The sequence below is a fragment of the Rhincodon typus genome, chromosome 34 (assembly GCF_021869965.1).
Source record: "Rhincodon typus isolate 14 chromosome 34, sRhiTyp1.1, whole genome shotgun sequence".
Classification (NCBI taxonomy): Eukaryota; Metazoa; Chordata; class Chondrichthyes; order Orectolobiformes; family Rhincodontidae; genus Rhincodon; species Rhincodon typus.
This window is the reverse complement of record NC_063365.1, coordinates 5,588,137-5,652,890: the sequence shown is the minus strand read 5'-3', so window position 1 is coordinate 5,652,890 and position 64,754 is coordinate 5,588,137. Positions and strand designations below refer to the sequence as shown.

Genomic DNA, 64,754 nt, shown 5'->3' with positions numbered 1-64,754 from the left:
TGTGGGGGTATATTGGTGGGGAGGGTGTGGGGGTGTACTGGAGGGGAAGTTGTGGGGGTATATTGGAGGGGAGGGTGTGGAGGTTTATTAGAGGGGAGGGTGTGGGGGTATATTGGAGGGGTGGCTGTGGGGGTATATTGGAGGGGAGGCTGTGGGGGTATACTGGAGGGGAGGCTGTGGGGGTTTATTGGAGGGGAGGCTGTGGGGGTATATTGGTGGGGAGGGTGTGGGGGTGTACTGGAGGGGAGGGTGTGGGGGTATATTGGAGGGGAGGCTGTGGGGGTATTTTGGAGGGGTGGTTGTGGGGGTATATTGGAGGGGTAAACTGCTCCCTTTCCCTGCTGTTGATGAATATCACCTTCTTCTCTGCAGGGACAGCTGCAAAAGATGCAACTCAGAAAAGCGGAGGGCATGTGCAGCAGATTGTCGAGAAAGGTACAGAATATCCAATCCAATTTCGTCACTCTGGTACTTGGTTTGTTGAAAATGAAGGAATACATCCATCATCAGTCCTGACCACTACTTACATGGCATAGGGCCACAGAGAACAAGAAAACATACAATGCAGAGGGTGACATTCACCAAAGATCATTCGACAGTACCTTCCAAGACCACGACTATTTCCATCTGGAAGAACAAGTGCAGCAGGCACAGGGAAACAAGTTCCCTCCAAGCCACTCACCATCCTGGCTTGGAAATTTATCTCCATTCTTTCAGCATCACAGGGTCGAAATCCTGGAATTCCTTCCCTCAGGGCATTGTGGGTGTAGACACATCAATAGAAGGCAGCTCACCATCAACTTCTCAAGTGCAATTGGGGATGGGTGGTCAATACTGATCCAGCCAGTGAAACCCTCATACCCTGAATGAAGAAAATAAAGTTGGTGTCCACCCAGCCTGATCCCATTCCCCATCTCTTGATCTGCAGGGTTCTCTTCAATCAACCTGTTCAGAGATGTTATTACACACCTCTAGAACAGGTGGGATTTGAACCCAGGCTTTTCGCAACTGTGCCACAAGATCAGTAACTATGTTGATTTAACACAAATCCAAAAACTTTTCAAATTCAGTGAGGATTTTTGCCTTACCTACCCTCTCAGTCTCCTCTCACCCTCTGGGTGAAAAGTTTTCTGTCCAACTCCCCTCTGTTCCATCTGCCAATTAGAATTGACATTCTGTTTATTAATCTCCGGAAGAAAATAGATCCTTCATATCCATTCCATTCAGGCCCCATATAAATTTATGCCTTTAATTAAATATTCCCTCAGTCTTAATAAAAACCAAAAGTACTGTGGATGCTGTAAATCAGGAACAAAAACTTGGTTCTGAGGATGGGTCACCGGACCCGAAACGTTAACCCTGATTCTCTCTTCACAGATGCTGCCAGACCTGCTGAGCTTTTCCAGCAACTTCTGTTTTTATTCTCTCAGTCTTCTCTGTTCCAAAAAAAAACACCAATTCTTGGAAAATGATTTGTAAATTTGGTCTATACCATCTCAAATGCAATCACAGCTTTCCAATAAAACAATGACCAGGTGGTCTAACTTGTTTTTTTTTCATAGTCCTAGCATAATTTCCCTGCTCTTACATTCTAAGTCTCAGGTAGCAAAGGAAAGTATCCCCAAAGTGAACTTGCCATAGCTGTGAAGGAAGTGACCGATACACCCAAATCAATGAAAAAAATATATTAATTCAGTTAAAGGAATTACTGGGAATAAAATGCACTGTATGCAACACCTGAGTTGGTGCCAAGAAGCTTAAAGACACCACTATGCAGAAAAATGTAGTCGTTTTCAGGATTGTGTGGGCGTCACTGTCGTAAAATAGCCAAGCGCCTGCAAGATAAATCCAGATAAATGAATTGAACTCAAAGAATCAATAAGACAGACATAATAAGCTAAGTGATGATGAAGCAATTAAACAACTGCAGTGATAGGCTACAAGACTTAGGGGACACTGTAGGGCTCAAAAAAAGTTGGGTTCTCAAAAATACTTGAAAGAAATTGGGAAAGGATTGGGAATGTATATTTTCCTTAAACTTAAACATTTAGTATAAATTTAAAACAGAATAGTCCTATTGTAACTATCTTTGATTGACTATCTAGCAACCACTCAGTATTAAGGAATATAGCATTGAATATTTGCTTTTCTTAGAGTATTCACTAACCATATATGTGAAGTGACTACCTTTGATCATTATTTATTTTATGGTAGCATTCATTCATACAATGTAATTTAGAATTATTATTACAATAAATAGTCTCTGTATAAAACTGTTGTAGCCTCACAATGAGGTTCTCACCAGCGCCATCTAGATAACAATGTCTAGAATTCTTAAGCTAGGATTCCAGGTGCTAAAAAAAATTGTTTTTTTTCTCTTTATTCATTCACGGGATGAGAGCGTTGCTGGCTAGACAGCATTTATTGCCCATCCCTAATTGCCCAGAGGGCAGTTAAGAGTCAACCACATTGCTGTAGGTCTGGAGTCACATGTAGGCCAGACCAGGTAAGGATGGCAGTTTCCTTCCCTAAAGGACATTAGTGAACCAGGTGAGTTTTTCCAACAATCAACAATAGATTCACGGTCATCATTGGACTCTTAATTTAGATATTTATTAAATTCAAATTCCAACATCTGCTGTGGTAGCATTCAAACCTAGGTCCCCAGAATGTTATCTGGGTCTCTAATTAACAGTCCAGCGAAAATACCACTGGGCCATTGCCTCCCCATCTATTATAACATATCTGTCTTAGTTGCCTGGGATATATTTCATCTAAGCTGGGCAATTTATAGCCTTTCAAAGATGTTAAACCCATATATTTCCTCTCATACTTCTGTCTTTCCTCGACAATATTACGGCTTTCCCATTTAATTTTTCACCCTCCTCCACCTAAACTAGTTTGCACCATCCAACTCTGTGTCATTAAATGCCAGGGGGAGAATGTTTAGCTCCCAAAAAGGGATGGGCATGAAATTCTGTGCCCCATCAGCGTGCCAGTTCCCTGGCTTCTTACCACCCCTGAGTTAATTTCCTTGCGGCGGGGGTGGGAACAGCAGTGTTACCCCTGCAATCGCTCAAAACCTTGACAAAGAGCAGGTAACTGATTCAACAAATGCAATGTCAACTCATGCCTGTTGTTGGAAGCCGACTGGAATTTTCTGGTGATTGAAAGAGGTGTCTGGTCATCAAAGCAGGCTTAGAGATCCTCTCCTCCCCATTGGGCTCCTGCAGACCAGCACATTCTGTCTCTCACCTCCTCCAAAACCCAACCTGGTCGACTGGTGGCTTGGTGCCTCTCTATTTTAAGTTTCAGTTGGAGAGAGGATGCCTCCATCTTACCTTTGCTCTGTCCCAATCATGTGACCTGCAATGATGCCCCCATTTGGCCAACTGATGGAAAATCCCAAGGGAGTGACTTGTCTCCTTAGTGCGAGCTTCTGAAGCCCATTTGAGCCTGACAACAGAGGTCCTGAATCCCCTGGGGACAATCGCATGGGTTGCAGGATGGCACAGTGGTTAGCACTGCTGCTTCACAGTGCCAGGTACCTGGGTTTGATTCCACCCTTGGGTGACTGTCTGTGTGGAGTTTCCACATTCTCCCGTGTCTATGTGGGTTTCCTCCAGGTGCTCTGGTCTCCTCCCATAGTCGAAAGATGTGTAGGGTAGGTGGATTACCCAGGCTAACTTGCCCATAGTGTCCAGGGATGTGCAGGTTAGGTGGGTTAATCATGGTTAAAACCCCATGTGGGATTACTGGGTTTGGGGGTTGGTGGGTGGGGGTACTGAGTCTGGGTGGGATCTACTTTGGAGGATTGGTACATACTCAATAGGCTGAGTGGCCTCTTTCTGCACTGTAGGGACTCTATAAAAAGCTGTTTGGTGTTTACCTGGAAAAAGTGGTCAGGTATGAGATTAATTGAAGAGTTTAAAGATCCCGAGCGAAGCAAGCTTCCCTTTTTCAAGATCTGCCAGCAGAATCACCATGGCCTAATTACTGTCAGCGAGCAGAAAATACTAAAACATTTCTCGAACAGCTTCTCCCAGCTCCTGAGGACTGCCGTCCGCCCACGAACGCCTAGCTACTGTCGTTTCCCATTTTTCAATATCCCCAAGGCCGCACTGCAATGGGCAAGAAGCATTTGGAGGTGAAAAAAATCCCAAATAGTTGCACCGAGGCCTGGAAGTAAACTGAACCCAGTTCCTGAATCAGAAGGTCTTGCTGATGCCTATCCTGCTTCCTATTATGTCAATGAAAGTTGAGCTTGCAGGGGTAATAGAGCTGTACAGCGTTGTGCCATGGACAACATTCTGTCTGTGTCAGACTGGTTTACTTTACTTTTGGTCTGCTTTTGTTCTTTCAGCTATCGATCAGGGTGCAGAAGCTTTGAAGAAAAAAGGGGTTGAGTTGATTAATTCCAACGCTGGTAACTTACCAAGTTTCTCAAAATGATCAGCAACATGAAGCAAGTGTAAATTGTCACTGTTAAACTACATCTCACGTATTTGTAAAAGAAAATTAGTCCATTTAACTGAATAAAACATATTGATAAAATCATTCCACTCTTCTCAGCTTCAAATAATGTTTACATTGAGCTCTGCTAAAATAATTTATCTTAATTTTTATTTGGCTAGTTTATTTTGTCATTTTGATGATCCCTTTTAACTATTCCACCAATGTGGAAGTAAGTGAAGATATATATACTTGTGTGTATGTGTTTGCACAAGTGTGTCAGTATTTATAGAGCCTGTGTGTGTGTGTGTGTGTGAGAGAGAGAGGGAGAGAGAGAGAGTATAGGCCCACACACATGCGTATGCTTGTACGTGTGTGTGTGTGAGAGAGAGAGGGAGAGAGAGAGAGTATAGGCCCACACACATGCGTATGCTTGTATGTGTGTGTGTGTGTGTGTGTCAGCGAAATAGCTTCCTCAGTCTCCCACACTTTGATCTCAGATTCCAGTTGACTGACAGCGGTTGGCAAGCAGGCTCTGATTTAATAGCAAAGGGCATGCGAGGGGAGAGGAGGATGGGAAAAGGTATTAGAACAGTCTTGCTGGCAAGGTGCTACTAACCCTAGTTTAAGTCTGCTGTGGCGAGAAAGGCATTAACTTTATTTCAGGAACATCTTACAATGGCTTCATCTTGCCACAACTCTGCATTACAGGCAACAAGATCATGTGACATTGCATCATTTCCTGCGATGATGTATACTGTGTCACTTTAGCATATTGTACATTCTGACTCAATCCTTTATGCTACAGTTAAGACAAGGGATGAAGTTTGGGGGAATCTCTGTTGATAAAGGGGAGGACATGTTCCTCTTATTGCTTCAGAGACTAGAATACAGGAAAGAGGAATCGGATCTCAATATTGGGTCTTTATGCTCTCTATCCAAGGGTTTCTGTGATCCAGACACAATGGGTTCTCCACAGTATCGTAAGATTGTAAATAGAGAGGCATGGGACATTTCAAGCCTCCCTGCTCCCAGAACACATTCCCTGCCCCAACTCTGTTTTTTTGGCTTTATGTGACTAATCAAGAGATATCAAGGAAACTTGGCCATGTGCCTTTTGCTGGAATCTCCCTCCATCATGACGAATGTACCAGAGTGAAGACAGAGATTGTCATGAGATGATTTTAATTTTCTACTTTCCTTGAGGCCCTTTGTTGGACTTTAAAAAATCCAACTGCCAATTCTCCATTTCCCATGCACTTCAATCCCAAAGAAAGCCCCTTATTAGCTCCCTTATCTCTTTGCTACTTACTTCAATCCCAATGTAAGTGGATTTGATAGACTCCCAGCCTTGAGGAAGCCCAGAGTGGACTTCCTGTAATGCTGAACTTTTCCCTTTATTTATTTCTCTAATTTATACCTAAGGTTTTGTACCTAGGTATCTTTATACTGAGCTTTAGAAGAACCATAATGCTGATCTTATAACTTTATTTCTTCATTTTTCTAATTTATACCTAGGATTTTATACCTAGGTATCGTTGTACCTAAGATGGTGCTGGAAATGGCAACTTCATATGCTTTTTGTAGTACTTATGTAGCCCTCTACCTGAGTACATGACAATAAACCAAATATGTGATGGACCTCAGCTAGGTGCTTATCCAGACCATATGATTAGCTCAGACCAGGAGAATTATGGGCATTAACATTCATCATCCTCATCCCAGGAGCTACTATTGACCAGAACAGGACTGGACCAGCCATATGAATACCGTATCTACAAGATCAAGTCGAGGCTAGGAATTCCTCAGCAAGTAACTCACCCTCCTATCTCCCAAAATTCTGTCCACCATCTACAAGGCATTAGTCAGGAGCGTGATGGAATACTCGCCATTTGCCCAGATGAGTGCAGCTCCGATACTCAAGAAACTTAAAAGCATTTAAGCCAAAGCAGCCCACTTGGTTGGAATCAGCTTCAACATTCACTCCCTTCACCACCAATGCAGTAAGACTGCAGTGGGTACCATCTACAAGATGCACTGCAGCAACTCAGTGAGACTCATTAACAGCAGCCCAACCCCTGTGAACCTGGCCGTCACGAAGGACATGGGTAGCAGGAAGGTACGAAGGCTATTCCCTTGGAGGCAGATGCCTTGGGATTTCAGCCTGGTCCCACCATATAACTCCTGTCTATGCTGTTGCAATGATGATCTTCCCATCAGAAGAGCTAACATCCCAGACATTATCATCACCATTTGCAGATACATCCAGTCCCAGCAGCGGGATAGATGCAACCGAGATAACGGCGTAATGTTATAGAGTGGGAGGGAGTTACATTGACTCGACATTGACTCTGGATCTTATGAAGTCTCATGACATAAGGTCAAACATGGGCAAGGAATCCTCCTTCTAATTATCATGTATTGCTCCCCCTCTCGGTTGAGGAATCAGTGCTACTCCTTATTGATCACCATGTGGAGAGAACACAGAAGGTGACACAGAGTGTACTTTGAGCAGAGGACTTCAATGTCCATTACCAAGAATGGCTCAGTAACACCATTACTGACCGAGCTGGCAGAGTCCCCAAGGACATAGCAATCAGACTAAGCCTGCAGTAGGTGGTGAGGGAACCATCAATCCATCCATTTCAAATCATTCATCCACAATGGTATCAGTAAGAATAACCACTGCACAGTCCAAATGAGAAGGAGATTGAACTTCAAGTATGTTCAGAGTAACGGTGGAGCCTGGCTATCCCTACCATTATCATCAAGCCAAAAGATCAACCCTGGTTTCATTAGGGGTGGAGGCAGGCATGCCAGGAGCAAGACTAGGCATATCCAAAAATGAGGCTTCGCAGTGGGGTTCTCAATCACTGAGATAATAAGAACTGCCAATGCTGGAGTCAGAGATAACACAGTGTGGAGCTGGAGGAACACAGCAGGCCAGGCAGCATCAGAGGAGCAGGAAAGCTGACATTTCAGGTCAGGACCCTTCTTCAGAAATGGGGTGGGGGAAGGGAGCTCAGAAATAAAAAGAGAGGGGGAGGGGTGAGGCTGGGGAAGGTGGGTGGGATGCTGATAGGTGAGTGCAGGAAGTGGTGGGGATTGGTCAGTGGGATGGAAGGGACAGATAGGTGGGAGAGAAGATGGACAGGTTGTGTCAGGTCAAGGAGGTGGGGATGAGAGGGAGGGTTGGTCATGGGTTGAGGCCGGGGTTGGATAGATGTTAAAACTGGTGAATTCCATGTTTAGGCCATTGGGCTGTAGGCTCCCAAGGTGGAATATGAGGTGCTGCTCCTCCAGTTTGAGGGTGGCGTCATTGTGACACTGGAGGCGGCCCAGGATGGACATGTCACCCATGGAGTGGGAGGAGGATTTAAAATGGTTGGTGACCAGAAGGTGTTGTCATTTGTCGCATACAGCTATTCCCAAAAATGAGCTGCCAACCTGGTGAAGCTACAAAAGAGGACTACTTGTATACCAAACAGCATAAGCAGCAAGTGATAGACAGAGCTAAGTGATTCCAAAACCAACGGATCAGATCTAAGCTGTGCAGTCCTGCAGCATCCAGTCATGAATGGCGGTGGACAATTAAACAGCTCACTAGAGGAGGAGGCTCCACACATCCTCATGATGGAATATCCCAACACATCAGTGCAAAAGATAAGACTGAAGCAGTCGCAGCAATCTTCAGCCAGAAGTAGGTAGATCACCATCACCTTCTCCAGAGCAACTAGGAATGGGCAATAAATACCGGCCCAGCCAATAACATCGCATTCACTGAACACCACTACATGCAATTTCCCGCCTAAGCCACTCACCATCCTGAGTTGGGAATATAATACTCTTCCTTCACTGTCACTGGGTCAAAATCCTGGAACTCCCTCCCTAACGGTGCTGTGGGTCTACCTACACCACATGGACTGCAGCAGTTTAAGACAGCAGCTCACCACTAACTTCTCGATGGCATCTGGGAACAGGCAATAAATGCTGGTCGAGCCCACATTCCATAAATGACTTAAAACTCACTGTTGCTAGAGCAAGTAGTGCCAGTCAATTTACAATCTGACCATGGAAACACTCAACAATGATAAATGGGCTTCAAGATTTTACAATGTTGTTCTATCCACAGCAAGGCTCAAAGGTCATAACAGTCATAGAGTCTCTCAGCATGGAAACAGACCCTTCGGTCCAACTCATCTATGCCTGCCAGACATCCCAATCTGTCCTAGTTTCCTTGGCCAGCATTTGGCCCATATCCCTCTAAACCCTTTGGCCACTTCCTCTGGAAGGTTGTTCCATACATGCACCAACCTCTGCTTGAAAAAGTCACCCCTCAGATTCTTCTTAAATCTTTCCCTTCTCACCTTAAACCCTCTAGTTTTGAACTCCCCAACCCTGGGAAAAAGACCTTGGCTATTCACTCTATCCATGCCCCTCATGATTTTATAAACCTCTATGAGGTCACTCCTTAGCTTCTGATGCTCCAAGGAAAAAAGCCCCAGCCTATCCAGCCTCTCCCTATAGCTCAAAACCCCCAGTCCCGGCAAATTCCTCGTAAATCTTTTCTGTACCCTCTTTAGTTTAACAACATCTTTCCTTTTCGGAAGGCAATAAGACCAGACAGCTGTGGAGTTCAGTATCAGAAATCGAGTCCCAAGGACCTGGGCACACTACCCCAGGCAGTAGAATGAACTCTCATTAATGGTCAAAATCAGTGAGTGGATCTTTAGATGTTATATCCCACCAACTCCAAATTGATTGAATGCTTTCTCAAAGCCAAATGTAACTATTCCAGGTCAGGAGTCATTACACAGGTTGAGAAACAAATGCTGATAGTTATCATGGGCAGCTCCCTTGACCTCTCTGGTCATCGGGTATTCACTGTGGATCCAAAGACTTGGAATCAGGAAGGGACAGATTTGGTTTTGGGAATGTGAGAATGGTCAGGAACACACCAAGAGTCAACTCCTTGTCCCTGCTGTCGACCCCATACTTCTCCCTTCTCCTGCGATAATTATCCTTCAAACCTCAACCCCCACCTCCCCGATTCTGCACTCACTCACTTTAGCCCAGGTCCCTTGTTGATCCTGGGTCTTGGGTGAGTATATTATTGGCTGCCACTGTTCTCATTAGCATGTAATGGGCAAAGCTCCATTTTGCTGGTAGCTTTCAAAGACCCTCACCTTAACCCAGCCTGGGGGTCCATGAATCCCAGCAGACCTCCCTCACAGGGGGCAACATGGAGCTCTTGCCATTTCCGCAGTAGAGGTGGGAGTAGCGAGGGAGGGATTTGAGACCACTCTTTGTTTTTCTCTCCTGTGTCTGCTCTGGGAGTGCTGGATGGAGATATATTTCTGTCCTATACCTAACCAGGCTGCCTAGACAGGAGAGGGACAATTCATCACTAGTAAACTGAAGAGTTCAAACATTGACAAATTAAAACCACAGGAAGTAGTTGGTGCCAAAACATTGAAAGAGGCAGCTAGATATAGCACTTGGGACAAATGGGATCAAAGGTTATGGGGAGAAAGCAGGATTACGCTATTGAGTTGAATGATCAGCCATGATCTTGATGAATGGCGGAGCAGGCTCGAAGGGCCAAATGGTCTCCTCCTGCTCCTATCTTCTATATTTCTATGTATCAACATTAGCAAAGTTGAGTGATCAATAAATTGTCAGCCTCAGTGGTTAGCACTGCTGCCTCACAGCACCAGGGACCCGGGTTTGATTCCAACTTTGGGTGACTGTGTGGAGTTTGCATGTTCTCTGCATGTCTGCGTGGGTTTCCTCCCACAGTCACAAAGATGTGCAGGTTAGGGTGGATTGGCCATAGTAAATTACCCATTGTGTCCAGGGATGTGTGGCTAGGTGGATTAGCCATGGGAAATGCAGGGTTATGGGGATAGGGTAGGGATGCTCTTTGGAGGAGCCGAATGGCCTGCTTCCATACTGTAGCGATACTATGATAAATCTACATTATTAGAAATAAACTGGAGATCAATAACTATCAAGAGATGATGCAGTACCTCCATTAAAGTTTTATTTTAATTCTCATATTTGTTATAAAATCTGCACGTGTTAAATGCCAACACACAAAGCTATGCAGGCAGCATGCACTGCACTACCACAAATTACAACCATCAATGTAATTAGGTGGCCAAAAGCAGACTGTGGAGACACAAAGTGCTGTTACAAAGGTGAATGGTGACACACAGGTGACTGACTACAGGGTGAACATGATAAAATGAATAGCAGCTCAAAGTTGGTTACTTAAAGGGACTCTTGTTAAATTGGTGACCACGGTAGGTCACACAGAATGATGGTGAGGTGGTGACAGGAAACAAATAGGCTTTGGACAGTTCCCCTTCTTTACAATTAGCTATTAGAGGCTTGATGCCTGTGATCCTCGATTCTCTACGGCAACACTGGTGTGAAAGTTTAGGGGAGAGGGGAAGTGTACCCAGAATCTTCTGAAAAATCGATAGCTCTTCATTTTCCAGTCTGTAGGAAGGGGGAGAAAACAACATATTAGAATAGACCACCTTGTGGATAGACACCCTAAACCTGGTGATATATTCTGGTGTGCAACTACAGAAAAACTTGTAACAGTGGTGGTGATTTGTGAAAGGACTTCAATTCTCAGCAGCTCAGTCCATAGAATTAATTGTTTTACTGAGTGAGTTTGTCCTTTGCTTGGGACTACCTGTCCATGATATTGAGGCTGTGCGTCAATTATTGCTGGTGAGCTGTGCAGGAGGTTCAAAACCACATTCCTCAGGTGTTTACCCATAAAGTACAGCACTAATGACAACAGAATCAATCTCCCCGCTAGCAGCAAGATGATGCAAGCACTCACGGTGCCTGCATTTATAATCCAGCTGGCACTGACACACTGCCATATTACAATGGAAGTGCCAACATAGTGCCAGAAATCTGCTGTGATATTAAATCCATTAAATACAGATATAAAAACTGAAAGAGAAGTACATAAAAGGTGGAGGAACCTTGACAGGAAAGGAACAGTTAGATTTGAGGCAAACAATGGAAAGGAATTCCCACAGCAATGAGATTTACAACTAAATTGCGAAAGATTTCAGGATAAGGTCCAAGATAAAATTAACAGATGGTGGAACAAAAAGAAGTTCTCTGTGAAAAGGTAGAACAATAAAAGTTAAACATATGGAATTACAAAACTGAAAGATAATGTGTTTTTCTAATGGTGCGGTTGAATATTGGTCCATCTTCATAAAGGGAACATCAGAAACTATAGCTAATATACTCTTCCATTACATTGCCTCATCTAGTTTAAGGCAATCACTTCATCTCAGGATCCTGTATAGTGAACCTTCTCTGAAATGCCTCTAATTTAAGTCCATCTTTTCTTACAAAGTGTCCCAAAAGTATATGCAGTACTCCAGATGCAGCTTCACAAATGACCTGTTGAGCTGTAACAACACTTTCTTACTTTCACATTTCACCTCCTTTCGATAAAGGCCAACGTCCCACATGCCTTCCTAATTACTTGCTGTACCTGCATGCTGACTTTCTCTGATTCATGTACAAGGATACCCACATCCATCTGCACTGACACATTCTGCAGAATCTCTACATTTAAATAATATTCTGCTTTTCTCTGTTTTTCCTTCCAAAGTTCACAACTTCCACCTTACCTGCCAATTTTTGCCTACTCACTTATCCCATCTATAACTCTTCACAGACTCTTTGTATCTTCCTCACATCTTGGTTTCTGACCTATCCTTATATTATCAGGAAATTTAGCTACAAACCCAGTTGGTCTCTTCATCCAAGTCATTAATAACAATGGCAAATAGTTCAGTATCCAACACCTGTGATACTCCACTTGTACAGTTTGTCAATTCAATATGACTCAGATACCTGACACTACTTCCTGTTAGTCTGCCAAAGCTCTATCCAGACTAATAACCTGTGAGGCACTGTGAGCTCTTAGCTTGTGCAGTCATCTTTTATGTGGCCGCTAACTGAATTCCTTTTAGAAATCTAACAATATGACATCTACTATTTCGCCTTTATCCACCCGGCTTGTTGAATCCTCAAAGAATTCTAACAGATTTGTCAAAAACAATTTCCCTTCCACAAAACCATGTCAATTCTGCCTGACTAATATACGATTTTCTAAATATCCATAAGAAATAGGAGCAGGAGTAGACCATTCGGCCCCTCAAGCCTGCTCAGCCATTCAATAGGATCATGGCTGATCCCGTATTCCTCATGCCCACTTTCTTGCCCTTTCATCCTAATCCTCAATTCCCTGATTGATCAAGAATCTATCTCAACCTTAAATATACACAAATAGTCTGCATCCAAAGCTCAGTGGCAAGGATGACTTAAGATTGATTCCCTGATAGATAAATTGATCAAGAATCTATCTATCTATCTCAACCATAAATATACACAGGAAGTCTGCTCCCACAGCTCTCTGTGGCAAGGATGACTTGCTACCACCACCTCAATAATGGATTCTAGCAATTTCATAACAGATATTAGAATAACCAGCCTAGAGATTCCTGCTTTAGCTTTCCTTCCTTAATTGAACAGTGGTGTTACATTTGTATTTGTCCGATCTAGTGGGACTTTTCCAGAATCTAGAGAATTCTAGAAGATGACAATCAATACATCTGTTACCTCTGCAACTTCCTCCTTTACGTCCCTAGGAAACAAGTCATCAGTCCCATTAGTATTTTTGTGCGTTTTCTCTCATAATTGTAACTGTTTTAAATTCCTCACTCCTTTTTGTCCCCTGCTTTCCTTTTACCAGAGAATGCTTTTTGTGTCTTTGACTGTGAAGACTGATCAAAATACTTCTCAAAGTCTACTCCATTTCCTTGTTAACCATAATTACTCCCTAAGAAAGCAATGTTCAAATTAGCTACTCTTATTTTTTAGATGCTGCTATTAATCTTCACAGTATTCTACATCTTTCTTTTAATTTGAAAGCATCCTTAACGCTCTTAGTAAACCTCAAATGGCGCACTCTTCTCAGAAGTTTGTGGAACTTAATGGCTTTTGGGGTTGATAATGTGGAGTAATTTCCGGTTTTATTTCATGGAATATTCTATTGTCAAATGCTTCTGTTAAATATCACCTTGTAACACCCTCTCCAGTCTGGACACCCCAACATGCAATATTTACCATTTTTACCTGGATTTCCACAATAGTGTAAAAATCTATCCATGACCTAAGAAAGGGGAGAGTTCACAAGTCAGTACATAAGGGATGGACTGCATGGAGTAAAGGGTTGTGTTGTGGAAGCACTGAAAGGAAAAATCACATGTTTAGGGATTGCAGAAAGGACAGAAAGGAAAGGGTGATTCAAGACTTCCTTGGAGACCTTACTCTACCTCTTCAGTGGCCTCTGTAGCTTCCACCAGTTGCTCCTCTAGGGTCTGTTCTCCCTCAGCCACCGGTTGAGCAGGAATTTCTTGACCAAATTCATCCTGGCAAGACAGAACCATACAAGTTGTTGTCAGCCTCCTATTGCAGGAAAGGAAAGTAGCTTTGCATGCACTCACCTGGCAATCTCCTTTAAGCCAAGATCTTATATTGTGATAGAAAGATGAGAAACTTCATTATTTCTAATGACTGTTATGATATCCATAGGGGGAACACATGAATCATCTTAAACTAGACCACAGTGGGCGGCACAGTGGTTAGTACTACTGCCTCACAGCGCCAGGGCCATGGGTTCAATTCCACCCTCAGGTGACTGTCTGTGTGGAGCTTGCACAGTGTCTACGTGTTTCCTTCCACAGTCCAAAGATGTGCAGCATAGGTGGATTAACCATGGGAGTATGCAGGGTTACAGGGACAGGGTAGGGGGTTGGGTCTGGGTGGGGTGCTCTTCAGAGGGTTGGTGTGGACTCAATGGGCTGAATGGCCTGCTTCCACACTGTAGGGGTTCTATGTTTCTATTAAATTTATAATTGAGAAGGACTCATGAGAATGGGATGATTCCATATCAGTGTACTTCTGGAAAGGAAATGAGAGGTACAGAGGATTGTCGATTGCTGTTATACCTAGCAATGGGTTTGAATCAGTTTCAAAGCAAGTTCTCTCTGCTCAGTGACCTATCAATATTCTTCCACTGACCAAAACCACCAGAATTAAATTAAGTCGTCATCCATTCTAGCCATGTTTAAAGGGCTTTGCCATTTGAAATACGGCTGCCACATTTGCTACAAGCAATGGCAAATGCCATTTTGAAATAATGAATTGCTGTATCTGAGTTGCTCTAAAAGATGTACATAAATGCAAGTTCTCAGTTCTTCCTTGACAAAGAAATGAGGTTATACATTCTTAACCCATGTACTAGTCTCCCTTTATCCACCCTGCTTGTTGCATCCTGAAAGAATTCTAATAGATTTGTCGAAAACAATTTCCCTTTCACAAAACTATGTTAACTCTGTCTGATTAATATAGGATTTTCTAAATGTCCACAAGACCATAAGAAATGAGAGTAGGAGTAGGCCATTCAGCCCCTTAAGCCTGTTCAACCATTCATAGGATCATGGCTGATCAGATATTCTTCATGTCCACTTTCTTGCCCTTTCACCATAGCCCTTGATTCCCTGATAGATAGATTCTTGATCAATCTATCTATCTCAACCATAAATATACACAGGAAGTCTGCTCCCACAGCTCTCTGTGGCAAGGATGACTTGCTACCACCACTTTAATAATGGATTCTAGCATGGGGCCTCTATTTACAATTTTGCTGAGAAGGGACCAGAGGGAACTTTGGTGCAATGAGGCCATACTCTCTCTGATTGGGGCTGTACAATATTGCTAATACAGAATTACGAGGGCTCTGCTTTATGGCTAAACTGTAGCTGATTTTGTGAACACATGATGCCAGTTTGAGTTTCCTACCCCTGACCCCAACCTCTGCATTGCTCTGCAGCAAATCAAACAGATAAAGTACACAGTTCCAACATTCACCAAAGTCCCAGTCACCCCGTAGTTCTGGCTCTGCTCACACCTGAAGCTACTTTCTGGGTAAAACTGGTTGGAGCTGAAGGTTAACAGAAGCTCATTACAAGACGGCAAGTTCTTAGCCAATGTTGCAAAACAAAAAGAAAATCAACTCTAAGCTGAAGCTCAAGAGGTTTTCCACAGAGCTGTTTGGTGATTTTGCATGCGGTTATCTTAATACAGGTTGTTGTTATGGTTAGATACCCACTTTCCACTCCCACTGATTGTAACCAGTTCCAGTATTCATCTCAGACTCCTATCGCAGGTAGAGAAGCTTACAGTTCTGATGTTCAAAAAGAAGAAAGACATTTATATAGTGACTTGCATGTTCCCAAAACTGTCCCACAATGCCTTACAGTTAATGAACTGCTTTTGAAGTGAACCCACTGCTGCAATGGAAACAGGAAGCCAATTTGTTCACAGTAAGGTCCAAAGATCAGAAAATTTCTATCAGTTAAACAATGAACTTTACCGGAGGACACTGTGATTAAATGGTTTTTTATTCTTTGAATAGTGTCACCCCTTCCTGACAAGGAGCCTCCCTTTAATCTCTCACCTGAAAACTGTCACTTATCTTGCAGGCTGTGAGACACATTCGACTTGGATTCCGTGTTCAGGTCTGTGAAGTGGGGACTTCAACCCACAACCTTCTAAATCAGAAGTTAGGATTCTAACTAGTCCCTGTACCCGGAATGATACACCCCAGAATCTGATATCTGAGGATATGGCGAATTAACTGAGCTGGCCTGGTCCCTGATCAGCATTGATTCTGCTTTTTACCGCGAAAGCCCAGAGCTCGCTTTGATTGTAACAGTAAGAGAACTAGGTGTGACATTTTAGGAATGAGGGACTGTCGAAGGTTCAGCACCAAACCCAGGGAAACTGCTCGGAGTTCTGCAGCTCAGCCTCATGTGACCAAGTTGGATGTGGGCTATTTTAAGAACTGTTTGCGTCAGTAATTCCGGTGCTTGGATTAACGCGTTCAGACTGCAGACATCAAAAGCAGAACATTTCACTCGCCACCCCTGCTTTAGAGATCAGATCTTATTTCAGCAAAAGCACGGGACAGGCTGGCAGGACGATGTACTCGGAGGGGAGGGGAAAGCAGGCCGATGCACCCCTCCCACATGACTACGGTATCTGCATTGCAGTAAACTTCTCCAAAAGTGTCACACCCGCAGAATGGGAGTGTGCTGAATAATGCAGAGCCTTGTCAAGGACATCTCGAGGAGAGAGCAACAGCGGCCCTGGATGAGGGTTCGAAAGCAGCAAGATTGACCCTCAACCGAATTACATCCGCTGGCTGAATTAAACACCGTACCAGCACCCCATCATCTCTCTGCCACCAACAACCACCTCAGACATAAAGCAGAATAAACAAAAACGGAAACTGCTGGAAGAGCTCAGTGGAGAGAATTCAGAGTTAACGTTTGGGTTCCAGTGACCCTTCTTCAGAACAGCAGGATAAAGTCTGTTTGTGTATGTGCAATCTTAATTTGACATATTCCCAACTATAAAATAACATCTGTCATTCTGCAAGCAATAAACAATCACTAACACTGTGGGGCTTAGGCCCAGACTGGAGTCAAGTTGCCTTGGGATGGTGGCAAACCACAATCTTCTTGGCTAGTGTCTCATTCTTAGGGTTGGTGTATTGTCCAGTTGTACACTTGTGTGTGAATAAAGGAGCCACTGTCTAGATTAAGCTGCCACGTTACAGACTGGCATTGAGCAATGCTGTCTCTGCCAGTGTTTCATGCAGCATCCACTAAATGATCTGCTGCCAATCAAACACTATTCAACACAAACTCAGGGGGACCAGGAAAAAGGCATATTCATTTTCTTTTGTAATTTGACAATTTCCAATTCCTCTCCCTCCTGAACCTTCCTTCAAGTCAATGCCTGGTCTTTTACAGTGACAACTGGGAATTGGTTCTCATATTTAATTATAGTGAGAGAGAGAAGGTGATACATTCCTCCAATCCAAAACTAACCCTATTGTGACCAGGTTCAGAGCCTGATTGAGGGACCTATCATTGGGAATGAATTACTTCTCTCCCCTTGCTGCTGACACTCCTTCTCCAGCCTTTCAGTACCCTCTGTCATTCCCCTGTGTCTGGGTCCCACCTCAGCCTGAGGCTTTGAGTGTAGCACCAGGCACAGCCAGTGATGGCGGAGAGTGTAGAACAGCTGCTGGCCTCTGACTGGCCAGTGGGTGTTGGTGGGCAGGGGTACCAACCTCAGGGTCCTGAGTCACAGCAGAGGGCACGCAGCTGATCTCTTAAGTGCCTGATGGCCCCATGCCATTCTGAAAAGAGGTGATATGGAGTCTCGCCAGCTCTCTAAACAGTTTCTGACATTCCTCCTTCAATCTCTACAGGATTCTACCTCTGTGATTTAAATTGTTTATAATTGATCGAGCAATTTAACAGCCTCAATAATTAGTACTGTACCTGCACAATTTAATCAGGACAGACAAGAAGATTAGTTCTTATACTTAATATCAGAAATATATTGGTATCTTCAAAATTTCACTCCACCAACATTCTGCAGTGATAGTTGATTGCTCTAGTAGAAACCTTCACAAAAGATGATTTTGTGAATTCACTAATGGTAATGATTTGGAAAATCAGTGTTGCCAGTATATCTATCCCTGAGCCACACTCACTCAAATGGTCATCTCACCAGGGCTAAGATAAAATTTGAGGATTTATTGAATCAGTAGAAAGATCAGCTAAAGGTAGCAGATAGCATCAACAAATAAATGGTCTTAAAGGCTACCTACACTGCCCCAGCTTCCTCTCATTTTGCCTTATGTTCTCTTGCTACAGACTCACTGACCAATTTAGGGGAAGACGGTGACATGGTGCTAATGTCACTGAACCTGTAGTCAGGAGGACCAAGCTGCACAGAATATGACAAAGCAGTCAAGTTTTTATAACCCGTATGAACAATGCTCATTCTCACCAAATGAACAACCCCACTGGCCGCTGCCACATTCTCCACGCCTTCCACCGTTTTGTTAGCCACTGTGTTGACTCCGGCCACCATGGCCCCTCCAACCACATGTGCCTGCTCCTTGGTTTTCTCAGCCACTGCCAATGAAATGAGAGAGAATTCTTAACATCACGGCTTGAGGGTCTAGGGCAGGGAAATGGCTGTTCCAGTGACCTCCACTTGTTATCTGTTACCTGTGTTCACACTTTGTACAACTCCTTCCTTCGTTTTGGTGCCTGGTTGGGAAGATGAAAAGAAAAGTTACAATGGTGCAGCTGAAAAACGTGTTGGGGAATGGGACAGCACCTCCTGTGTCCCATGGAGTTGCCACATATTTTGAAATGGTCCTATATTATTCCAATTTGTTCCCCACGGTCTGGCTAAGGTGTTCCCTTCTAACAAGGGGCATAATTGTCTAGTGATTCTATTATTCTATGAGCAAAAGCAAAGACTTCACACAGGGCCATAGACCCTCCTGCCACTCCAACCCTCACTTTGGCAGAATATCTCACCTCCAAGAGCTGCCAGCTCAGCAGAGGGCCATTTGATTTTTCTTTCTAACAGTGCTACCAGGAGCAGTGGCCACTGATGGTACTGCAGCCAAATTGGCAGCAGTGGCTGGAACATAGGTGGAGGTGGGGGCTTGTTAGAATAGGTCAGCATCCTGGGGAGTGTGATTGAGATGCAAAGTGGTAGGGGTGACATTGGGTGAGGGGGAGGGGGCATAATCAGGCCTGATGAGAGGGGACTCAGCCACCCGAGCTTGTATTCAGGCTACCAGGTCCTTGTCATCTGCCATGGGCACACACTGCCACTGGTAAAATACCACAGAGGTGGTGAGAAAAAGCTTTAGGTGATCATTAATTACTCACTTAAGGGCATCCATATTGATTGGAGGGTGGGCAGCCTATCTGTTGCTGCTAATACACTGGTGGAGGTGAATAAGCAGCAGATACAGAGACCCCACCTTAGTTTTTTGCCCTTGCCCCAACTGCCAGCCTAGTCCCAGGGGCCAGTATAAACTTATAACCAAACAGTATCCCCTTGAATGATGCACCAAAAGATTAGCCACGATTTAACTGAAGGACTTCAAGACAAACCAATCCTGCATTGACTCGATACTGAAGCATGCATCTTCAAACAGGTCTGCATCTCTTTAACAACAAAGAGGAGCGACAGTTCTGTAACTCAGGCCCTAAACTGTTCCTCTGGCTAGCATCACACATCCAGAATCAAAGTATTTCCATTGGTTTGTACCGCCTGATGCTTTTATTCTGAAGCGCTAAGGCGTCATGACATCATTTCACCACTAGACGGGGTGCTAGTTGAGGTCACATGACGCACTGGATGGCTACATTGATTTTGAGTGTGTTAAATAGGAACTGCCCCTTGTTATAATAACCTGGAAATCCCTTTCCTAATGAGATGGACTTTTGTGGATTTTATTTTACTTGTGATGATGCTATTTCTGCTGCACAGATCTCTGAGTGCCGAAGCACTGAAGAAACTTGAAGTAGTGATAGAACACTTCTTTTCTGAATCGTGTCCAAGAGCTTGGCTGGCACATGGCGATATCTAGCCTTGCTGGGGGCACATCCCCACTCCTCTATGGGGTGTCAAAGTCACCATCCCATTCCTGCTTCGGGAAAATGCATTATGCAATGACGAAAGGTCATTAACCTGAAAATTTAACTTAATTTTTCTCTCAACAGCTGCCATCTGATCTCTGGTGTTACCGTGGCTTTATTTGCTCTTATGCCAGCAACCACAGCATTTTGTGGAATGAAAGTTTTTCAAATAGTTTCTAAAAATAATTTTTTAGAAGTTGAATATTAAAACTGCATTAATATTTCAGTAGGTTTGTTAATGTAGTATTACGCATATTACACACTGGGTGAGAATGTAAATTCGCAGAACTAGCTAGACCGAAGGACAGCTTCTCTGGAGCTGTCCGGATGCCAAGGGTTAAAACAGTTAGTCACGTGAGGTAATATGTGACTATGCAATAGTTACTCGCATCACTGCTGGTCTGGGACATGGTAGCATAGACCATGAGCAGGATATGAGAGCTTCAACACCACACCGAGATGTGAATTAACCTCAATTAATCTACAGGCTGAATCAGGAATGTCTTGTCTCTAACTCAAGATCATGGTGCATTTAATTATAGCCATCCCGTGTTTACTGATCGGCCCTGATTCTCTGTCCTGCACCAATTTATTCTAAAGTCCCAATCCTTTATATTCAAATCGTCTTTGTTGTCTCAGCCCTCTGTCTCTTTGCAAACTCTAGACCCCTGAAAAAGAATTCTCTGCCTCGCTAATTCTGCCCTCTGGGGAAATCAGATGTCCTGTGTAATGAAGCAGTTTTTATTCTTTAACCTGTATAAAGTCATTGTGTTGCTGCTTTAGTCTTGATGCTGATTTCTTCCCAGGGTTTAATGACGATTGACAGTGTGGGGAAACTCTCCTTCTGAGAGAGAGTTTGAATGGAAATAGTACACAGCAGTATAGGTATGATATAGCCAGGACTGAACATCAGCCGCCCCTCCTAGCTCCAGAACTGGCTCGTTACAGCACCAAGATCATTCCTTCATCATGCACAGGGTGTTCACAGCATCCTTCCCTTAAATCTCTTCCCTGCTATTTCAAAGAATCGGTTTAAACAAAATTAGCACTGGCAGCTCCCAATCGTAATAAAAGTCGAATGTTCAAGGCAAACCTATCAAAATTATATTACGATATCGTGTTTTTTTTTCTGGGGGAGGGTGTGGTCTACTTCCTGGTAGTGACAAGGTCAGCTGCTGTCACATCAGTGACAAAGACACTCCCGGCATACTTGCTTGTGAGGGTGTAAACCAGAGGCTGGATGCACCTCCCACTCAGGCAGGGACCCCTGGTGCATGGTATGGTCCACGTCAGCAGAGCTGGACAGTGGACACTGAGTGCTGCAATGGTGGGTCATCAGAATCTTCTGGGGGAAAAAAACCCAGCCAGAATTCAGTCATTCTGAGTGCTCCTGGTCGTAGGTCATACCAGGGCTCTGGAGATGAAGATTTTGAGCACTTTTACAAAGTCAGGGCAGGCGGCCCGCCTCTGTTTCCTCCTCTATGCTGAATATAAAGCTGTGATGTTCTTTAATTGTGGGCAACAGAAATCCCATTCTCCCTTAAAATCCCCATCTTTTTACTATATCCCTCCCTGGGGCAAAGCCTACAGAGAATTCCTATCTGCCCCCGGCTTAATCTAATTCCAGTGAACATTTCAAAATGCGAGAGACATCTGGAAGTTTCACCAACAATACTCTCACTCTTGGTCCTGAAGGCAATTTATTACAATGATTTTTTTCTCCCTTTTAACACTGTACTGTCGTCACGGCCACAGTACTCACTTGTATACCACAGCACCTCCCCGTGAAGCTCAGCTCCAGCACCGCCACTGCACCATTCCGGACTACAGGACCTGGAGCATCCCAGAAAACAGAACGGAGATTTTGCACCAATGCATTTAAAGCGAGGGGAAATCTGGTCATATTGTCCTAAGGGAGCTGGTGTCAGTGTTTCCTCAGCGGGAAGATACAGCAGCCCCTGTGCACCATAACTTGACAGGAGGTAAAGACAACCTGGAAAAGGTTTAGTGCACTTGAGAAAGTAAAATGCACCATTCACACTCTGCAGAACTTGTTGGGGAGGGGGAGCTTTTCCTTTCTTTCGATAAGTTGAACATCACCTTTCAGAAATGTTGAAAAGCAGTTCTAGCCTAACCATTTTAATTGAGCTGTTCCCTTGTTCCTTCTAAACTTTGCTTCATTGATTCAATTTGTTGTCACCTCCCACAGACCTGCAAAATAAAATTCCTCTTTCCTCCCGCTTTAAAAGAAAAATAAAACCTCCCGCAGGAAAAAATAAAGTACCCCGGAAAAGTCCGTCTCTGTGTAATATGTTAAGCTGCAGCTTGTGTGCCTCCTTACCCACATACATCACTCCTTCTTTCGTCCTCTCTGCAGCATCCTGAACGCCCTGCTTGGTTTTCTCTGCTGCAGCCACCACTCCCTCCTTAGCAAACGAGAAACCTTTCTTCAGAACGTCCATGGTGGGTATATTGAGCTGTTTGTTAGCTGTGTAAGTGCCGTTTCTGCTGAGAGTGCTTCTCAGCTCACACTAAGCTGCAGCAGCTCCTCAGCACCAACTCGAGTAGCTTGCTGTTGCTGCAGCCCTCTCCCTCCCTCTGGGTGTCCCTGCACTGTGTGATGAAGCTCCCAGCCTTTGCCAGCCCTATTTATGAGGTTCCTTGTCAATGGTGCACGCAGAGCCTACGAATATCCTTTGCTGCAATATTAATGACATTGATCCGGGAGGGAGACCGATGGACTGGATGTCCTTTTTGTACGGGGTCCAGGGAACCAAAAGCATTGGCTGTTAGATCTCTGCAGCTGAGAGCTGCAAAGGAACGGAATTCTGCCATCATTTTCCAGTACTGCAGAGTACCACTGCTGGAGCCCCAGTCAATTCACAAACAAGGAATGCATAGCTTTTTTAAAAACAAGATCTGCATGTGTATAACAAAACACTGAGTTTCGAATGCATATTCCCTGATGTTGTTCAATTGTTAGGATATCAGCACTTTACAAGTTAACTGCGGCATAACCTGTGCTGAAACAAACATGGAGGCCATGACTCAGCTACAGGCATGGTTGGTTTTTGCCAGTATTAATTTATATTACTATGCTACAACTGGCTCAGTCATTCAAGTTGAGGGAACAAGTGTGCTTTTACTTTCGCAGCTCAGTGGTGAGTGGCTGGGAGATGATTTTATCTCTCAGCCTTATTGTCAGCAACAGTGGCAGGAGGAGGCCTGTGTCTTGGCAAGTTTGCTCCAGACAGTGGGAATTATAAGGGATTCACAGCACATAGGGAAATACTGACCCTCCTGAACAATCCGCATAGCATCCCTGTAGGGGGAGAAGGTAACCTTTAATACCCACCAGCAACAAATTTCGGACACCATTAACAACCATCTCCTGCACCAATCCCTTCCAAGACCTTGATCATTGTAACAGTGACCTCAGTCTCCCTTCCATTTCCCCTCTGACACAGTCTTGCTAATGCAAAGGTAAATTGAATTTTGGCCTTTATTCTTAGGGAGTTGGAGTATAAAAACTGGGAACTTTTGCTTAAGGCTGACATATCAACAGTGCTTAATAATCAGTAGCCCTGAGTAGTTAAGGAAGCAGTACTGCAAATATTGGATGCATGGGTGGGCAACATCCAAAATTCGATGGACTCTGGAGCAGCTCCTACAGATTGGAAGATGACAATTGTAACTCCATTATATAAAAAGGGAGAGAAAATAAAACAGAGAATTACAGAGCAGTTAGCTTAAATCAATAGTGGGAAAATGTTAGATTCATAGTTAGAATCTATGATTCTATGATAACAGGACATTTGGAAAATGTTAATGGGATTGGACAAAGCCAGTATGGGTTTATGAAAGACACACGATGTTTAACTAATCTGCCGGAGATCTTTGAGGATGTGACTCATAGAATCGATAAAGAAAACTAGTGGATGTAGTGTATTTGGATTTTCAGAAGCTTTTGATGAGATCTCTCATAAGTGGTTAGTGGGCACTTGGAATAGGGGGTAAAACATTGACACGATCAAAAATTGTTTGACAGACAGGAAACAGAGAGTGGGAATAAATGGATCTTATTCCCAGTGGCAAGTAGTGACTGTTGAAGTACTGCAAGGATCGGTCCTTGGGCCCCAGCTATTCACTATATGGATAAATGACCTGGATGAGGAACCATATGCAACATTTCCAAGCTTGCAAATAACACAAATGTTTCTTACAATAACAGAGATGAGGCCTCACCTGGAGTACTGTGTACAGTTTTGGCCCCTGTATTTATGAAAAGATATACTGGCATTGGAGTTGTTCAAAAGAGATTCACTCGGCTGATTGATGGGGTGAAGGGTTGACTTATCAAGAATAAACAGGTTAAGCCTTTATTCTTTAGCGTTTAGAAGAATGAGGAGTGATCCTATTAAAGCATGCAAGATTCTAAGGGGGCTCAATGTTTCCATGAGTAGGGAGTCTTGGACTGGGGGACAGATTTACAGAGTGAGGGGACACTCATTTAAAACTGAGGTGTGAAGGAATATTTGGAATTCTCTACCCAGAGAGGTGTCAAGACTGCATCACTGAAAGTATGTAGAGAAGAGGTAGTGGATTCGTAGAAATCATAGAAACTCTACAGTATGGAAACAGGCCATTCAGCCCAACAAGTCCACACTGCCCCTCTGAAGAGCATCCCACCCAGACCCATTCCCCTATCCCTGCGTTTCCTGTGTCTAACCCACCTAACCTGGGCACTTTGGGCAGTTTAGCATTGCCAATCCACCTACCCTGCACATCTTTGGATTGTGGGAGGAAACTGGAGCACCTGGAGGAAACCCGCACAGACACGGGGAAAAGGTGCAAACTCCACCCAGACAGTCGCCCGAGGCTGGAATTGAACCCGAGTCCCTGGCGCTGTGAGGCAGCAGTGCTAACCATTGAGCCACCCCATTTTCTAAAAAAAAGTTACAAAAACTCAGGGAGTGGCAGGCTATGCTGAGGAGAGTCACTGAAGGTTGGGGTGGATCAGGCATGATCCTATTGAATGGCGGGGCAGGCTTGATAGACTGAATGGCCTAATTCTTATGTTCTAAATCACTGCCTATATTTGGGCACAATGTGGCTCATTGACAGATGTGGTGGACTGAGTATCACATTTGTCATGACACAGTCACTGGGCAGGCTTTTCAGAACTTTTGGGATTCTGCAACCACAAATAAAATGATAATCATCTTAAGGCACGGATTTAAAACTTGTTTTATATTGCATTTATTTAAGCTAGCATAAATCATCTCAAGCAACTTTTAGAACATAATTTTAATATTAATACCTTTAAAGGTGGATTATGCATTTTATTGTAGATAGAGCAAATCAAATAATTACTCACAAAATACTAAGGCATCAATAAGGTGAAGAGATATTTAGATTTTGTCACACAATCCAAAGTGGATTTACTGAGTTGGTAATGAATCTAGGATTTGATTTTTCCTGTATAATGCCAATGTACAATTCCACAATTCCTCACGTTGGGATTTGGATCTTTCTGTGCTCTGTCTCTATTATTTGTGGCTCTCTGTGATGTACAGGAGGCTGCTAAATAAGATAAGAGCCCACAGTGTTTGGGGCAAGGACTGGCATAGATAGAGGATTAGCTGACTGGCAGAAGGCAGAAGTCTTTATCAGGATGGCATCCGGTGACTAGTAGAATTCAGCAGGGCACAGTGTTGGGACCACAACTACTCACATTATACATTACCAATCTGGATGAAGGAACTGTGGGCAGTGTTGCTAAATTTGCAGATGACACAAAGATAGGTGGATGGACAGGTAGTGTTGAGAAAGCGGGGAGGCTGCAGAAGGACTTGGACAGGCTAGGAGAGTGGGCAAAGAAGTGGCAGATGGAATACTGTGTGGGAAGGTGTGATGCACTTTGGTCGGAAGAATAGAGGAGTAGACTATTTTCTAAATGGGGAAAGACTTCAGAAATCTGAAGCACAGAGGGACTTGTGTGTTCTAGTTCAGGATTATCTGAAGGTTAACATGCAGGTTCAGCTGGTCATTAAGAAGGCAAATGCAATGTTATCATTCATTTCAAGAGGACTAGAATGCAAGAGCAGAGATGTAATGCTGACGCTGTATAAGGCTCTGGTCTGACTACAATTGGAATATTGTGAGCAGTTTCGGGCCCTGTATCTAAGGAAAAATGTGCTGAAGTTGGAGGGGGTCCAGAGGAGGTTTACAAAAATGATCCCAGGGATGATGGGCTTGTCATATGAGGAGCGATTGAGGGCTCTGGGTCTGGATTCAATGAGGCTTAGAAGGATGGGGGGGGATCTGATTGAAACTTACAGAATACTAAGAGGCCTGGATAGAATGGACATGGAGAAGGTGCTTTCATTAGTAGGAGAGATTAGGACCTGAGGGCACAGCCTCAGAATAAGGGGATGACTGTTTAGAACTGAGAATAGGGAGGAATTTCTTCACCAGAGAGTGGTGACTCTCTGGAACTCATTGCCACAGAACGTTGTGGAGGCCAAGTCATTGTATATTTAACACAGAGGTAGATAGGTTCTTGATTAGTGAGGGGATCAAATGGTTATAGGGAGAAGGCAGGAATGGGGTTGAGAAACATATCAGCCATGATCGAAAGGTGAAGCAGACTCAATGGGCTAGATGGCCTAATTCTGCTCCTATATCTCCTGGTCTTATGCAGTATCACTTTGGGAGTTGTGTCTCTCTGTGTGGTGTTACCTGCTGTTGTAGCCGCAGTATTTACATGGTTCAGTTCAATTTCTGCTCAATTGTAAAGCCAGAATGTTGATAGCGGGGATTCAGTATTAAATGTCAAGGTGCAATGGTTATTTTCTCTCTTGTTGGAGATGGTCATTGCTTAGCACTTGTGTGACATGACTGTTAATTGCCACTTGTCAGCCTAAGCCTGGATATCACTCAACTCTTGCTACATTTGAACTGCTTCAATATCTGAGGAATCACAAATGGTACTGAACATTGACGTAACTCCACAGAGGCCGGTACCCCGCGACTAAGTCACCCTTTATTTACAGGTGGGAAGTCCTTGATGCTAGCACAGCCTCCTTCAGAGTTAGTACCCAGAGTGGCAGAATCTCTGACACTCCTCTTGGTATCTATCAGCCAGGGCTTCCTGATTGGGGACCAGATTAACAGCCACAATCAGAGAACTCATATTCTTTGATGTATAGCTGGCTGACCTCATTACAATCACTCCAAACATTGTGCAAATCATCAGTAAACATCCCCACTTCCGACCTTGGTATGAAGGGAAAGTCATTGATGAAGCAGCTGAAGATGGTTGAGCTTAGGTTCTACCCTGAGGAATTCCTGCAGAGATGGCATGGAGCTGAGATGACTGACATCCAACAACCACGACCATCTTCCTATGTGCCAGTTTTAACTCCAACCACCAGAGAATTCTTCCCTCCTTCCTGTTGATTCCAGTTTTGCTAGGGCTCTTTGCTACCACAGTCAAATGTAGCCTTGATGTCAAGGGCCATCACTCTCACCTACCTTCTTCCAATGAATCCAATCAGAGCTAATTGATTGCTTAATGCTTCCTGTATGCTACAAAATTAATAAGTTTTGGAAGGAAACTTTAATTAGAACTAAGATGCCTGATGACAAGAGTTGGGATTAATTGTGTTTAGAGATATCCAGCCTAATGAATTAAATTGGATTTAATGAATAATTGAAAACATTGACAACTAGGAAGCACAGCTTTTATACATAAGGTAGCTAAGCCTATTCACAAAGATAGAAATGGTAAAAGATTTGGATGTGAACTTACCTTCATTTGAGAAAACAAATTTTAAGATGGGACATGATTCAGATCTGGAAAAGGTGTGGCACACACCAAATGGTGTGTAATCTTCTGGCCACAGTCTTTGTATTCCCGCTGGTAAAAGTACCTGCCCTAAATACTAAGAGTTATATTGTCTTGTGCATGGGTTACCATGAACTCAAGGTCCCTGTGGGCCCACCTGTATTCTTCTCGACATATTTTCAGGCACCAAGTAAGCATTTTTGAGGGAAGAGAGCTCTGACAGTCAGGGCATAGCCTAAAGCAAGGTTAATAAGCAGAGCTTAAAGCCATGAATGATGTAGAGGAAAATTGTCAGGTTGTGTTTGTAGTATTCTAAAGGACTGTATTTATGAGATGAATTCCTGTTTTCCGAAGTACTCTTGATTAATGAGAATGTACATCATCCATTCATCCACTATGGGAAGAAAAAGCATGGGATATTTGCTGGCAACTTCCCAACCACTCCTGACGGTAGTGGCTCTGCCCTGGAGCCTACATCGGAGAAAATGACTCCAAATCAACAGAGACTTTGAAAAATGTTCATGTGTTGGAGCCCATCTGCCACATCCAAGATAAGACATGCAATGTTTGTCATACAGTGAAGTGGCCCAGAATATAAAAGTGAAGACTTTGTGCTCCTTCTGTAAAATGTCCCCCTAGTTTAGCAGGTATTCGAGGTTCTAAGTACATTTCTGGGGCCTGAGCAATGATAGATTGGTCCTGGACAAATCACTGGGATTTAATGCCCTCCCCAAAGCACATTTGGCATCGCATTTAATCTTGCTTCTGCCCCAGTTAAGCTGTGGTTGGCAAGGTGTGTGTGGCCCTGCAGCCAGTTGAGCCCTAAATGGACAAATGGGGCACATGTCATAAGGTAGGAGAGTGAGACAGGGAGGGTTGGGGGTGGAGTTCTGAGTGGGTCACCACAGGAGCCATTGGGAAACTTGTTGGTGGGGGGAGGCAGTGTGGTTGGGGGGCTATTAGAAATGGCAAGGTCCCTTAGGAGCCACCCTTTTGCCTATACTGCTGACCAACCTCTTGTATGACGCTCACCCTGTTATCACTCCCCTGTGACCTGGGCCCCTCAGTGATCCAGGACCTCAGGTAGGTACACTGCCAGCTGTAGCCAGTGTTTCCTTACGGTCAGTCTCTGCCTGGCCAGGAACTGTCAGGGGCTCAGGCTTCTGCCCAGGGCCCTTGATCCTTGTAAAATGACACCCACCCTGCCCCATCCACCATTTCCACCGCCCCCCACCCCCCCAACCATAGCCCAATTAAATACACACCCAGTGTTACCACTGCTAGATTACATGAAAAGCCTCATACTCCCCGAAACATAGGAAATTTTATGACAGTGTTTGGGCTTAAAGGATTTTTAAAGAAATTAGCAAATATTTCCGCTGGCAAGGGAATCTCAGATTGGGGATATATCCTTAAAATCAAAGGCAGGTCATTCAGCAAAGACATTAGAAAGCATTTTTCATACACAGTTGTCAAGATGTGAAACTTAGAAAGCATCACTTAGCTTAATTAATCATTTGAAATCTGAAATCGATACTAGTGAGGGCATAAAAAGCCAAATACAGTGGGATGGCGAGATAACAAGGTGTAGAGCTGGATGAACACAGCAGGCCAAGCAGCATCAGAGGAGCAGGAAGGCTGACGTTTCGGGCCTAGACCTTTCTTCAGAAAGTGGGATGGCATCAGTTTACAGATTAGGGAAAATCTCATTGAATTGTGGAATGGATTTGAGAGCAGGATGGTCTTGCCCTGTTCCTGCCTATAATCTGTATGTGTGAATCTGCATGTACACACTCCACATATTCTGTTGTGTTTGGCGCACTGTTAACACATCTATTATCCTGTATCACCAACACTATATGGACACATTACCATTATCATGCATTATGTGGGAGGTCTCAATATGATTGTGTTTTGTTGGTGTTTTGAGTAAAACCTGTTACAGTGCGTATTTAATCATTGCCATCTGCTCGCTCCACAGTCAGTGTCAGATGTCAAAATGCATTAGCCCCTCAATTTCATCCAAAGCTTTTAAGACAGAAGCAATTTGACAATGCTAATTCAAAAGAAATACAGGATGTTTTAAAATAATCACAGCAGCCAAATCCACTTAAATAATTGAAAGTATGTGCTTATTACTTATTGATCTTCCACTCTACAGTCAGAACTGACTTCAGCACACAGGCAAGGTCTGAAACCGATGTCTCTTGTACCTGCATAGACCAAACATGAAGCTTGCAGTAATGAAGAGGTGACAGTGTTTTGATGTCATCACATCGCATTAGTCCCATGTGCTGGTGTGTGCAGCTAACACCCAGTGAAAATCCTCCTTTCCACCCAAGATTAGATTGCTACATCTGCAAGGTCATCTTGAGAGACGGCTCGTAGATGTGGAACAGAATATGATAATACATCAATGACGTTACTTTCAAATGAGAGAGATTCATTACCTGGACTTGAGGAAAGGTCAAACAATGTGAATCACATATATGTATGTGGATCATTAATGTGAGTTGCACATGCGTGTGTGAATCACGTTTATGCATGTGAATCATAAATGTGGGTCACAGATACATACGTGAATCATAAATGTGAGTTATGTATGTGTGCGTGATTCATAAATGTGAATCACATATAATTATGTGAATCATAAACATTTACACATGTGAATAATAAACGTCGGTCATGTACACATTTGGTACCAGGCACTTGATGAAATGCATTGGCTCATCCTCACACTCTCTCTGTGTAGAACATGGAACGTCTCTGGTCTGTGTGGGCTTAATAGATCTCATTCACCTCCAGTGTCTAGACTTCACTTCATCAGTTGTAAAGTAGGCATCACAAGGTATTAAACAGTGATATACAAATACCACGTCTCTTTTATTAGGAACTTTTCTCTCACAGGATGTGGCTGGGCTGCAGTTATTGCCTGTCCTTTGAGAAGGTGGGGGTGAGCTGCCTTCTTGAACAGTTGCAGTCCATGTGCCTATGGGTTGACCCATAATGTTCTTAGGGAGGGAATTCCAGGATTTTGACCAAAGAACGCTGAAGGAACGGCAATATATTTCCAAGTCGGGATGGCGAATGGCTTGGAGGGGAAATTGCAGACTACATCTGCTGCCCTGGTCTTTCTGGATGGTTGTGATTGTGTATTTGATGGTGCTGCTGAAGAAGACTGGGTGAGTTGCTGCAGTGCATCGTATAGCTGATACACACAGCTATTACTGTGTGGCAGTAGGGAAGGAAGTGAATGTTGAAGATGGTAGATGGGAAGCTTTGTTCTGGATGGTGTCACGCTTCTTGAGTGTTTTTGGAGCTGCACTCATCCAGGCAAGTGGGGAGTATTCCAAAACACACCTGATTTGTATCTTGTAGATGGCAGACAGGCTTTGGGAAGGCAGAGTTACATGGCCTGCAGAGTTCCTAACCTCTGACCTACTCTTGCATCCACAATATTTACAAAGCTGGTTCCATTCTGGTCATTGATGGCCCCAGGATTTGGATATTTGGGGAATCTGGTGTCACTTAGTAGGGAAGAGAGGATTAGCTAGGATTCCTGACCTGTGACTTTAAGGTGGCTGATCCCATTATGTGATCCATAATACTCACCAATTGGACTATGACCTTTATAGATATTTTCTAATCAACCTGTTCAGAGATGTTATTACACACCTCTGGAGCTAGTGGGACTTGAGCCTGGGCCTCATGACTGAGGTAGGGACAGTACCAGTGCCACAAGATGTCCTTATGATTTTTGTACAGCAAATAATTGGTGATTGGGGATAGTAGATTAATGGTTTGACTGGGTAGATATAAAGGGGGAACGCATGGAACCAGTATGTGAAAGGAGCTATAACACTGAGTGTTTGGGCCCTCTTGTGGCACAGTGATAGCGCCCCTACTCCTGGACCTGCTCCAGAGGTGTGTGATAATATTTTTGAACAGTTTGATTAGGAAATTAAGTTAAATAATAAAAATAGTGGGACTGAGTAGTAGGGTGACATAGTGGCTCAGTGGTTAACACCACTGCCTCATCAGGGACCTGGGTAGATTGGCCATGCTAAATAGCCCTTGGTCTCAAGGGATGTGCAAGCTAGGCAGATTAGCCATGGGAAATGCAGGGTTATGGGGATAGGGTGGGGTGGGGGGGCGAGGGGGAAGCTGGGTATGGGCGGGATGCTCTTCAGAGGGTCGATATGGGCTGAATGGCCTGCTTCCATACTGTAGGGATTCTGTGTTCTATCTTTGCATTGCTGTGGTGTCTATGGACTGTGTGAATGTTGGTTGTAAGCAGTTGCAACCCTTTCATAGTTACTTAAAACTCCAGTGTTTGTCCTTTTGGTTGCACTTCAGCCCCACGTTCCTGATGTTTGGGTGATTGATATGGAGTGGTATGGGCCAGTCTGAGGACCTCCTCCTGGGCCTGGCCAAAGTGGCTATTGACAGGTCCAGGCAGCAGGTGTCAAGGGGGTCATAGTTCACCACTGCCTTCCCCTTTCTGTGGCTACTTTCATGCCTGAGCGCCCCTGTAGAGGGAACATGTGTTGCCCACCAACACCTTTGAGGCATTTAGAGAGAGAGGTGGGCAACACAGGGGCTGGTGTGCTTTATCTCCCCTGCCAACACTCTTCCCACCTTTTCTTTCCTCCCTTCCATTTTATTATTGTGGCACTGACCTTGGTGATCAGTGCTTGTTAATTGTTTAGTTATTTTAATTTAATTAATTTCGTAGTGGGGTTAACAAAAAAAAGTGACTGAGTAGTTAATAAACTCTATCCTCAAAGAAAGGTGTCTTGGTTTCTATCTCAATAACTGGCCTTGATCTGAAATAATATTTGGTTCACCACACACAAGATTTTTTGGACTTTGCTGCAAGTTCCAACTAAGATAAAAAGCACACATCTGAGGAGGATATAATGCCTGTCATTTCCATATGCACATCAGAATTATTCAACACTGCTCACATACCTAATATTTGAGGGGGTTAGTTACTGGAGGGTAGTATGTATCCATGGAAATGTCCCTCAAACTAAATCAATGCCCTAAATTATTGTTGTAGCTCACTCCTTCTTTCTACACCTCCACTTTAGTTAAATAATGATCTTAAGCCTAGTTTTTTTCTGGTCATTATATCACAGCTTTGCAAGGCAATAATATAAAAAGTGCAATGGTTATGACATTGTAATAGTAATGTTGTAATACTGGTTCACTAATGTCCTTCAGTAAGGAACAGCATCACCCCTGCTATGTCCTAATTCATGTGTTTCCAGTGCCACTGCAGTGTGGCCTCCTAGAGTACAACAAGCAAGACATTGTAAGTAACCATAGAAATATAAAATTTCACTGACAATTAAAAGCAAAATATTGCAGATGTTGGTGATCAGAAATAAAAAAAAGTTCTGGAGAAATTCAGCAGGTCTGACAGCATCTGAGGGGAGAGAAATAAAGTTAACATTTTGAGTTCTTCAGAGTTTAAGGGGACTAGAAAATGATGGTGAACGCTGTTGAGAAATGGGAAGGAGGAAAGAGTGAAACAGATGGTAAGGCTGTCTGGAGCAATAGACAATGAGAGTGTTGATGGTGGTAAAGGAATGATTGAGTTGCAAAATAGGTGTAAATGATAGGTGTGATTAGTAGCAAATTTGGCAGCTGTGCTGACAGCAAAGCCAACAAAAGACAGACAAGACACAGGTAGAAGCAATGTTTGGGGTGGGGAGGAGTTCATAATCTGAACAGATGCAACGGGAGAACAGAGAAATTGGGAGAATGGAATGGAATTCTTGCAGGAAGAAGGCTGTGAGGAAGTGTTGTCAAGGTTACTATGGGAGTCGGTGAGTTTGTAGTCAATATCAGAGGTCAGTCTATCCCCAGAAGTGGAAAGAGATGCAAGGAAAGGAAGGGAGGAGTCAGAGATGGACCAGCTGAAGGTGAGAAACGGATGGAAATTGAAAGCAAAATTGATTAATTTTTTTCCAATTCCAGGTGAAAGCAGCTTTGGTGATGATTTACCAGAGATTTGTGGGAAGAGCTGAGTAGAATTCAAGAAGGAATGTTCTATCTCCCCCGCAAAGTGATAGGTATCACTGGGATTCATGTGGTCACTTATATCCACGTCCTTTACTTGGAGAAAGTAAGACAGGTTAAGAGACAAATTGTTCACAGTCAGACAGGAGATGGAGGGTGGTGGTGATTGGAGACTGTTCAGACCTCCTTTTGAGGAAGAAATGGAGAATTTTCCATCGAAAGGGTTCCCTTTCCCTCACGTTCCATCTGCCAGTCTCCCCATTCAAAGAATCATCTTCTGCCATTTCCCTCACTTCCCACTAGCAGGATTTGCCACTAAACACATCTTCCCTCCCCTCCCTTGTCAGCATTCTGCACAGACAATTCCTTCAACAACACCCTTGTCCACTCCTCTATCACTCCTACCATTCCCTCCTAACCTATGTTACTTTCTTATGCAATAGCAGAATGTATAACACTTGCCCTTTTACTTCCTCCTTCCTCACGGTTCAGGCCCCAAAACAGACCTTCCAGTTGAAGCAGCATTTTACTAGTACTTTTTTCAATCTGGTCTGCTGTGTTTGCTGCTGACAATGCAGTCTCCACTACACTGGCAAGACCTAACACACACTGGGTGATCACTTTGTGAAACACCTCTACTCTGTGTCTGTCAGCCTGACCTTGACTTTTCAGTTGTTTGCCTCTTCAATAAACCATCATGCTGTCACACTACCATTTCCATCCTGGGCTTGCTGCAGCGTTCCAGTGAATCTCAATGTGAGCTGGAGATACAGCACTTTATTTTCTGTTTAGGCACCTTACAACCTACAGGACTCAACATTGAATTAAACAACTTGAAAGCATGAACATTTGGATTCACTTCTTCCCTCCTTGCCACCCTGCATGTCTTGTTTGCAGGCCTTTTGCTCTCAGCACAGCTGACCTATTCACGCATACAATTAACACCTATTTAAGCATCTCAATTGCTCCTTTACTACCGTCAGTGCTCCCTTTGTCTTTTGCTTTGAGCAGTCTCACCATCTGTTCCATTTGCTCCTCCACCCCCTTCTATGCAGCAGAAGAAACATCATTTCCCAGTTCAAAGTAGAGCCATTAGATTAAAAGTATTAACTCTGTTTCTCACTAGGCCGATGCTGCCAGACTTGCTGAGTTTCTCCAGTACTTCCTGTTTTTATTTTGTATAAAATTTGTCTTGGCCTGCCTGCGATGAGCAAAGAATTAAGCTGTGCATATGATCACCACAAGGACTTACACAGCTCTATGAGAAGGCTTAAGGCCCTTATATTAATCAGAGACATGCAATAAATTTCCATGGGACTACTAATTCTATGGTGAATAATTGTTTCTGGAAGCTTCCCACACTGAAGTTAGACTTGCTGGTCTGCAATTGCTGGGTTCTATAACCTTTTCTGAACAAGGGTGGAATGTTGGCAATTGTTCAGTCCTCAGGACCCAACTCCCTTCTACTTTTGATAGACCCAGGGGAAGACTTTGGAATTCCCTGGAATTCCCTTTCAGTTGGCTGCCAGTCTTTTCTCATAATTCCTCTTCGCTTCTCTAATATGATTTTTCACCTTCCCTCTGAACCTTCTGTATTCCTTTTGATTCTCAGTTATACTTTCTACATGACACCTGTCATAAGCACATCATTTCTTCTTTGTTTTAAATTCTATCTCCTTTGTCATCCAGGAATCCTGAATTTATTTGCCCTCCCTTTCTGTTTTGAGGGAATGTATTTTGATTGTACTCAAACTATCTCCTCTTTGAGGGCAGCCTGTCATTCAGTTACAGATTCCCCATAACCACTCTTTTGCTCCAGTCAATCCTGCTTAGCTCCATTCTTGTCAGCTGTCTGCCTATTGATTTTTCTCACTCTGGTTTGACCAATGTCATTTCCACCATCATCCTAAATCTTGATACAATGATCATTATCTCCTTAAATATTCCCCACTGACAGTTCAACAATGCATCCTTTCTCATTAGACTCGACACACTGCTAAGAAATTCTCTTGACTATAATCTAGGAACATGTGTCCCTCACTGCCCCTTAAAATATCAGTATCCCAGTGTATATTAGGGTAATTAGAGTTTCCTACTAAAACTACTCTCTAATATTGGCATCTCTCTGTAAATTCCCTGCAGATTTGTTCTTCTGTATCTTTCACTAGGCTGGTGGTTTATACCCTTTTTGTTGCTTCGCTCTAGCCAAATTGATGTTGTTCTTGAACCCTCTGTGGCATCCTTTACTTCCCACACTGCAACCTCTCCTTAACCAATATCTCCAGCCCTCCTTTTTTCCTTCCTGTCCTATCCCTTCTGAACACCCAGTAATATTTAATACCTTGCTTTGACCTTCCTGAAGCCAAATCTCTGTAATCACCACATCATCATATCTTCATAATTTAGACTTCATTACTTTCTCTCTAACTCTGACTTCACCGATTAATGTACTATTCTCTATGCTAATGCTATCTGTCTCTCCAATTATCCTTCTGTAATACTCTCTCCCACACCGCTGCCAAGTTAGTTTGAGGCCCTCCCAACACCATATTCAAAACAATTCACAAGGGACTCAATCTGTTCAGGTGCAGCCCCTCCAGCTGGTACAGATGCCATCCCTCCCACTGCCAGTCCCTGTATCCCACAAATCTAAAGCTCACCCTCCTGCACCATCTTTCCAGTCTTACATTCATCTGCCTTGTCGCCCTATTTCTGTACTCATTTACATGCAGTAATGGAAGTAATTCAGAAATTACTACGTTTAAGGCCCTGCTTGGTGACTTTGTACCTAGCAGCCTAAATTCATATTGCAGGACCACATCCCCATTCCTACACAAGTCATTGGTACCAAAATAGACCACAACCTCTGGCTGTTCACCAGGTCTCAGAAGAATCTCCTGTAGCTGCTCTGTGACTTCCTGGAGGGAAGCAATGTACCATCCTGGAGTCACGCTTATGGCCACAGAAATAGGGGGTCTGGACTCCCTAAATAACAAAGCCCCTTTATTATTGTTCTCCCTTTCTTCCTCCCCCCCACCCTCCCCGGTACAGCTGGTACCTGAATCTGACTCTTGACCACATTCACTTGAAGAACCACCACCTTCATCAGCTTCCAAAATGGGAATCTGCTTTGAGAATAGGACCCCAGGGGCTCCTGCTCTCACTGCCTCTTTCTGTAGGAGTGCCTGGTGGTCACCAAATCCCTTTTGGCCCCCAGGCCCTAAATCTGCAGTGATCTGCCTTCATTGAGCATATCATCCCTCATGGATGCACCACAGTGAGCTCCGAAACCCAGAGCTCAAGTTGCTGCAGCTAGCAATGTTTCCTACAAAACCTGGCCATCTAGCAATTTGAAGACACTCCCTGACGACAGTTTAGTTCCAAGCCACTTAACTTGCGGAGAAAGAGTAAACAGAAAAGGTCATGTCTCCCACCCTTCCCTGAATTCCCTGCTCAGCACACTTTGCTTCTTGCAGTAAGCCTTATCCAAAGCACTCTTTTGCTCTCCACACTGAATTTCCTCTTTAACCCAAATTCCATTCAGTCATTCAACTCTCATTCAGTCTTTGTCTCACTCAGGCTGAGTCTTCCTCACACTGACTTGTGTGGCTTATTCTATCCTGATCTTTTTTGGGGATGAGGTACGAATGACTACTCGATATCTATGACTTTGTGGGTGGACAAAACTTTTTTTTAGTCTTGATGCCTGTTAATATTCTCATAATATCCATATTATTATACAAGTCTAAGTTGTAACTTCCCATTTCCTTTACCTTAAATGGGCACACCATGGAACACCCCACACTGCTGTGTTCAAACATGAATAGCTAAAAACAGTCTGTGGTCAAGGGCAGAGTTGCCCCATTCTCATGCTAATGTGCTATTGTTATGTGGAACTGGAGTAACCTCTAGACTGTGGTGCACTTTCTAATGCAGTGGAGGATGCAATCTCCATTTCCTTTCAGTTTGTTGTCTTATTTCCTGCATCTTATACTATTCCTTCTCAGAGCCAATCTACCTCCATGCCTCTCCAGGTCCAACTGTTAGCATCTAAGAGACTCACTCAGCAAAGACATTGCCCTGATTGGCTGTTTGCCTTGGAGTGGAAGTGCCCTCTCGGAATTGGCTTGTTGTAGTGCCCAGCAACACCCCCACCCACCGGCACACCCACCACCTGGGTCTGAGGGTCGTGGAGGACTTGAGCACATAATCAAGGTTGGTATGGCAGTGCAGTACTGAAGAAATGCTGCACTATCAGAGAACCTATTTTTTCGTCTGACCTCTCAAGTCGATGTAAAATATTCAATCACATTGTTGGAAGAAGAACATTTAGATCTTCTAACAGGCTAGCCAATATTTGTCCTCCACACAATGCTGACAGAAACAGATTAACTGGTCCTGTCTCTCTTTGCTTCTTGTGGGATCTTGCGTTGCACAAGCCGGCGCTCATTGTCCCCACATTAAATCTGCTACTGCACTGAGCTGTGGTTGCACTGCCCACTCAGCAGGGAGTCCAGCCTTCCCAATCACTTCAAAACGGGCTATTGATTTTAACAATCTGTGGTCTCTGATGTTTTAAGTCCATTTTCTTCCAGGGGGATACAGAATTATCAATGTGTTGCATCGTGGATTCCATGTCCAATGAAGTTGTATGAAGCTCTATTCAAGCACCTTGCATTTGTGACTGTTCCTCTGTTGATGTTAATTCAGCTCCCTCCCACTTTCACTTTCTGCTAACTGCTCTGAACCAGTCTGTCAGTGAATATTATCTTTGCTGATAATTCAGCTTCCTACCTTCTGTAAATCCACAATCTGAGCTGTGAAGTGCAAGGAAATGTCAACACCTTGTCTGCTTGCCCCTCCAGCAGCTGCTTCCTCTGAAATCCTGCCAATGTTATCTCTCTGAGCTTCTAAGAGATCACTTTTCTATGCCCTTCCCTCTACCCAGATGGTGCATTTGTACAGCTCTCTGAAACAGGATGGCCTTCAATGGTTTGTTTTTCTCTATCTGACTCTTAATTTCAAAGATCCTTTTCAAGACGCATTGCTTCTTTCTTTGAAACATTCTGAGTAGGGCCTGAATATGGCAATGGCTGAATAAGTCAGAACTGCCACAATTAGATCAGATGCTTTGAGAAATTCTAGTCTGTTTTGGGGATTGTGGTCGGTAATTCATTGATTTCTCTAGGATCGCAATGCCCTTTCAGAGATGGAAGATAACTTGCATCCTTACTAAGGATGTCAGATCCACTGGTCTTTGTCCTCATATCTAATTTTAATATTCTTAATCTTTACTACAACAGCCATCCTTACAGTGTGAAATTCTGCATTTATTTCCGTTCTCCACCATCACTTGAATCTCCCTGTATACACTTGTGACAGAACCCTTTGGAAATTGAAGGAAGAGCAGATATATATATTCGTAACTAGTAATACAGGACTATGGGAGCAGGAGAACAGGCTTTGTATTGCTCTGGGGAAGTTCTGTGGACTGAATGAGCTTCTTCTGTACTGTAAGTAGTTCAATCCATGTTCCCCTCCCCTGGGAACATACTAATGTTCTCTCTACATTATGACTCAGTCCTTTGACCCTCTAACTATTGCCCTATTGCCACTAATTTAGGAGGAACTGTTAATAACTATTAACCCATCCATATTAACCCATCCACTTCCTTAAAGCGTATGGTTTTCAATATGGTCTTTCCACTTGCAAACGCGAAGCTCATATATTTATGATCTCATTGTGCTGCTAAGAGTCTAGGGAAACATGAATTTTATGAAAGAAACATCTTATTGTGTTTTCATCTTGCCTCAAGGCTGCAAAGGTGAGCAAGATCTTGTGACATCAGGTTGATGGGCTAAAGTCAAGCAGATTAGGAAAGTATTGGAGATGATGTTCTTCTAAAGTGTAGCTTTAAAAAAATCTGTTGCGCGAGGGGACACATGGTATTATGTGTTTACACCATTGTGTCAGCAATTTTGATCTGCCTTTGCAGGCAGACTATCCTGTCTGGACAGACTGAATTCCTTCTATAGTATCAACAACATCACCTGACCCTCCAAACCTTGTGCATTTGACTGGTAAGGGAGAGGGGGCAGGAACAGTGGCAATGTGGTAATGTCACTAGGCTAGTAATCCAGAAATGCAAGATAATGATTTCGGCCGTAGGTTCAAACCCCATCACAGCAGTTGGTGGAATTTAAAATTCAATTGATATATCTGGAATAGAAAGCTAGTCTAAGTAATGGTGACCTTGAAACTATCATTGAATGTCATATAAACCCAGTCAGTTCCTTGATGCCTGCCAGGGAAGGAAATCTGCTTCTCCTTACCCAGCCTGGCCTACACATGACTCATTGGAACACATTAAGGAATTCAGCCTCTCAAGCCTTGTTGATCATTCCATGAAATCATGACTAATCTGTCAGTAAACCCCCACATACCTGCTCTTCACCCACATTCCTTGTTTAACAAAGAATTCTGTCAGATTTAAAATTAACAACTGATCCTGCTTCCACTGCCATTTGTGGAAGAGAGTTCAAAATCCCCATCGCCTTTTGTGTGTAGAAGTGCTTCCCAAAGTCTCTCCTGAACGGACTGGCCCTAATTCCCAGACTATGCCCCCTAGTTCTAGGATCTTCAAACAGTGGAACTAGTTTATCTTTATTTAATATCTTGAAGGCTCCAGACTCATAGCTGTGTCATTGACTGAAATGGCTAAGCAAGCTACTCAGTTCAAAGAACAGGCAGCAAACACAAGCCTTGTCAGTGACACATACACATTCCGTGAAAAAAAAAGCCTTAAAAACCTTGTACTAATTTATGAAACAGGTGTGTATCTATTTACGAAATAGGAACAGAAGCGGACTGCTTTGTCCTCTCAAGTCTGCTCCGCTAATCGATAAGATCCTGGCTGAGGAAGGGTCACCGGACCCGAAACGTTATCTCTAGTCTTTTCTTCACAGATACTGCCAGACCTGCTGAGTCTTTTCCAGCAACTTCCGTTAAAGATCCTGGCTATAGGTATTTCGAATTCCACATTCCCAAGCATCCCCAAATGCCCTTGATTCTACAGCCTAACAAGAATCTAACCATCTTTGTCTTAAAAATAACTCGATGTCAAGGTGTTGCTGTTGGACTGGAGTCACCTGATGAAGGAGCAGCGTCTCGAAAGCTTGTGATTTAAAATAAACCCGTTGGACTATAACCTGGTGTCGTGTGACTTCCGACTTTAAAAATAACTCAATGACTTCACCATCAGTGTTATCTGAGGCAGAGTTTTGAAATCGTGCAATGCCCTAAGAAAAGAAAGATCTCCTCAATGCACTTCTGAAAGTTTGAAAACAGTCCTGCCTAGTTCTGGACTGACCCTGAGGAGCAGGAGGGTGGAACTTATTGTTCAATTCTATGAAATAGCTAGCACAGGCATTGATGGATTGAATAGTCTCCTTCCATGTTGTGTCATTGTATGATTCTAAAATATTTTGGGGAAATTTATTTTGGTATTATGGCCTGGATTAATGAGCAAAGGCAGGAATCGAGCTCTCGATTTGAATGTGTTCAGTTAAGAAATGAGGAAGCAATGTTACTTTTGTTCTCACAGTTAACAGATACACAGAATCACAAAGAAACCCAATGAAATAAAATTGCTAATTTTCTCAGCCACCCAGACACTTCTTGAAAATCTGCAAAACAACATATTTTAGACCTTAGTTGATACAACAAAGTGGTCCAAACAGGGAGGGTAAATCTCACAAAGACTTTTTTCTGAATGTACCCTCATTGGGCAATTGGTTCCAGTTGGTTCTGTGGTCTATAGTTCTCTGATCTTCCTTTATTGAACCCAATGCCTCCCTTTACAAAATTCACTGTACATTGTCCCGAAGGAATGAGTTATGAGAATGTTTCAAAGTTTCTAAATGGAACACAAGACATAATGGACTCTTTAAAAATGGATGAATGAGTACATATAGAGTACATATAGACAAAGGTAACAGTGGCTGATGCAATTGCTGCAACATTAACTTTTCTCAATTGGTGTTCCTCTTGTTCAGTTGCTTGACAGTGGATTCTTCTGGAGAAGTGGTAGTGTCCCTACATCTGGATCAGGAGGTCTGTTAAAACACCTCTGAGCAGGTTGGTTAGGAAATATCTGACTCTGCGTAATACCTACAGTCATGTGTGTATGTTTTACTCATTGGGGTTTTCTCCTAGCAGTTATAATAATTGAGCCAAATGGAGGGTTCCATTAACCATTGCCTTCAACAGCTATAGTTTAGTGACTATTTATGGATTATCCACCAGAAAGTAACCAAAGTACCCAGTTCCATCGCATGACGACATGCATCCACATTGCCATCACAGGATCCTCCCACTCTACCCATCATTACCAAGCTGGCTTCTACTACAAATTGGAAAGTGATCAGATGCTTTAATGACCTGATGAATGACTTATTGTCATTCCAGCTCCTTGATGCAGAATTACCAGTCGCAAGGTCTATTCCAGAAATTCAGCTACCACCACGATTCACAAACTCCCAGACTGCTGGTCACATGCTGTTTTACAACTTGGTTCCTCTGTGACACATGTATATCATTTACATATACTCTTAAAATGATATAACACTATGACTGACCTTCAAAAAATCTTCTAGCCTTTATCCCTGCCCTGAAGCTAACCAAAGTTTCAAAAATGTTTATGAGAAAGGTTTATGAGAAAGATCCCTGAACTTTGATTGTGCCAATGATTTTTCTCCTGGGTTACTCATAGGAGTGTCCTGAAGATCTGCTTTGATATTTCTTGGAATGCTCAGGACAGTCCTGGAGAGTTGGCAACTCTATACAGAGGCCAGCACTGGTTACAATACCCTCACTCAAACTGATAAAGGTGTTGGCTAAAATTAAAGTAAATTGAATGTACCTATATATCTGGGCTAATGCAAAACCATTTCTTTATGTCATTTGTTACCAGTTTTTGTGCAGAGATGCCAGAGATCGTGACAAAATCCTTCTGTTTCAGCGACAGTCTCAGCAATTTCACAGTGAGCTAAGTGTGAATTGCAAATCTAAAGCCTCAGTAGTGTGTAACACTTCATGAGATGGCAGGAGATGTAATTGCTAGCTTTATCATCCATCAATGCTCTCTCTCTCTCTACGCCCAGGCTGGGGGCATTCACTGCAAGCTTGTGAAAATTGCAATATTCACCTTAGTATCTTATAAATTTTTACCCCTTAAGTATTTAAAAGCAAGTAATTATAATCCTAGGGATTTTTTTTTCTGAAGAAGGGTCCCGACCCGAAATGTCAGCTTTCCTGCTCCTCTAATGCTGCCTGGCCTGCTGTGTTCCTCCAGCTCCACACTGTGTTATATCTAATTATAATCCTAGTTTGTATACTCTCTCTTTGTAATTCAACCCTTGGACAGCAGGTATCATATAAATCTATGCTGCTAACCTTCAAGACTATTATATCCTTCATTAAGTGAACCACTCACATACTCCAAATGTGGTCTAACTGAGAATTTGTACACTTGAAGCATGATTTCTACACCATTCTTTTCTAGTCCTCTAAATATAAAGGCCAACATTCCATTTTTTTATTCATCCATGGGATGAGGGCATCACCGGCTAGGCCAGCATTTATTGCCCATCTCTAAATTGCCCAGAGGGCAGTTTAAGAGTCAACCACATTGCTGTGGGTCTGCAGTCATTAGCCAGATTAGATAAGGGCAGCAGTTTACTTGCCTACAGAACATTAGTGAACCAGATGTGTTTGTCCTGATGATCAGCAATTGTTGCATGTTCATTGATATAACTCTACAGAGGCCGGCATCCCATCACCAAGTCACCCTTTATTTACGTGTGTATAGTACTGGACACTGGTCCGGCTTCCTCAGAGCCAGCTCGGTCAGCCAGGGCTCCCTGATTGGACCAGATTAACATCCCCAATCAGGGAACTCATATTCTATGAGGTCCAGGTGGCTGACCTTGTTACAATCGCTACAGTCATCAATAAACTCTTATTTCCAGATTATTGTTGAATTCAAATTCCACCATCTGCCATGGCAGGATTTGAACCCAGGTTCCCAGAACATTACCTGGGTGTCTGGATTAATAGTCAAATGATAATATCACTAGGCCATCCCCTATCTCTTTGATTATATTTTGTATCTGCTCCTGATTTTTAAATATAGGTATCATCAAACAGCCCAATGTTGATACACAACTGCAACAGACATGTTGCCATAATAACAGCAACTACTGTGGTGCCATAGTGGCTAGAAGAGCAGGTCAGAGGTTAGGAAAACTGCAACAAGTAACTTACCTCCTGACTCGTCAGAGCCTGTCTGCCATCTACAAAGCACAAGTCAGGAGTGTGATGGAATATTCCCCACTTAACTGGATGGGTGCAGCTCCAACAACACTCAAGAGGCTTAACACCATCCAAGACAAAACAGACCACTTGTTTGGCGCCCCATTCACCAATTGATTGGGCAGCATGGAGACTCAGTGGTTAGCACTGCTGCATCATACTGCCTGGGACCCGGGTTTGAGTCCACCCTCAGGTGACTGTGTGGAGTTTGCATGTTTTCCCTGTGTCTGCGTTGGTTTCCTCCTGCAGTCCATAGATGTTGTGGTCAGATTGGATTGGCCATGCTAAATTGCCCTTTGTGTCCCAGGATGTGCAGGCTAAGTGATTAGCCATGGGAAATGCAGGGTTATAGGGTTAGGGGAGGGTGGTGGATCTGAGTGGGATGCTCTTCAGAGGATCGGTGTGGACTCGATGGGTCAAATGGTCTGCTTCCAAGCTGTAGGAATTCTATGATTCACTACCTTCAACATCCATTCTCTCCACTACCAATGTTCAGTAACAGCAGTGTATACCATCCCCAAGATGCATTGCAGAAAGTTATTGAAGCCCTTCATCAGCATCTTCCAAAACCGCAAGCACTGCCATCTAGAAGGATAAGGGTGGCAGATGCATGGGAACCCTTCCCCCTGACCCCACCCCTTGCAAGTTCCCATCCAAACCACTCACCACCCAGACTTGGAAATATATCACCATTCCTTCAATGTTCTTGGGTCTTAATCCTGGAACTCCCTCCCTCAGGGCATTGTGGGTGTCCCTACACCACACAGACTGCAGCAGTTCAAGAAAGCAGCTCACCACCATTTTTTAGGGGTGGGTATTAAATGCTGGCCCAGCTGGTGACCTGCATATCCTGTTAATGAATTTTAACAATACTTTGTCTGGCGTCAGTATTCTGCGGTAAGTTGCCATTCACATCCCTAGCGATTCCCGGCCTGCACTCTCTTCTTCAACTATCTGATTCTGGCATGAAACTGCACAGCCAGCACACTGCATGTTGGTGGAAATCAATAAGTGATAAATATTCATAATCCTGGGCATAACTGCATTAACTAGATGTTCACATGAAAGAAAATACCACCTCCCACCACATTAAATGTTCGGAATAATTCACAGGAGACTGTGACTGAGCACAGCATGTGCACAGCATCTGGTATTAAAACATGAGCTGCAATCAATGAATTTTGAGACCCTAGCTCTCAGAACAGACAGGAAATGGCTGTTTGATTAATGTCCACTGTTTTCCATCCAAAACGTCAATCAGTTGTACCATTTACTAGCCACAAAAACAAATCCTTTCAAGCCACAAGAGGAACAAATTCCCCTTATTCTTCTATGGGTCACAAGACCAATTTTTATTGCTTATCCCTATTTCCCCTTAAACTTGCTTGGCTGTTTCAGAGGGTAAGAGTCAATCATGTTGCTGTGGGGCTGGAGTCACATGTAGGCCAGACAAGATGAGGACAGCAGATTTCCATCTCTAAAGGGATTTAATGAACCAGATGGGTTTTTATAACCAAAACGATACTGTCATGGTCACTATCACTGGGCCTAGTTTTCAATTCCAGGTATCATTAAATTACCATGTCCTTAGAGTAACACTTGGGTCTCTGGATTACTACTCCAGTGTCATTGCCACCACACCACTAGTACCCCTCCATATGGGTGCAGTCTATGAAAGGACATGATGTGGCATTGGAGGCAAGGGTTTAGAGCTTGCATGTTTCATATGTCCCCCGGATCCTTCCTCTACAATGACCAGAAACCCCCATCAGGCCTGGGCAGGTCTCTGACATCGACCATCAGAAGGCCATTACTGCTGCTCTCTGGTCACATGTCTCCCTCTTGCCCATGATCTGCTGGCCTTTGACCCTGGTTGACCCACCCTGGGCAAACACACTGCAAGAACAATGAGGTGGGATGTTCATAATGAGGCCCTTAAACAGACTCAACCATTTTGCAATTTTCTGCCTCCTACTGTGGTATTGAATGATCCTTAAAAGTACATTGGAAGGGTTTTTTTTGTATATTTTATGCCTCTCTTGGCTTTAGATACCATTTGACTCGGTTGCCTCCATTTCTGTTTACATCCCATTGATACTTGCTTCTCCATTGCTGACCGTTTGGGTTTGATCTTAGAAGAGAGAATGCAAGTCCGTTTGTGACTTTAAACACACTGTGTAAAAGAACGAATTATCAGTGACATTTGGTCACACCAGCCTTGTAAGCAACTCCTTCACCCGAACAGCTCACTTTCTGCTTCCTGGTCCTCAGCTGTCAGTTCTCCCACAATGGATTGGTCAAAGGTCAAAGTGGGAAGGCAATGGTGGGAAAATGGAGTGACTGGCTCTGAGTTGGGAAAAGTAGGCTGATGATTCAATGTTAAACGTTCAATATAGAAACTGACAAACAGGAAAGAGGAGCAAGGGTGGTCCATTCGACCCAATAAGCTGTTCTGCCAATTGACTAGGTCTTCAATCGCAACACTATTTTCCTGCATTATCCCTATATCCTTTCGAGGGTACTCTTTAAAGGAGAGGCAGTAGCCTAGTGGCATTATTGCTGGACTATTAATCCAGAGACCCAGGTAATGTCCTGGGACCCTGGGTTCAAATCCTGCCATGGCAGATGGTGGAATTTGAATTCAATAAAAATCTGGCATTAAGACTCTAATGATGACCATGAAATCATTGCCAATTGTTGAAAACACCTATCTGATTTACTAGTGCCAGTTAGGGAAGGAAACTGCCATCCTTACTAGGTCTGGCTTAAATGTGACTCCAGACCCACAACAATGTAGTTGACTCTTAACCTGCTCTCTGGGCAATTAGAGATGGGCCATAAATGCAGGTCCAGCCAGTGATGCCCTCATCCTGTGAATGAATAAAAAAAAAGTCTTTAATATTGAGATATCCATTTATCTCTGTCTTGAACATATTGAACTTCCAAGGCCCTCTAGGCTAGAATGCCAAAGCATCGCCCCCCTCTGAGTGAAGACATTTCACCTTCTCTATTCAAAATGGTCAACCCATTTATTCAGAGATTGTATCCTCTAGTTCAGGATCTTCCACAAATGTCAGTTTTTCAATCAATTTCCTGGTATATAGATACATACTGTTGATAGCAATCTAGAAGTACTTGTCTGCTGGTATTGTCAGCCTAATCCCCTTATTCCTCTGAAGAAGGGTCACTGGACCTGAAAAGATAACTCTGCTTTCTCTCTCCACAGAAGCTGCCAGACCTACTGAGATTTTCCTGCAATATCTGATTTTATTTCTGATTTCCAGCATCCACAGTTCTTTGAATTTTTTCCCCCCTTATCTCTCTCCACAATGCTGCTAATGAAAATAACTGAAGGTAGGAGCTCACTACTTACATATTAAATGTCAGGTGTCATGTTTGTCACTGGAACATAAAATATATATGTGAAAACTGTCTTTAAAATTGCAACACCCTACCTTGGAATCCCCTACGGGCTGTGAAGGCTCAGTATGGAGAAACAGAGATGGATAGATGTCTCGGCCAAAGAGGACATGGATGAGAAAGCAAAGAGGAACAGTCAAACATCACGAGGCTATCAACATTTACTGTTTCTTGGCTTGTTGCAGGGTCACAAATGGACCCTGTCAGGGGTCAGCTCAACAGCTTTGCTAAACCATAAGCTGAGGTGGTGCAAGTACACAATGTTATGCCAACTGGAGGTTTAGTTCCCCACCCTGTCACCAACTTGCCAACTTTAGACATTTAAGAGTTCACAGCCTTCATTACAAAGATGTTCCTGTTTCCATGGATTCTGGCCCCATTCAGTGCTCCAAAATTAAAATGCTGATCACAGAGAGTGGTTCGCGTGTGGAATGAAATTCCTGAGGAAGTGGTGAATGTGGGCACAGTTACAACATTTAAAAGACACTTAGATAAGTACATGAATTGGAATTTGGAGGGATATGGGCCAGGAGCAGGCAAGTGGGACTAGATTAGTTTAGGATTATAGTTAGCATGGACTGGTTAGACCAAAGGGTCTGTTTCCGTGCTGTATGACTCTATGAGCATTGGAGAAAATTGGGTGGCAATAGAGCTGACAATCATCTGTCATCCACTGGGAGTCTAAACAAATATTTCAGGTCTCTCGATATTGTTTGGTCTTGACAAAAATAAAGATGTTGGAAGAGAAACATTGTGTGAGCCGGTGAGTTTCTGGTCACTGCTTTGTGAAGTATCTAACTTGTGAATATCTCCACCATTTTATGTTTTTATTTCAGTTCATGTTAGTGTTTGTTCTCCTCATGTGCAATGCTCCAAGACCCTTGCATGTGACCTGCACTCACATCCCTTTAACTCCTTTTCCATCCACTGTTTATCTCATTGGAGAGAAAGTGGGAGTGGGATACTGAAATTGCTGATCAGCCATATTGATCATATTGAATGATGGTGCAGGCTCGAAGGGCCGAATGGCCTACTCTTGCACCTATTTTCTATGCTTCTAACATACACTTCCATGTTAATGTGCTTTTCCTTAAATCATTATTTCAAATGGTAGCATCTATAGTCTGGCAACCGTCAGTGTAACATCATTTCTCCTGCCCTGTGCCCTAAATCTCTTACTTCTAATCTTGTTCATCTCTGTTTCCTCAAATCACTGGATGCAGTCTGCTCTGTCTGATCCTGTCATGATTTTAAACCCTTTAAACAAATTACACCATAATATCTGAACAACAACTGCCTCAGTTTCCTAAGTCTGTGTATTTGTATTTCCACAGGCTGGGAGTATCCGAATGAACCTTGTCTGGATCCTCCCTAAAATCTTTCCCCAAAATCAAAACTTAAAGCTACAAAAAGACACCTGGTTTTCCAGAATTAAATTTCTCATCTCCACATGTTTTGGAAATTGGTCCTGGCTCTCGCTTTTCAGTGTAAGATATTCAATCTTTCTTTCTTTCTGTCTTCCTTTTAGCATGGTATAATGCTGAGAGCTCAGTGAGGCTGAAACACTCTCCTACTGTTGTTTTTAATGGTAAATTTGCCGCTTGCATTTCTCCCTCTCTGACTCGCTCTTTCAGATCACCCAATTCCTCCCCAGCTGTTTCCTTCCGGTTGATAAGGTTGGTACTTCCTCACTTATCAATGCTTTTCAGCCCATTAACTCCCTGCCTCTTCGAGTGTAATACATCCTCGATGAACAACCTTTGTCTTTTTCAGAAGCATTGCCAATGCCTCGTTAATGGAAAATCTCTTCCCATTTGTTAAAGGCTACTCCAGAGAATACTTATTTTATAATCAACTGAATTCCTTTTATGGGACTACAGGTTTTTCTCACTTATATCATTGGTAGTTCCCAGTAGAACATGATGACTGGTTAGTATTCCCTTCCTTTACCATCTTCAGTACTGTGTGCCATATAGAAGGGGCACTGCAGCAACTCGCCAAGGCTCTATTAAAAGCACCTACCAAACCTATGACCTCTGCCACATAGGACAAGGGCATGGGGCCACCACTTCCTGCAAATTGCTTTCTAAACCACACACCATCCAGACTTGGTAATATGTCAGTATTCCTTCAATGTTGCTGGCTCCAAATCCTGGATCACCCTCCCTAACACAACTCTAGTATACCTAATCCCCATTCCCCACCCAGGAGCTGACTCCCCTTGGCCTGGACTCTAGACCAGACTGAGGCTCTAGATGTGCAGCTAGGCCCAGGCACTGAAGGAGTGAAAGCATCGGCAAGGGGGTCAGACAGCAGATTGGCAGGCAGCGTCTGGAAGACGTTGGATGGGCAACAAGAGGCTTCTCCCAGCCCAGCAAATTGGCGCCTTCCAGTGGCCTGGCTGCATCTTCAGGGTATTCCATTGTTCCTTAAATTGACTTTCTCCGAGCCCAGGAGCCATGAACCAAACTCTGATGAAGTTTGTCTTAATGTTACTTTTTAAAATTATTATGTATGACTTCTGTCATTGATGTAGACACCGTGGTTGGGCGACTTATAAAACTTTTCACCGTATTTTCCATGTAAAAGTTTCTCGTGACGTGACATACAATGTACCTCAGTGACTACCACCAGGTGGCTCTAACCTCCATGATTATGAAGTGGCTCACATCATCTGTAGCCTCCCAGCCTGCCACAATCCCTTGCAATTTGCCTACCAGCACAATAGGTCCGCAGCAGACACCATTTCCCTAGCCCTACACTCATCCCTGGAACGTCTGGATAATAAGGACACCCACATCAGGCTTCTGCTTATCCACTACAGCTCCGCCTTCAATTCTATAATCCCAACCAAACTAATTTCCAAACACTGTGACCTAGGTCTCTACTCCACCCTCTGCAACTGGATCCTCAACTTCCTGACCCACAGACCGCATCAGTGAGGATAGACAACAGCACCTCCTTCACGATAATCCTCAACACTGGCGCCCTGCAAGGATGTATTCTCAGCCCTACTATACTCTTTGTACATTGATGACTGTGCGGCGAAATTTCGTGCGAGCACCATCTACCAGTTCACTGATGACACCGCCATTGTAGGCCGGATATGAGGAGACAGAATACAGGAAAGAAATAGAATACTTGGTGTTGTGGTGCGAAGATAACAATCTCTCCCTCAATGGCAGCAAAACTAAAGAGCTGTTCATTGACTTCAGGATGAAGGGAGGAGGACATGCCCCTATCTATATCAATGGAGCTGAGGTGGAGAGTCGAGAGCATCAAGTTCCTGGGAGTGACAATGACTGACAATCTGTCCTGGACCACACACGTAGACGCGACTGTCAAGAAGGCACAGCAACACCTCTTCTTCCTCTGGAGGCTTTGGGAAATTCGACACGTCCATAAGGACCCACAACAACTTTTACAGATGCAGCACAGAAAGCATTCTACCTGAGTGTATCATGGCTGGGTACAGCAACTGCTCTGCCCAGGACTGTAAGAAACTACAGAGAGTTGTGAACACAGCCCAGTCCATCATGCGAGCCAAATGCCAATCCATCAACTCCATCTACACTTCTCGTTGCTACAGAATGACAGCCAACACCATCAAACGCCCCTCCCAACCTGGTTTTAATCTCTTCCAATCTCTTCTGTCAGGCAGAAGATGCAAAAGTTCAAACGCATTCCAACAGGTTCAAGAACAGCTTCTTCCTTGCTGTTATTAGATTGTTGAATGGACTTATCAAATTTCAAATCTAAAGTTGATCTTGCTTTTGTACACTTCCTGTGCAGCTGTAACGTTGTCTGCCTTGCTCTGTTCAATCACCCTATGATCTGTGTGTCCTTGTATGTTATGACGTGCCTGTACTGCACACAAAACAAAACTTTTCACTGTACTTAGGTACATCTGACAACAATAAATTAAACCAAATCTATTCTATTCATAGAATCCCCACAGTGCAGATAGAGGCTATTTGGCCATTGAGTCTGAACTGACCCTCCAAACAACATCCCATCCTAAATCCTGTAACCCCGCATTTACCATGGCTAGTCCACCTAGCCTGCACACTCTGGAACAGTTTAACATGGCCAATCCACCTAAACTGCACACCTTTGGACTATGAGAGGAAACCAGAGCACCCAGAGGAAACCCACACAGACACGGGGAGAATGTACAAACTCCACACAGACTGTCGCTCGAGGCTGGAATCAAACCCAGGTCCCTTGCGCTGTGAGGCAGCAGAGTGAACCACTGAGCCACCGTGCTGGCCATGTTCAAGAGCTTCGCCATCTTCTCAAGGCCATTTAGGGACAGGCAACAAATGCAGGCTGACCTTGTGATGTCCACATCCATAAATAAATAAAGAAAACCTTTCAAAATATTCTTTGCTCAAGCAAAAAGGAGATACAAAGCATCCTATGTTTATTGATCAAATCATTCAAACTCTGCAACAACAACAACAACAAAAACAAAGTTGCTGGAAAAGCTCAGCAGGACTGGCAGCACTTGTGAAGGAAAAATCAGAGTTAACGTTTCGGGTCCGGTGACCCTTCCTCAGAACTGTCACCGGACCCAAAATGTTAACTCGGTTTTTTCCTTCACAGATGCTGCCAGACCTGCTGAGCTTTTCCAGCAAATTTGTTTTTGTTCCTGATTTACAGCATCCGCAGTTCTTTTGGCTTTTGTTCAAACTCTACTTGCACATCCTCATGGTAAGAAGGGCATTGAGGATAATTGGGATAGTTTCAGCCTTCGGTGATCCAACTCTGGCTCCTGGTGGCGAGGCATTGAGCAATCAATGGACAACTCAGTGTCAAATATTTCCTGACTATCTCTGGCAATCAGAGAGTATTAAAGGCCTGCAGTCTAAAATCCACAAAAGTGTGGGTTGTATGTCCTCCTACATTGGCAAATGAGACGCAAAAGGCTGTTTCACAGCATTACAGATTAATTATGCTGCAGAAGGAGGCTATTTGGCCCAATATGCCTGCAGGCCTTTGTGAAGATCAATTCATAAAGTGACATATATTGCCGAATAATTCCTGCACAGATGTTATCTTGGGACATCCCATAAGGAAGCTGATAACGCAATGTGCAGCTGGATGAACACCGCAGGCCAGGCAGCATCAGAGGAGCAGGAAAGTTGATGTTTCGGGTCGGGACCGTTCTTCAGTGTTTTTTGGGTCGGTATCATAAAATATTGGAATGTACAGCTGACTGACTGGTGCCCTTTCACATTCATGCAGCCTGGTGACCCCGTCTGGCCCATGTGTGACTTCAGCCTCACAGCGAAAGGCCTCATTTCCCACATCATGGTGTGCAGCAGCCCTTCGGGGAGCAATAACCGCTGTACTAAACTTAGCAAACCCATTGTCTCCCATCGGGACCTGGAAGAATGAACAATGAAATGTGGCCTTGTTGCCAGTGACAACCAGATTCTGAGATCAGTTTTATTTTAATTGGTGGGGCTGGGGGCAAGACCATAAATAAAACAAAAGAAACTCGGGTCTGAGTGTTTATTGGAATCGAGGAGACATTTAAAGTTGATTTTGTACAAGTTATCTGCTTGCCCAACACATTTTAAAAATGTACCTTTTTATTTATTGTTTCTCACAATTGGAGGCTTCCTCTTCCTGTTCTGAGTCTGCTGATAAGAACATTCTACCTTGTTCCTGTCCCTTGGTAAAATTAGGATTTGGGCGAGTGAGCTGTTTCCTTATGAGACATTGCACAGAATTGGTGCCAGTTCAAATCTTGACAGGAACACGGGGGCCTGTATTGTCCCTTGCCTTTTGACATTTCCCACGTAGGCTGGGAGTGTTGCAAAGTTTTCCTTCTCTTTCTTGCTCTTTGTCTGAGATTTTCACAGGGCAACCAACATAACCACAAGAGTCAGCTTGCTGGAATCCTTCAGTCTTCCCCCACTCCACTTATCTCGAGCAGGCAAGGAAGAAATCAGCTCTTTACACTGAGGGAAGAAAATGCCTTTCAGATTTCTCATTGTTTCCTTATGCCTGAGGCAGGTCTGGTTGATGAAGGGCCTGGGGAATCCCGATTACCCAGGCAATGGTCGTGAGGATTTCTTCAGAGAGGTGGCCGAATCAGATGGGAATCGAGTGACTCAGCACCCCCAAGGTTTTGAACATGTTGAGGGCCACGCTGACACCAAGCTGGACGCCTGGGGTTACGAAGTGGTCCAGGGAACCAACAAGCCTTTCTCCTACATCCGAACCACCAACTCTGACTTGTCCAAAAGGCTCACCCACAGCACGGTGACCAACACGCGAGCACCCTCAAATTCCTCACCAGGAAGGCAAGTGAACAAACAGTGTCGCCCAGTCTTAGTGCCATTTCTAACACGGTTTGTCAGAGATTCTGGCAGGAAAGGATTGTGTTCCATAAAAAGAGCCTTCACATCGATCGGCTAAGCCGCTGCTCCTTGTCAGTGAGTTTAGTGTACGTGAACAATCCCCCATCCCCTCCCACAGAGCCACTGCTGAGGTTATGGAGGCAGAAGCAGGGAAGCTTGCTTGTAAATAGTGAAAACATTAGCCAATCCATTAGCCTGTCCATTTGCTTCGTGTGAGAATGTGCTGCAGGGATTAGGAAAGATGCAGGCTTTGATACTTTACCTGTGCTGTGTTAGCCCTCCTTTGGGGCAGTAAGGATATGCCTAAATTAGCCAATACCACCGCTCTTGACTATTGCAGAGTGTCCCGCTGGAGTGTGGTTCACTTGTGTGTGCATATGTGATTGGGCATATGTGCTTATATAGTGTATGTATGTGTGTGTGCATATGTGTTTGTATGTGTATGTGTGTTTGCTTGTGTTTGTATCTGTTTGCATGTGTGTGCATTTTTGTATGTGTTTGCATGTGTGTATTTGTGCGTGTATGCTTGCGTGCATGTGTATGTGTTCATGTGTGTGCTTGTGTGTGCATCTGTGCTTGTGTGTACATATATATTTGTGTATATATTTTTACATGTACATATGCATGTGTATGTGCCTGTATATATATCTGTGCACGTATATACATTGTGTGTACCCGTGATAATTTGTATGTGCATACAAGTATCACTGCACGTGTGTAAATCTGTTATGTATTATCCCTGTATGCGTGCATTTATACGCTGTGTGAATGTACCCATGTGTGTGTAGAATTGTATGTATATGATTGTGTGTGCACATGTATGTGTGCATGTGAGTATGTACACTTGTGTGAATGTACCAATTTGTGCATATAAGTATGCGTATATAACCATGTGTGTGTGTATATTTAGCCTAAGGGTTGAGTAAGTCAGGCCTGTACTCTGGAATGGAGAAGAACAAGAGGCAAATTACTGAAACATACAAGATTCTTTAGGGAATTGACAGGGTAGATGCGGAAAGGTTGTTTTCCCTTGTGTGAGATTCTGGGACCAGAGGAGCATCAACTCAGAGGAAGGGGTTGACCATTAAAGACAGGGATGAGGAGGAATCTCTATTTTCAGAGGGTAGTGATTCTGTGAAATTCCTTATTACAGAGGGCTCTTGAGGATGGGCCATTGAAGGCTGAGATAGAGTTTTAATCAGTAAGGGAATCAATAGTTAGCGGGAGAAAACGGGAAGGTGGAGTTGAGGCTTATCAGATCAGCCATGATCTCACTGAGCAGTGGAGAAGAATCGATGGGCTGAATGGCCCACTACTCCTCCTAGGAGTAAATGGTACCCAATACACCGACCTGACGCTAGTGTAAAGAATCTGTTTCACTGGGATCAGTGACTCCTGTAAGACGGACAGAGAGAAGGACACTTTCCTAAACCCCAAAACTTATTAAAGAGACAGAATCTCGGAATAAGTTAATTCACTGCAATGCGATGTGGAATTTTCCTCTGGATCTGGGCATACGCAGCGACCCCCAACAACTTCTAACCTGGAGTTAGACATGGCTGAATCCCAGAATGTTCAAGAATATCAACTTTCAACAACATGAGAGCAGAGAAATCAGCAGCACTGGTAGCTGGGCAGGTTGTACCTATGCCAGGCTGAGAGAGGAGTCAGGGGCAGCATATAGCCATGGACATCTTGACTGTGCTTGGCAATGCCTAGGCTGCAGTTGGCAGAGCTGTGTAACAGGCCTCCAATGCGATCGGGATTTATTCCTGTGCGGTCTCCCTGTTCTGTTGAGATTTTGTGAAAACCTCAATTGCAAGCAGCCTTTTGCATTCAATTGGGCTTGTTCCTCCTCACACAGGTGGATTGGCCATGCTAAATTGCCTGTAGTGTTCAGCAATGTGTGGGTTATAGGAGGATGGGTCAGGGTGGGATGCTCTGAGGGTCAGTGTGAACTTGTTGGGCTGAAGGGCTTGTTTCCACACTGTAGAGATTCTATGATTATTGGTGATGGAGACCGATGCACAGTTCTGGTACCAGTTTGGATCACAGATGCTGTTGCATGTGGCTGAGGGAGTGTGAAAGAGCACTTTTCTTTGCAGGGAATAGAGCTGGTGCATCATAAAGACATCCTTCTGTTTTTATTTACTTTTGAAATGTAAACCAAAATGGGAAAAGGGTACTGCTGTAAACCTGGGAAATGGTAGAAGGAAGCGTTTTGTACTTTTAAAATAAGTTATTTTATTATGCAAGTTGCATTTACACTTTGTTTGAGAAATAGAGGAAGACTGTTGGACTCATCGTGTGTGCGTCTGTGTGTGAGTGTGTGTGTGTGGGTGTGCGAGTGTGTGTGTGGGTGTGTGAGTGTGTGTGTGTGTGTGTATGTGTATGTGTGTGTGAGTGTGTGTGTGTGAGTTTGTGTGTGTGTGTATGTGAGTGTGTGTGGGTGGGCGAGTGTGTGAATGTGTGTGTGTGAGTGTGTGTGTGGGTGAGTGAGTGTGTGTGTGGATGAGTGAGTGTATGTGGGTGAGTGAGTGGGTGTGTGTGGGTGAGTGAGTGTGTGTGTGTGTGTGTCTGTGTGTGTGTGAGATTGTGTGTGTGTGAGATTGTGTGTGTGTATGTGTGTATGTGTGTGTGTGTGTGTGTGTGTGTGTGGGTGGGTGGGTGGGTGGGTGTGAGGGTGTTCAGGGCAATTTTGCTCAGACACAGCCCCATTGATTGGTTTTTCAATCAGGCCCCACTTGTGGGGGTCAGGAATGTTCAGCGTCGAGAACAACACTGACTGGATCCTTGGCGGAAGGGCAGCCTGTGTGTAAACAAAACAGGGACAGAAAGCCAGCAGACTGTAAAAAGATTCTAAAGAGAAGTAACAATGCATTGGAAGATATTCTTTCTCAATATTTGCCTATAAGCTGCTGTCTTTAACTGATGACTGAGAAAATGAACAATTAGTGTGTCAACTGCCTTGTGTCAGAGGTTAAGAACTGAAAAGACTTAGGGTAAAAAACAATAGTTGGAGATCAGGAGAACTCAGAAGAAGCTTTAGGACACCTCGGTGAATCTTTTAGACTTGTTTCTGCCCCAGTATATTGTGTTCACTCACATACATTCCTGTTTGTCAATGTCTATATGTGTATGTAGAGGTTTAAGAAGAGGTAGAGTTACACGTTGATCATTCGTATTTTGTTTGCCTGTGATTCGAACTGATTTATTTGTAATTGGTACTCAGTTCTTGTTAAGTACAGAAACCTGGTTAATGTTTTCTGTTAACCTGTGTTCACCACACAGGAAAATTAGTGACTTTAAATAATCTGATTAAATCTTTAACTTTTGTGATGATCCCGGGAATAGTGGGGCTCAAGTATCAGCACATTTTCCTAAGTGGGTCACAACGCTGAGCTCGCCTGAGCCTACACAACTGGTGTTGATTGAAAGACTGATATAAAAAAAAGTCTCTAAGCAGAATTGTCCTGAGCATGCGCACACAGTGATTATTTGTCAGGCAATTATGCTCACTATTTGATTAAGGCAACATTGTATATACAACTCACAATGGTTTCCAGTGACATTTTATTTAAAAAGACTGCAAACACTCTCTTAGACAATTTCCTTGATTTAAAGCATGTCCTTTTCCTATTTTTAGTCCATGATTCAAAAGATAAAAGTGAACCATACAGAATAGTCGCTGAAAGTACAACAAAACAGACAGAAAGGTGTCAGTTCTTCTAAGGGCTCCTTTGTGCATAATCACGAAAGGGTGAATGAAGCGAGTGGTACCATCCTATCCTGGGCAGAATGGAGGTTTCCCTTCATCAGACTTACATCAATTTGAACTGATTCTATTATCTAAATATCCCATAGTTTAAGCCTTTAGATAGTACTATGTGTTAATTGGACAGGGAGTCACTGAAGGGGGCGTTTATCCAATAAATATAGAAAGATTTTGTTGTGCTTGCCACAACAGTCTGTTTTAACCCTTCTATCCAGCAAAGAAAGCGCAAGTCAACTCTCAATAGTAAAAGAAATGATCTTTATCTACATCAACACAATTAGTACTATAATAACAAAATACACTACAAACTAACAATTAACACTATGAATCTAATTAACCATCTCATACTTTAACTTAACGTTGAATGATCAAATAGCACCACACTAGATCTTGGCCTTGATCCACATGATGAAAATCGTCTGGTCTTCCTCTCCCGGTGGTCCCAGGGTCACCTTCCCTTCATGGTTGTGGTCTCGAGTTATCACTCCCGATGGTGGTGTTGTGCTGATTCTGATACCTGGAATCTTTCGCACCCCTTTGGGAGGGTCTTCGATTCCCACCAATGGATAAATCAGGGCTCGATCATCCTGATCGATCGGACCCAATCAGGTGCTGATGTGTTGATGATGGGATGGTCCATGGGCCTCCATTCCTGAAGATATTAGGGGCATGTAGGTCAGAGAGCCTCTCCCAAATGAGGGTGTGAGGCTCCCCTTTGTTCTGGAAAATGACTCAATGTTTCTTATTGTCTTGGGGATGGGCTGGGTCAAATTGTATATTGTGCTGCCTGCAGCTGCAACCTGTCTAGGTCTGCAACTTGTTTATTTCTGTGTTTTTTTTTAGCACAGATACTTTTGGCAAATGCTCGGCTCGATTTCCCAGCATGCTCTATTTGTTATCCGTAATTCCGCCATGTTGAGTGGCCCGTCTGGCCACAACCTGCATTTAGATAGCGCTTTGCTTGAGTATTAGATGTTGTAAAGCCTTTTACAGCCAATTAAATATGTTTTGAAATCAGAAACAAATACAGAGGATGATGGAGAAACTCAGCAGGTCTGGCAGCATCTGTGGACAGAGAAACAGGGTTAATGTTTCGAGTCTGGTATGACTCTGCTACAGAAGAAAGGTTCTGAAACAGAGTCATATCAGACTCAAAACGTTAACTCTGATTCTCGCTCCACAGATGCTGCCAGACCTGCTGCGTTTCCCCAGCATCCTCTGTGTTCGTTACAGATTTCCAGCCTCCACAGTATTTTGTTTCAGTTTTTGAAGTGTAGTTGCTGTTGTGATGTGGGAAACACAGCAGCCAATTTATAAACCATAATATCCAACAGGCAGCACTGTGATAATAACCAAATATTCTGTTAGAGTCATACAACACAGAACTAGGCCTTTCGGCCCAACTCATCCATGCTAACCAAGTTTCCAAAACTGAACTAGTCCCATTTTCCTGCATTTGGCCCATATCCCTCTAAACCCTTCCTAATCATGCACCTGTCCAAATATCTTTTAAATACTATAACTGTACCACTTTCTCTGGAAGCTCAATTCATCTACACACCACCATGTGTGAGAAAAAGTTGCCACTCTGGTCCCATTTAAATCTTTCTCCTCTCACCTTAAACCAATGCCCTCTAGTTTTGGCCTCTGGGAAAAGACGTTGGCTATTCAACTTATCAATGCGCCTCATGATTTTATAAACCTCTACAAGGTCACCCTTCAGCCTCCTATGCTCCAGGGAATAAAAGTCCCAACCTATTCAGCATCTTTCCATACCTCAAACCCTCCATTGTTGGTAACGCTCTTGTAAATTTTTTTTGCACCCTTTCCAGTTTAATAACATCCTTCCCATAGCAGGGTGACCAGAATTGAATGGAGTACTCCAAATACAGCCTCACCAATGGATAAATATTGGCCAGGATGGCAATGCAGTCTTTTACAACAGAAGGTGAGGTTAAAAGCTTAAAAGCTCATCCAAAACATGGCACGTCTGACAGTGCAGCACCCTCACTGCACGATACTGGGGTTTTCTCCTGTGCTCCAAGCCCTGAAGTGGGGTTTGAACCAGGAAAACTCGCGACTCAGAGGCAAGCATGTTATAAACTGAGTTGTGGCTGACACAGTAAGGTGTCTTCCAGATTTATCATAGAATCTCTACAGTGTGGAAACAGGCCCTTCGACCCAACAAGTCCTCAGAGCATCCCACCCAGACCCATCCCCCTATAACCCACCTAATCTACACATCCCTGAACACTATTGGCAATTTAGCATGGCCAATCCACCCTAACCTGCACATTTTTGGACTGTGGGAGGAAACCGGAGCACCTGGAGGAAACCCACACAGACATGGGGAGAATGTGCAAACTCCACACAGACAGTTACCAGAGGGTGGAATCAAACCCAGCTCCATGGCGCTGTGAGGCAGCAGTGCTAACCACAGAGTCACCATGCCACCCCAAATTATCCTACTGTTTCAGGAATTTGTGCTTCACATTCTGGACTCAGACATGAGGAATCTCACACAGACAGTTTATTAAAGAAAAGTAAACATTTCTTTATCAGTTGTAAAGGTTTCAAAGCTGGAGAAAAGGCTATGGGGGGGGGGGTGCTTTGGGTGGAAGCCATGTGATGTAATCTTCAGGAATATGACCAATCAGAGGAGGTACTCACACTGCATCCAATTGGTCAGTCACTGTCCATTTGCAGGAACTGATGCTGTTGCCAGGCGAAGAGGATGCAGACAATATCAAACTGAAAACTCTGGAAATGGGAATAGAAAGAAGTCCGAGGAAATCAATGCAAATCCCCGGGAGGTTGGGGGAAGCAGTCAGACTAGGCAGGAAGACATTGTCATGGGAACTGAGGGTTTCAGACTCTGGCGTGGTCCTCTAAACAGAGCTCAGCCACTGGCAACAAATGAAAGACACAACCAGTACGATCAGCCTGTAAAGCATATAACACGACACTTTTCACTGTACCTCCACACACGTGACAATAATAAATCAAATCCAATCAAATCAATGTTGGAGCTGTGATTTGCTGCTGCAGTCAGACTGTTAAAAGGGCGAGTCCAGAACACTATGTTGTGGATGTGCAAAAGAATGGTCTCTCACACAGTGGGCCCACTCTACTCCAACTGTCTCTCTCCTCATTACATCTCTCTCCTCTGCAAACCTGTCAGAGATTCTGCTAAAAGCCAAATGCTGTGCAAAACCAGTAATTTTATTTGTCCCAGATGATCACTGCTGGCACCTTGTGGTATATGCCACCTGTACCAGGGCTAAGGGTTGTTTGAGGTAGTTCAATGCTTTGATTTTCCTTTGGGTCTCTCTAGTAATTAGTGATAGAGGATACACCACTGTAGAAGCGAGACACTGTTCACTGCAACAGAAAGGTTTATCGAAAGATAGAAATAAGTACATCTACATTTAGTCAGACAGTTCTAGAACCTGATGGAGCTGGTAAAGTAAAATCTGCTCCCTCCAAGAACTGGAATTGAACTCCTTGCCTCCGTGCACATTTCCATCAGGAGAACGAATGGAGGCAATGTCACATGAACATTAACCCCTTCAGAACCATTACCTGGTACAACGGATGTAAATGCCACAAACAGCTCAGAGAAATTTAGCAATACTTCACTCAGCAGTGGGCTACCCTGACTCATTGGGCTCCTTCTGCACTGTAAGGACTCAATTCGCTTGCAGAAGGAACTCCTGCATTAGGTTTAATGAACAGTGTACAAAAAAAAAATTCTGGGTACCCATCCCCACAACCCCAGCTTGTTGCTGGGAAAAGGAAGGAGTTTTGTTGTTGGGAAGGCAACTCTGTTTAGTTCCCTGTCTTGCCAATTATCCATTATGACTTAATTATAAATTCCTGCTGTGATTGATCTTTGGTAAAAGTATTTATTATCTTTTTGGATTATTCCATTGTTATATAATCTGGGTTTTGTGATCATGTTGGTTAGCTACAGGACAAAAAACCATTCTGCCCTATTACAAGCATTTACTCGCCCTTCATTTGCAAACAGAGTCTAGTTTCAGAGTGAGGAGCTCCTGTTATAATTGCTGCATTATTGTAATAAACTCAGGTCTCACAACAGCTCCCTTGAGCATGCTGGCATCAGTGCCATTAGTTCCCTCGGTTCTGTGACTCAGGTTGAATTGGATCAGAACCTACTTCTGGGGAAGTCTCTTTGAACAGAACCTACTTTGTGTATCTGTGGGAGGTACCGCAGATTGTCTCCAAGTTGTCAGAGCTGCCTTTTCAAACTGCCCAGTGAAACCCTTTGGTTGCTATCAGCAAGAGCTGACCCTGCAGTTAGCTCTAAGGGAGTCAGATCTCTCAGTTTCTACTGTCGCCAGGGTGAGGGTGTGACAGTACCGTGCCCTTCAAGAGAGATTTGTTCTGTGCTGTTTCTCTTGCAGAGAGGTGTTACTGGAATGTCTACTTCAAAATCAGTGGGTAAACAGATTGGAGCTCCCTGAGCGTTTTTTTTAAGACAAAAGAAGCATGAGTGGGTGGAGTCAGGCACACCCAGATCCAGGGTTTTAGTTGCGCTTTTAGTTGTTGAACTTGGGGTTTTGGGAGTTGAAGCTGCTAGATATAGCTCTCCTTCTCTGCTGCAGCAAAAAACTTGAATTCTCTCTCTGCTGCTAAATAATTTCTTTTGGTATTTCTTTCCGCTGGTCTGGAGCAGAGATAGCATGTGAAGAAAATCTGTTTTGCCAAATTTGTCCTTGCCATGAGCGTGTTTATAGGATGCTGCTATATTTGAACATTTGATGATTAGCAGTTAAATAATATAATATTTTATTAAGTATTTCAGTAGAGTTAAAGTTATGTCAATTCTTTTTTTGTTTGCATTTTAACTCCGTTGATAGAATAAAGTGTGTTTTGCTTAAAGCCTAGTAATCTACCAATCGAATCAGATCTGGAACAGAGTGCTTTATATTTGCCTTTAAATAAAATAAAATGTTAGAGTCTAGGCCATCTCCTTCAGGGGTTTGGTCTGGTCCATAACAAGGGGAATGCAAAGACACTGAGCTATCCACCATCACTTTGAGTTCTGAGGAAGGGTCACCAGGCCTGAAATGTTAACTCTGTTTTATCCTTCACAGATGCTGCCAGACCTGCTGAGCTTTTCCAGCAACTTCTGTTTTTGTTCCTGATTTACTGCATCTGCAGTTCTTTCGGTTTTTATTGAGCTATCCACCATACCTTTTAACTGGTGCTAAAACAGACCCTTTATCCCATATACACCAAGCTCCTGGTGAAATAAAGACATATACCGGAAAATACATCATACTTTCAAATAGATTAGATTCAGGGCTGCGGCCAATAGACCCCACCTTCAGCATTTCATTAATTAATTAACAGAATTCTACAAGTAAATGAAACAGACTTTTTAAACACTGTTAGCATTTTCCTCCAGCGTTGCCCTAGAGACTTCAGGACAATGGGGGAATGTTGGCAGCACCAAGTTGACTGTTTGCCTACGGTTTGACATTGTGTTGGGTTTGATTGATTGCTCCGTTCTGTTCTTGGACACAGTTAGTTTACCATAACTCTGAAGACTCTTTTTATTATTCATCCAATGCCCAGTTTCTCTTCCCAAAATCAGTATTCCACATGTGGCGCTGTTACATCTAGTTTTATGACCACATGCATTTTCTTCTTAACTTGTTTTCCCTTCACAGGATTGTCTAACTCCTTCTAGTTTCATATCAACTCAAAACTTGACCAGTTTGCTTGAGTTTCTGAATCCAGACCATTAATTTATTCAGCAAATGGGAAGAAGTGGGAAACAGCCTCCTCCTCTGCTGAGTTTAAGGTGATAGGTCTATGTGCAGCAATGGCTGTGTCACTCCACAAGTGTATTAGGGCTTTGTACAGAGGCCCCAGTCACAGATGGTTATTGCACAGAGACCCTGGCTTGTGCTGAACTTATTTAGCAAGGACCCACCTGCTAGATCTCCCACAGGGGAGCTGTTCCACGTGGATGACCGAGGTGGCAGTCAGGCAGTGGTTGGGACATCATCGAGTTAGGTAGTGAGGTTCAGCACAAATGGCTTCAAACAGCTTAGGGTTTCCTTCAGCTAGGCGCGAGGGAGGTGGTGTTTGCAAGGACAGGAAACTCAGAGAGAGTAGCTCTCCCAGGAGGATGCACATTACATTGTTGTGTTCAACTGAGTGTCAACAAGATGTGCATATGCGTGTATGTGTCTGTGTGTGTGTGCATGTGTGTATGTGTCTGTGTACATGTGTGTATGTGTGTTTGTGTCTGTGCGTGTGTGCATGTGTGTTTGTGTCTGTGTGTGTGCATGTGTGTATGTGGCTGTGTGTGTGCATGTGTGTATGTGTCTGTGTGTGTGTATGTATGGACGTGTCTGTGTGTGTGTGTGTGTGTGCGCGCGCATGTGTATGTGTGTGTGTTTGAGAGAGAGTGAGGGGGTGTTGTTGTGTTGGATGTCTGTGTGAGTGGGTCTGAGAGAGGGGTGTGTGTGTGGGTGTGTGGATGTGTGTGGGTGTGGGTGTGAGAGAGGGGAGTGTGTGAGACGGGTGTGTGTGTGTGTGTGGGTGTGTGGATGTGTGTGGGTGTGGCTGCGAGAGAGGGGAGTGTCTGAGACGGGTGTGTGTGTGTGTGTGTGTGTGTGTGGGTGTGACCTTTGCCAGACCAGGGTAAAGTGTTCTCATTGTACAGTGTGATGGGGCGAATGCTGATCTCCAGAGAATTCTGGAACATCACCCAATTATTTAAATCCAAAACAATCCCAATCCATGGGACAACCCAGTCAGCAGTCACTCCTAGGGGGTGGGGTGGGGTGGGGTGGGATGGGGTGGGGTGGGG

The 64,754-nt window shown here is 43.7% G+C and overlaps 2 protein-coding genes and 1 long non-coding RNA gene across 5 annotated transcripts in view; 2 read left to right on the top strand and 1 right to left on the bottom strand.

Annotated features, from left to right (window-relative positions):
• The first annotated feature begins 370 nt into the window (after window positions 1-370).
• LOC125486875 lies at window positions 371-4,557 on the top strand. Its single transcript, XR_007265495.1, has 2 exons — window positions 371-435; window positions 4,364-4,557. It is a non-coding gene; the product is annotated as an uncharacterized LOC125486875 (long non-coding RNA).
• Window positions 4,558-10,473: 5,916 nt separating this feature from the next.
• On the bottom strand, window positions 10,474-22,711 carry sncga (synuclein, gamma a). Of its 3 annotated transcripts, none has more exons than XM_020522324.2 (5): window positions 22,432-22,711; window positions 18,657-18,698; window positions 18,433-18,560; window positions 13,836-13,931; window positions 10,474-10,956 (listed from the first exon to the last, which is right to left on the bottom strand). In XM_020522324.2, exons 1-5 carry the CDS (start codon window positions 22,550-22,552, stop codon window positions 10,945-10,947), a joined length of 399 nt encoding a protein of 132 aa, XP_020377913.1. In that variant the 5' UTR covers window positions 22,553-22,711; the 3' UTR covers window positions 10,474-10,944. The 3 variants fall into 3 exon arrangements, with proteins under 3 accessions (XP_020377913.1, XP_048472271.1, XP_048472270.1); XM_048616314.1 differs by lacking the exon at window positions 22,432-22,711 and adding an exon at window positions 19,563-19,684 and having other exon boundaries at window positions 10,487-10,956; XM_048616313.1 differs by lacking the exon at window positions 18,657-18,698 and having other exon boundaries at window positions 10,487-10,956.
• Window positions 22,712-53,530: 30,819 nt separating this feature from the next.
• The window catches only part of mmrn2a (multimerin 2a), a 46,335-nt gene continuing 35,111 nt past the window's right edge, over window positions 53,531-64,754 (top strand). Inside the window, exon 1 of the mRNA XM_048616330.1 lies at window positions 53,531-54,072. Coding sequence (XP_048472287.1) covers window positions 53,741-54,072 — 332 coding nt within the window. The 5' untranslated portion in view covers window positions 53,531-53,740. The remainder of the gene's footprint in view (window positions 54,073-64,754) is intronic.

Bases quoted from the DNA above. Each gene is read 5' to 3' on its own strand.
- sncga (XM_020522324.2), bottom strand. From the start codon at position 22,552: ATGGACGTTCTGAAGAAAGGTTTCTCGTTTGCTAAGGAGGGAGTGGTG. The intron at 18,561-18,656 runs GTAACAGATAAC...TTTCATTGGCAG, and splicing joins TGTACAAAGTGTGAACACAG to TGGCTGAGAAAACCAAGGAG. The intron at 13,932-18,432 runs GTGAGAATGAGC...CTGTCTTGCCAG, and splicing joins CCAGTGGGGTTGTTCATTTG to GATGAATTTGGTCAAGAAAT.